This window comes from Periplaneta americana, chromosome 13, assembly GCF_040183065.1.
Source record: "Periplaneta americana isolate PAMFEO1 chromosome 13, P.americana_PAMFEO1_priV1, whole genome shotgun sequence".
Taxonomy (NCBI): Eukaryota; Metazoa; Arthropoda; class Insecta; order Blattodea; family Blattidae; genus Periplaneta; species Periplaneta americana.
In genome coordinates, this window is record NC_091129.1 from 134,395,571 (window position 1) to 134,467,659 (window position 72,089).

Below are 72,089 nucleotides of genomic sequence, written 5' to 3' on the forward strand. Positions count from 1 at the left end.
CCATAAAAAAAAAGTAAGAAAACCAGTTTATATGTCAATATAAACTTTAATTTCTCAGCATCCAAATAAACCATGATTTTGATCATTGGGTGAAAGGGTTTCGGAGCTACAACAGTTTAAAGTTGCTAATTTTATGAAAATACGATAAATTTAAATATTTTTAATTTAAACACTATGAAGTTCTGATGCCTCAAAATTTGCACAAAGCATTGTATCACAATTCTCTACGTAAAAAGAAAGTTTCATTGTATTTAGAAATTGTTAGGTCAATTTTCTCTATATTTCGGTCGATTTGAGATGGAATAGCTCATACATACATACATACATACATACGTGTTCTGCTCCCGGGCAGGTCTTTCGCTGCAAACCCAGCTGTCTCCAATCTTCCCCATTTTCAGCCTTCCTCTTATTTTCCGCATATGATCCATATACGTATCTTTATGTCGTCTATCATCTGATATCTTCTTCTGTCCCGAACTGTTCTCCCGTCCACCATTCCTTTCAGTGCATCCTTCAAGAGCAGTTTCTTCTCAGCCAGTGACCCAACGAATTCCTTTTCCTCTTCCTGATCAGTTCCAGCATCATTCTTTCTTCAGTCACTCTTTCCAACACAGCTTCATTTCTTATTCTCTCTGTCCATTTCACACGCTCCACCCTTCTCCATATCCACATTTCAAATGTTTCGTTATAATCTCCACGTTTCTGCTCCATACAATGCTACATTCCACACAAAGCACTTCACTAGTCTCTTCCTTAGTTCTTTCTCCAGAGGTCCGCAGAAGACGCTCCTTTTTCTATTAAAAGCTTCCTTTGCCATTGCTATTCTCCTTTTGACTTCTTGGCAGCACCTCATGTTACTGATTGTAGTATCCCCAAGTATTTGACGCTGTCCACTTGCTCTACTGCCTCATTTCGAATTCGCAAGTTTATCTCTTTACTTTTTTCCTATGACCATACACGTATTGGTGTTTCACATACAAGAGCATGGCGGACATTACGTATGCAGGGATTCTATCCTTATCATTTACAGCGAATTCAACACCTTCGAGCAGGAGATGAAGATAGACGATTGGAATTTTATCCTTGGCTACTTGTAAATCGCCGAGTAATCCCACTCATAACTCACATCAGTGGTCAGAAGAAAACCCACATGCCATTGTGGAGACACATTTTCAAGAACCCCTCTCTGTAAATGTGTGGTGTGGTATGATAGACAATCAGTTGCTTGGGTCTGTTGTGTTATCGCGTCGTCTTACAGGGCCCCGTTATCTAGGCTTTCTTCAAAACGAGCTTCCAGCATTATTGAAAGAGGCTCCTTTGGCTACAAGGATGGGTATGTTCTTCCAGCATGACGGAGCCTCTGCACATTTTAGTCGTCAGGTGAGACATTATCTACACCTAATCTTCTTCGAAAGATGGATCGGCAGATATGGTCACGTTTCTTGGCCACCAAGGTCCCCGGGCCTTACCCCTTTATACTTTTGCCTGTCGGGATGGTTGAAAGACGAAGTCTACAAAGAAAAAGTAAACACAAGAGCCGATTTAATCGTCGGGATTATGAATAGTGCTGCCCTCATAAAAAACGCCAAGACGACCTCAGAAGAGCTACACGTGGTGTTGTCAAGAAAAGTGGAAAGTGCATTGAAGTCGGTGGTGGAATTTATGAAAATCAACTTTGAACGTAATAATTTGCCTTTGGGTAACACCTTCTTGGGTTACATTCTAATAGTTGTATCTCTGTACCCAATAAAAATTCGACACATTTTATATGGAAATTTTTATTCGATTTCGTCTATACTACCACCTCCTAAAATATTTACTATTCCTCCTGAAATAGCCTGTATAATTATTTGTTATATACTTAATTTTCCTTCATATTTAAAATCTATTTCGTAATTTATATATTTTCTTACTTGTTTATAACTTTGATCGGTTTTGTTGCCACTTTAAATACATGATTTTACTGTTTACTATTTATACATTTTCTGAAAAGTATAAATCAGCCACCGGCGTAGCTCAGTCGGCAGAGGCGCACGTCTACTGTTCTGGAGCTGAGCTCGGAAGTGAGTTCGATTCCCGCTTGGGCTGATTACCCGTTTGGTTTCTTGCGAGGTTTTCCCCAACTGTAAGACGAATGTCAGGTAATCTACGGCGAATCCTCGGCCTCATACCGCCATTGACTTTCTCCTATATGAACGGAGTTGTGTACCCGTGGTATAGACCTACTCTTTTTTTCATTATCTATCAGAGACTTGATCCTGTGCTGATGCCTGATGATGAAGAGAGCACGCTACCACTGGTTCACCACAACGGATTACTTGATAAACTCTGGTGTAAGAATTCTTTGCTCATTCTGTGTGGGACACATATACTACAATCTCTACAACTTAAGTACAATTTTAACACACTGTTCCGCCGATTTAGTGGAATGCATTTGAGTCTAAAGAAAAAAACAAAACAGTACAATGTAGTCTGCTTATATGACGAGAATGGAAGGCCCCGCAGATCGATAAGGCATCATGTCGCAAACAGGTATATGTCTAAGCATTTCTGAGAAAATAAATATTATTAACGCCTTGAAAACGTCGCAAATATTAAATATATTTCTGGACAGTTTAAGATAATATTAATTATTTATTTACTATTTATATTACAATCTAAAGGCTACCCACAGCACATTATCAGAATGATTAAGAGTTTATATAATGCCTCAAGAATTACCGTAAATACTGGAAAACATTTAACTCGAGAAATTGAAACAAATATAGGCTTAAGACAAGGGTGTAGTTTATCACCGACACTGTTTAATATTTATGCTGACGAAATTGTTCGACAATGGAAAATTTTAGTAGATCCTGGAATTTTAATTGATAGAGGAATAAAAATTAATATTCTGGTATTTGCCGATGATATGATTGTAATACAAGATACTGAAACAAAACTACAAAAAGCAGTATATGAACTGAATAAAATATGCCAGAAGCATAACTTTAACATATCAAATACAAAAACAAAAGTAATGGCATTTCAAGGCAAAAATACTGTAAGATCTAAGATTGAAATAGATAATAAAGTAGTAGAACAAGTAACAAATTTTAAGTACCTGGGCTGTGATGTGAGTTATAAAAAGGATAATGATATAAAAATAAAATTACAATCATTCCAGACAGTATGTGGCACAGTTAATAGAACTTTGAAGAATAAAAGCAGAAAGGAAACAAAAATGAAATTCTACAATGTAATGGCAGTCCCTACTCTTTTATATGGAAGTGAAAGTTGGGTTACAACAAAACCTGAAGTTAGTAAAATACAAGCGGCAGAGATGAGATTCTTGCGAAAAGTAAAAGGATGCACGAGATTGGATAGAATTAGAAATGAAGATATTAGGCAGGAACTAGGAGTATACCCACTTATTGATAAAATAGACAATTACAGACAAGACTGGAAATTATATGTAGAGAGAATGGACGACTACAGACTTCCCAAGAAAGCAATAAATTATAAACCAAAAGGACGAAGAGATCAGGGACGACCGATGAAAAGATGGAGCGACCTTTGAAGCCGGAATGGGCAATTGCTCATACCATGAAGTGAAGAAGAAGAAGAAGATTTACTATTTATTTATTTATTTATTTATTTATTTATTTATTTATTTATTTACTCACTTTTATTCATTAATTTATTCTTATTTATTAATTTATTCTTATTTATTAATTTATTCTTATTTATTAATTTATTCTTATTTATTAATTTATTCTTATTTATTAATTTATTCTTATTTATTTATTTATTTATTTATTTATTTATTTATCGTATCTTACAGATATATTCTCCGAAATAAAATTAATTTATATTAACGTTGTATCAGACACATTTTATAATGAATTAACAACTCTTAAATACCCAGTCCCTTATGATAGATTTTATTGCTATCTATAATGTTCTTTGACTTTCGTGCTCTACCTAAACATGATGCTTGCCGTTTGCAGGGGACTTTCTCCGCGTGTTATATCTAAGTAGGCAAACATTGGCTTTCTCCCATATCGACAGAGCAGTGTAATATTGAAGATGAACATTTCTTTCAGATTATTAATAATCCCTTTATTACTCCATCATATCTAAGCTACAGGGTACAATGATATCAGTAACTTGTTTACTTGTTAATTTGCTATCCTTGGCCGGATTGGATACTAAATGCTGACATAATTATTACCATTCCAATCCATTGCCACCCCAAGAACCCCATCTTGCTCCTCCTCCCTTGACAACATTATGAGTTGGCCCGTGACTGTAGCTACTTGGCATTCCAGAGTTATACAAATCCATCGTCAACTCAGTCGGCGGGGAGCTCTTCTCACAGTTACAGTGTTTTTGCCCGGACTCGCCCACGGCATCACTTGCAGAAACTTGGGTCTGGGTGTGTGCAGCGCTGGAAGCCAATTTGGAGGACAAAGCGGGATGAACTCCAATGTTGCTGGCAGCAGATTTGGCCGCTAACTTGGCAGCATTGGCAGCGCTAACAGCCTTGGAAGCAGCAACATCAGCTGCACTGGCTGCTGCCGCAGCTTGGGACGCCATGTTGTATGTATCACTCGCGTGCGGACCGGGATAGGCGATGGGGCTGAAGTACGTTGGGTGCGTCTTGGGATGTGTGTAGTGTTTGGAAGGAACATCTTCCTTTCTGTAGAACCCGTAAGCCATATTGGGATAACTCCCATAGAACGGGCTTGAAGCTGGATCGGAATTTCTAAATGTCACCCCTTTCACAAGAGCTCCCAGACTCAACATTGATATCTGTAAAATAAAGTATTTGACTCTTATTAAACTCTAGTTATTACTCTTCTTCAGCTTCTCACTAGTTGATTTCAATTTCTCCATTCGTTGACAAAGACTTTTGAAGTAAATATGTCTATGCAGAAGAGTCATTGGAGTAAAAGTGTAAGACACGAATAGGCTATATGTAAGATTCAGCACAGGGCCAATTTAAATTTTCAATTGCTCAATGAATGAATCAATCAATCAATCACTGAAAGAGAGAGAAAGTAGATAGAAGAAAGTTAAAATTACAAAGGCTCTTGGGACAAATCTTAACATTTAAGTGAAGTCGTAGGCTAAAGGTCACTTGTCTCACTCGTTCTCATTGTGTCACTTGAGACTTAAGAAACTGCATAAGGAGGACCGTCAACTAGTAAATAAATTCATCAGTAATAGTGCAAGTTTTATACGTAACATGATACGAGTCTCGTGGTTTTTAGCACGATTCTACTCACTCCATCCCATATAAAGAGTGAAAATGAAATAACTCTTCAGATTTTCAGAGTGAATAGCACATGTTTTATGTAATAAAAAAGTGTAATATCATATTGGTGGAAAGTCTTTCCCATTCATTTATTCATTCATTCATTCGTCTATTCATTTCATTTATTTGATTACATTCTTTTCAGTCATTCATTCATTCACTCATTCATTCATTCGTCTATTCATTTCATTTATTTGATTACATTCTTTTCATTCATTCATTCACTCATTCATTCATTCGTCTATTCATTTCATTTATTTATTACATTCTTTCCATTCATTCATTCATTCACTCATTCATTCATTCGTCTATTCATTTCATTTATTTGATTACATTCTTTTCATTCATTCATTCATTCATTCGCTCATTCATTCATTCGTCTATTCATTTCATTTATTTGATTACATTCTTTTCATTCATTCATTCATTCGTCTATTAATTTCATTTATTTGATTACATTATTTTCATTCACTCATTCATTCACTCATACATTCATTCATTCGTCTATTCATTTCATTTGATTACATTCCATTCACTCATTCATTCATTCATTATTCGTCTATTCATTTCATTTATTTGATTACATTCTTTTCATTCATTCATTCATTCACTCATTTCAATAATTCCATTCATTTTTTTTCAATCATTCCATTCCATCTGTGGAGTTGAACCCTCCTAAGTTTCCAAATTTTAGTTAATTATACCGACATCTTCAATGTAACAGCTTGTATGTCAAGATATTTTAGTTCAACCACAAGCAGCTAAAAAGTCACCAAGAAGATGTCTGCCGCAGTAGTAGACGAAACGTCTGGGAACGTCTGCACCAGTAGACCACGGCATCTTAGCCCGAAAGCTCCGTCTCAACTAGACACCGCCCGTGAAAGCCTGCATGCTAAGATTCACCAAGTATTATTTTCATATTTCAAGATTTTATAAGTCCACTGGCTTAGATCACGGGGTAACACGTTTTCTTGCTCATCCGGAGTTGCGCTCGGGCGTGGATTCGATTCCCGCTTGGGCTGATCATCTTGCTGGTTTTTTCCGAGGTTTTCCCATACCGTACGGCGAATGTCATCGCCAATCATCGCTATCACCAATTCCATCCACACTAAACCTATGGTCCGTTCCAGGAATCTGTAGAGCGACTTGGCGCATATGGAGGCGGAGTCTGTGTGTGCCGGAGTGTATTACGGGCAGCATCAGTTCGAGGCCGCTAAGGGGTAAGATGCTCGTGGTAGAAAGTTCAGATAGAAATGATCCCCTCCCTGCAACCGATTGGAAGCTTCGTTTAACCAATGCCTCCCCCCAGAGCGGTCATTGGTCCTAGCCCTCCCCCATACCACTTGCGCAGAGGTCTTATTTCATCTTCCTACTCCATAGATTCCTGGGACGGACCGTAATAGTTGATACACCATCTTTAAATAACCAAGTAAAAAAAAAGGACGTTACACTTAAAGCTCAATGTACCTAATCACCAAATTGCTCGTAACGATTTCTGAATTTCAGGAAACTCACATAGTAAGTAGTTATTAGTCTCCAAATTCACTAACCCTACTGTACTGAATATCAATAAATATCGTAAGCGCAACATCCCGCAAGCCTTGAAAGCACCAATCCAAAATAGCAGGCTCGAGTTTTGAAAGTTACATTGATCGCATCACTCAAATAAACATTAACTCAACTTCAAATATGTCACTGAGAGCTATTCCCCACATAACTTGCACAAACTGTACAGTCAACAACATGTATTTAAAATAAAATAAATTCTGTTCATGTTAATTTTAATATTCTAATAAATTGAGTTCATTTCCTGTGTTTTAATGTGTGTTGCTTTGAGATTAAAATCTCCATACCAAATTCGCAAAATGCAATAAATTCGGGATACGCGCCTGCCATCTGTTGCACTATTCGGGAACATGCTGAAAAGACACTCACACTCTTACCATCTGTTGCAATAGTCGAGAACACGCTGAAAATACACGTATGTTCATTATTTCATTATCGCTAAAGTAACAAGGTAAGCTATTTGTAAAAACTCGAAACTTAGACATTTAATTATGGTCGAACAAAACAGTTGTATGCATCTTGCCTGTAATGGTAGTTAAGACGCTCGTATGAAAATTATGAAACTCGCTTACGCTCATTTCATAAACATACTCGCATCTTAATTACTATCATTATAGGCTAGTTGCATAACACGAATATACTATTAATTATTTAATTCCAATTCCAGTTAATCTTGTTCTTATCAACTGAATAACAATACCTTGTACACAGATTGGAGAAAATATAAACAGTAAAATGTACAGTTAAACACGAACTTATTAAATTGATGTCTCTAATTTAAATATGAGATTCAAGAAGAATACTATGTAGTGAAAGATCAAAGATATTTGGACGTTGATTAGCAATAGTGTTCCAAGCGCCAAAAACCTGTTTCGAGATATTGGCCATTGAAATAAATCTGTTTTTTTATAAAACATTTATGCAAGAAGTATTATAACATTCATACTATTACAAAAAAATAGCACAAATAATACCAGAAAAGGCTAACCGATTTTTAATAAGTGAGCTGAAGTTGAATTAATATCTTAAAGCAAAATAAATAAATGAAATTGATGCAATAAAAGAATTTTTGCTTATAAATAACAGCAAAATTCACATATCGCATTCTTGATTTTTTACCAAGTTCAATTAGTCTGCCATCAACAGATTTGTAAAATTTCTCAATTTTTTTTTTTCAAATTGTCGGTTGCTCTATTATTGCGTAACTCCGTCCATTTAATGCATGGTTATTCAGACTCAATTTTCAACAGAATTTATATAAAATGCAGAAACTATAGTTGAAACATTTTAAACTTTAAACAGCAACATTTCATCTGAAATAATAATTAATGTAGGGTGAATGATTTCGAATGTTACAATTCTGTAAGTGTGCCTTCGAAGTGTACCTCTTTCTTTATTCGAAAATCAAATGTTTAACTGGTTGGAGAGCTTTGTTACAAAACAATCTAAACTGTAGAATAATGTTACATTAAAATCGGTCGAAATATGCTCCGTATTTTCAATATCTTTACACAAATCAGATAAGAACATAATCTGGGTTAAATAGAGTGTTAGCCTTCAACATTTTTTTTGCGAAGATGAGTGATCTTTTCTTTTCACGATATACTATATTTTCCTAACTGTTATATTCTCCCGAACTGAAATGTGTCCAAAAGAAGAATAAATTTATGCAGTATACAGTTAAAAATCATCAACTATCCATTCATTCTGAATGTTGATTTACTATATGTTCTCCTATGGCTGTATCGAGTTCTAAAGTATTTTTTTCTATTGCTTGTTACATATCTTATGTTTCATGATGTATTATTTCACAATACTAACATTAGTTTACTATTCAATTTGAGTTATTAAATATTCTTGTAGTTTTAGACTTACTAAAGTGATAAGTTGACCAGCAGCCATCCTGATGTTCGTCCTCTTCAATATCCGTATTACTACTGTGTAATTTTTCGATCTTGGAAAGTAATTTATTCTCATTTCATGCCAACACTTGTTCAATTGTAGTACATTTTTATGACATTTCATTTCTTAATGGCTAAAATATAACTGGCAGTAATTTCTTATGAAACAATACCTTGCCCTATTGTGTTCTTTCAGTTACTATGAGACAATTAATAGTAAAATAATTTTTAATTATCTAGAACAATAATTTCATTAATTTCGCTATTTGGCTTTTAAAATGAAATGGCAGTAAAACTGGAGTTTAAGCTAACTATGTAGTTTAATGTTAGTAATAAATTTTACAGCCGTTGGGAATTTCCATAATGTAGGAAGGGAAAAAAAAGTGGCACAAGAGTGTCTGATTATCCGTTTCCTCTGTAACACAGAGTGTATAAAGGAACGATGTGATGGTGACCAATAATACTAAGAGTCCTCCTTTATACCATTATACATTAATTCAGATAATTCTGGAAAGAGACCTGGAACTTTCAAACCCAAAACATAACGGGCCGTATTCATAGACATTCTTAGCGCTGACTTCCGGTGGATGATCAACGAACTAACGTTTTTCGTATTCATAAACCAGTGTTAGCGATATGATATGATATATGATATTTTTTTATTTTATTGGGCTATTTTACGACACTGTATCAACATCTAGGTTATTTAGCGTCTGAATGATATGAAGGTGATAAAGCCGGTGAAATGAGTCCGGAGTCCAACATCGAAAGTATTGGGTTGAGGGAAAACTCCGGAAAAAACCTCAACCAGGTAACTTGCCCCGACCGGGATTCGAACCCGGGCCACCTAGTTTCGCAGCCAGACGTGCTGACCGTTACTCCACAGGTGTGGACGATATGATATGATATGATATGATATGAGTCCTGTACAAGTAATCACTCGATAGCCGGGGCTAGTTTAGCACGCTCGTAGCCCGGGCTAGCGAAATGTCTAAGCATAGCACCCAACAAAATTAATTATGTTTACCATTACAGAATGTTGAAGTTCGTCGTTACGTAGGTACTATTTTAACCTCTTTTCTGATATCTTACTTTACTTTACTTTACATACTTGCTTATTTACTTACTTACTTACTTACGGCTTTCAAGGAACCCGGAGGTTCATTGCAGCCCTCATATAAGCCCGCCATCCCATCGGTTCCTATCTGAGCAAGATTAATCCTGTCCCTACCATCATATCCCTCCTCCCTCAAATCCATTTTTATATTATCCTCCGTCCACATCTGTGGAGTAACGGTTAGCACGTCTGGCCGCGAAACCAGCAGGTCCGGGTTCGAATCCCGGTCGGGACAAGTTACCTGTTTGAGGTTTATTCCGGGATTTTCCCTCAACTGAAAATGAGCAAATTCTGGGTAACTATCGATGCAGGACACCGGACTCTTTCACCGGCATTATCACCTTCATCTCATTCAGACGCTAAATAACCTAAGATGTTGATACAGCATCGTAAAAAATAGCCTACTACTACCATATTATCCTCCCATTTACGTGTCGGCCCCCCAAAGGTCTTTTTTTCCCTCCGGGCTCCCAACTAACACTCTGTATGTATTTCTGGATTCACCCATACGTGCTACATGCCCTGCCCACCTCAAACGTCTGAATTTAATGTTCCTAATTATGTTAGGTGAAGAATACAATGCGTGCAGTTCTGCGTTGTGTAACTTTCTCCATTCTCCTGAAACTTCATTCCTCTTAGCCTCTTGTAAAAATTATCTCTGTGACAAAATATTTTCTCTATCAAAATAATTTGTATCTCCATTCAGTGAATGAGCATAAAGTGCAGATATCGTGAAATAGTTCACTTATAAAGTGAGAATTTTCTTCTCGGGTACATAACAATGCAGCTGCGTCTGTAGCTCAAGCACTGGCCTTCCATACAGACGGCCCGGGTTCGATTCCCAGTCAGGTATTAATGGAAATTGTGGTGAACAAAGCAGGCCTTAGAGCAGTGGTCGTCAGCACTCGCTGAAATGGGTAGAGTGTATGGAGGGTAAGGAACTCTGCTCCGTCGTGCACAAGGGATAGAGGGACAGCATACCCGTCAGCAGCGACGTTTGCAAGCTAGGGCAGTGTCTTGTCCGCGGGTAAAAGACGCTAGCCCAAGCGTGCAGTGTTTTGATGACCGCTGTCTTAGAGGGATTTTTCTCGAGGTACCCCCGTTCCCTTCTATCATTTCACCAACAATCTCCACCTTCCCCCTTCATTTCATCTATCATCCGCAATAGTAAAAATAGGTTGGAGTGAAGTCTTGGGGACAGTACGGGATTCCGGGTCCCTGGGGCTTATCAAGCTACTTGCATGCGGACGAAACCTGGTTCTATCAGGGGCTGAGGCAGGATGGCCCACCTGTCAGCGTCGGATTCACGAATACCATGCAGGCCACCTGTTACCGCATATTTGGAGCGCATAAATGACCAAACCGTGCCTAAGTGTACTGACCCTTTCCGGATCCAGACCTCGTAACTCCAAGCCAACATAACAACGCACATTAAAGTACTAGACAAGGACTTGGGTCTTAAGCACAGTCACGAAAGGGATCAGAGAAATAAACTCCTATGGATAATGTCGCTACGTTTGTGTTAATATCTAACTGTTCCTAATATTTATGATTCACTGAAGTGAAAAATTAATTCTTATAAAATAAATATTCATTCTAAGAGTATTCAAAATATTTTAGTCAACTATTGCCCTGGGTACACAGTTTCAAAAGAAGTAAATGGTTTCACTGAGTTCATAAGAATACTTTTTTGTCATGTTATAATGTGCTGTGCAGCCAAGGCACGAGCAGTAGGCTATCCAAAACAGGTCGCTGCTGTGGGTTTGTTGCCATTAGTTTGTTATTAAATTGCATGTCTGTTGTGGGTGGGGGTATGGCCTCTACTACTCCCCTTCGCTTAGTTCTTTTTCCAGAGGCTGGCTCGTGAGTCACAGAATGCCGACGTATGGTATAAAGCGTGATTCGCCCTCAATTAGCTCATAACGTCAACTCTCTTGTATTGATACGATAATCTCCAGAATTTAGAGACAATCCTATAACTTTTGTGTTTAGTGTTATGTGTCCGTCCTACTCCTATTATTATTATTATTATTATTATTATTATTATTATTATTATTATTATTATTATTACTATTATTACGTTATCATTTTATTATTATTATTATTGTTATTATTATTATTGTTATTATTATTGTTGTTATTACTATTATTATTATTATTATTATTATTATTATTATTATTATCATCATCATATTAAAAAAAATATTCCTTTACTGAATTCCTATCTCTTGCAATAATCTTTAGTAGGTTGGCAGGTCTGTTGTTGCATGCGATTTGCGATTGTTAGAAATGACGTAAAACATAAATTATAGTGTAGTGTTTTGCCGATACGGCTGAATGCTTTGTGTCATAGCAGTAAGGTTAGATTTTTCTTTCTTGTTTTCTCGATAATTACTTATACTTATTATTTCATTATCAATTCTTTCTGATTTTTTTTTTTAATTCAAGTATAAAACATGTTATTTTTCCTCTGATTGAGGTTCTGACTGATATGTACACTTAGCGGCAAAAAGAATGGGCCGACTCTTGGTCGATACAAATGCTAAGTTCTATCGCGCGGTTCACTCGTGTAAACGTAACCCACTGCAAGGCATTGCTGTGGTGACTCTTCATTGAAAGTCGTCCGTCTATAATGTAGTAAACCTTACGAGTAGTGTGTGGCCCAGTGGTAAGAAGTCTGACATCCGTACCAGAGGTTGTGAATTCGCCTCCCGGTACGGTAAAATGATTATTTTTTATTTTTATTTTTACTTAATTTATTAGTTTAAATGTGAAATGGCATTTGTTAACAAACTTCGTTATGCCTGCCTTGTAAAAATATTATTGCCCATCACCTGTGGGCTATTAATAGGTGAGACCTGGTCTGTATGAACAAAAATACTTGTTTCACATCCTAAAAAACCGGACGCATATCAAACACAAATAATTAAATTAACAGAAACAAACAATTTTTAATATATTAACAAAACAAGGCCTGTGGTGGGGACTAGTATCTCGTCCACAAACCACCTGCGTCAACAACTGCCCTCATTCTGCGCGGCATGGAGTCCACAAGATTATGGAACAGGTCTAAATTCTTGGCCATCTCCTCCCACGCATCTAGAACTCTGTCCCACAATTCCTCAGGTGTCCGAACGGGTGGTTATTCTGCCCAATTAGAGCATAGGATCCTTTTGACTGCAGCCCACAAATTTTGAATCGGATTCATATCTGGTGAATTTGGAGGCCAGTCGACTGGGTCGACATCACGCCTCCTCGTAAACCATCTTTGAATCCGGTTGGCGGTGTGTATCGGATGATTATCCTGCTGGAAGAAAAGTGTTCCTTCTGAATATCGTTTTCCGTCGTATTAACAGATAGCAGTATTGCTTGAAAGAGAGAGGGCGGTTTATTATTTATTAGAGTTTGGGCATATTCTAAGAGATATCGCCACATAATTATAGCTTTGCGAGATACATATGATGACAAATTTGTAATAAAAAAAGAAGATTGGAGAAGATTCGAACCTTGAGCTACTATTATAAACTTGTTCAATACACCAACGCCGTAACGACTTACGGAACTGGGACTGTTAATATAATTTCGACATAATACGTAGTTCATATTCGCTCCGGTTGATTTTGTATTTATCAATTTTATTATTATTTCACTCTTCAAGGGCCCTGGTGTATCTAGAATCAACCCGCCATCCGATTTTATTACATATTTTAGACTCTTAAACAAAATACAGCAAATTTAAATGGTTTAGTTATATGTTACCTAGTGAACTACAGCTTTGACGAGACGAGCATGCGCAGTGTTATGTCTCTGCAACTTAGAAATTGTCGGCCGGCCCATTCTTTTTGCCGCTAAGTGTACAGTCTTAAAAAAAGTTGTTGCACAGATACTTCGTAAGTTTCAGAAAGGAGAGAGTGCGCATGAGCAATAATAAAACGGAACAAAATTAATTTTATTACCTCAACTAGTCCTTCTCTTGTGAACCAGGTCGCTCGTCCTCTGATCATGCGCACTGCCTCCTTTCTGGGACTTATCAAGTATCTGTGCGACAAAACATTTTTCTAAGACTGTACGTCTATTATCAGGCAGTACATCTCACTTGACGATATGTGTCAGAGAAAGAACAACTGTTTGTATACATCTGAAGTGTGATTAATGCAACATGTAGCTAATCGGCGATGTATGCAATGGAGGGGGAAAGGAACTGACAACCCTACTCCATTATCTCCTCGTCTAGTTGTCTCATCAGTGATTCCGTATTGGTATCACTTATGAGGTTCAGACCTGTCTTCGGATAATTGACTAAACAGCAAACAATAACATGTTACTTACTGAACATTTTTCTTAAAAACAGCAAAATTTCTCTCCCTTTTAACAACTCGATAATTTAACGACATCTACCCTTGTACCGTATATTTAGTGGCATATTCGTAAGCAGTATGGCCCGGTCTAGAAATAATTTTGAGCAAACAAATACCATATAAGTACAGGTTCAATTATCAATTGGTTTTTCTTATTTATTTGTAAAAAGTCCATGCGTGGTACTGCGAATCAGGCCTTTTACATATTTGTCTTGATACTGCAACACTGCGTGAAATTCACAGTCGAATCCCGTTTATGGCACGGATGTTTGTCCATGTTGTCTCAGGAAGAAGACCGTTGTCGTGTTGATGACTCTCCAGTACAAGGACGAAAAAATAATAATTAGTGAAAGGTTAAAAAAATATTGATTGTATAATATGTCTAAACATATAGTTTTATTTATATTTGACGTTGTAAAGAACGTTTATGGCCGGAATTATTATAACATTCAACTTCGCTATTAATATGTAGAACTTATGTTATAAAAAAAATCACAAGAAATAAAAGTCCTACAAACATGGTTCCTAAAATTAATATCTTCTGAAAACTGAGCAAATATTTATCGTCACTGTGAGAGCAACATATCTTCCGCTGTGATAATATACAGGCCTATACTTTATCATAACAAATGCATTAGTACAGCCCAGGTTAAAAATACTCAAATTTGCATACAAATATTAATCAGTACGCATATATATACATAATACACCCTCATCCTCATTCATCCCATACACTTCGGGGTGCACAATAGGCCTCAGTATGGCCGACGTGCAAAAGATCATCCTAGCCCGCCCGTAGTCACCGTGAACTAACATATCCGTGACCTATATACAGAGGGTGCCGAAAAAATGTATAGGGTAAAGTTGCCTAACTGCGTGATACTCTTAATTCCGTGATGAGTTGTTTTTCATTGATTGTAACGAAGTTGGGTATCTTGCTAGGAAGTTCACCGATGTCTCAAAAATAGGCGAAAGATGCACTCTTTCGAGAAAGATGTCTGGCGCTATGGTCGAACGGCAAAGCTTTGACTGATATTCAATTTAAAAAAAGTATCACGGGATTAGGAGTATCACGGAAATAGGCAACTGTATCCTTCACACTTTGACAGGAGATATCTATTTAATATATTTCAAAGTTGGACCCAGTCTGCTATAAAAAAACCTGAAAGAATTTATAAAACAATTATATTACCGGTCTGGGATTTCCCGGTCTCTGATCGGGTCAAAAAATCCTGATATAACTGATATTTACCCCTTGCGGTGAATTTCGGTGAAGTCCGGAGGGCGTAATTAGTCAAATGAACTCTCCTCACCTCCACGCTGGGGCCCCCTGAGATCTTTTTTGAGATGCGAACGAGAGAGTGGTGTGCGAAAAGCAACGGAAAGCTACCGCATTTATATTTCCCGAGAAAACAAAAAACTGATCAGGAAGAGGAAGAGGAATTGATTGGGTCACTGGCTGAGAAGAAACTGTATACTGAAGTATGCACTAGAAGGAATGGTGAACGGGAGAAGAGTTCGGGTTAGAAGAAAATATCAGATGATAGACGACATTAAGATATTATATGGATAATATGAGGAAAAAAGAGGAAGACAGAAAATAGGAAATATTGGAGAAAGCTGTGTTTTCAGTGAAAAACCTGCCTTTGGGCAGAACATTAAATGAATGAATGAATGAATGAATGAATTACCGGTTTTTTTGTATGGTTGTGAAACTTGGACTCTAACTGTGAGAGAGGAAGAGGTTAAGGGCGTTTGAGAATAAGGTGCTTAGGGAAATATCTGGGGCTAAGAGGGATAATATTACAGGAGAATGAAGAAAGTTACACAACGCAGAACTGCACGCATTGTATTCTTCACCCGACATAATTAGGAACATTAATTCCAGACGTTTGAGATGGACAGCGCTTGTAGCACGTATGGGCAAATCCAGAAATGCATACAGAATGTTAGTTGGGAGATCGGAGGGAAAAATAGCTTTGGGGATGTCGAAACGTAGTTGGGAGGATAATATTAAAATGAATTTGAGGAAAGTGGGATATGATGATAGAGACTGGATTAAGCTTGCTCAGGTTAGGGACTGATGGCGGGCGGATATGAACCTCCGGATTTCTTAAAGGCCATAAGTATTATTATCATCATCATTATCATCATCATCATCATCATCATTATTATTATTATTACTATTATTAAGGGACAAAAGATATTACAGAAGATATCGTCAAAAATATAACCAGCCAAGAATTGAACATAAATGAACAGGACAAACAACTTTGGAGGATGAGCAAAGGAAAATCAAAATCAGCTGTTTCATCCGTTTTAAAATATGGTATATTTCAATTGTATTTTAAATGTATTTCATTAATAAGATAACAAAACATAATTTCCAAACAAATTACTCAACATTCCTATGTTCAAAATTATCCCCAATGCATTCATCTAATCACTATTTTAAAATTCAATATCCATAATAAATTAAGATTTTCGGTCTGCATTGATAGTTGAGAAACGTCTTATATTTCATATTCTTATTACTCAGAAAACATAGTATGATAACGTAATTAAAAAATCAATAATACAATAAATAGAAGTATGCTAGGTTATCTAGTTGAAACGAAAGTTCTGCCCTTCAAATTCTTGAAATCCTTCATTACCAGACAGTCCACCTCTGTTAATCCAGCCACCTTCGAATAGCGAAGGTGGGTATTCGAACACTCGTCTCCCATGGTTGGGATCACTTGGGTAAGACATGCGGGTAGCGATGCCCAAGCATTTAGTAGCAGCACTACGGGCGTCCTCAGCAGCTTTATCAGCGTCGCTCGCAGCTTTCTCGCAAACGCGCGCGACTTGTGCGCAGCGGGCTTCACCCACGCTTGACGCTGCCGCAGCTGCAACATGGGTAGCCGAAGCAGCTATGTTTGCTGAACTCGCCGCATCTGAGGCGTGAGCTGCAACTTTCAGCAGGTCCGTGTGGTCAGCGTTCTCAGGAGCAGAGTTCTCTACACCAGGATGGTTTTCAGTGAGAGTAGCAATTTTACCAGTTGCTACAGGATTTGTGTCGGCATTTGACACAGGAACAACGACGACGTTGGGAGCGGCGACTTCGTTGTCCGACGAAAGACCTTCTCGAAAGTAAAATCCATTCACAGCAGCAGTAATAGCAAACACTATCTGCAAGCGGAGATACGATTTTTTACGAACGTATATTTCACAGAACTCAGTCAAATTTGTAATTCTTCTTCTCTTTACTGAAAGATATTGGAAAGTTAAGAAACACTAGGACTGGCTTTTTGCAAAAAATAATCTAAATATCTTCTCCATTTTTTGTACAAATATATTCCTTGGGGTCTTAGTAAGTTGATATTGGGTGGTTTTTTGCCTTTAAGTCTTCTTTGAGCTTCAGGAGCGATTTTTGTAATGGCCTGTTCCATAAGTCACTATTTTATTTCTTTTTATTTGCCCTTTCCTAGAAACTACTTTTTTATGAATAATTTCGAGGCAAAAATTGTTCCGGAGCCGGGTATCGAACCCGGGACCTTTGGTTTAACGTACCAACGCTCTATCACTGAGCTACCCGGGAACTCTAACCGACACCGATCCAATTTTTCCCTCTATATCCACAGACCTCAAAGTGGGCTGACAACCGTCAAGCAACCAACTTCGAGTGCACACTAACTCCGTGTGACTTAAATTGTGGTTTTCTGTTAACAACAGTGACGTGTATTATGCAAATCAAGATTTCAGATATAACTCCCTGTAAAGTTGATTTGAATAATTTCGAGGGAAAAATTGTTCCGGAGCCGGGTATCGAACCCGGGACCTTTGGTTTAACGTACCAACGCTCTACCACTGAGCTACCCGGGAACTCTAACCGACACCGATCCAATTTTTCCCTCTATATCCACAGACCTCAAAGTGGGCTGACAACCGTCAAGCAATCAACTTCGAGTGCACACTAACTCCGTGTGACTTAAATTGTGGTTTTCTGTTAACGAACAGTGACGTGTATTATGCAAATCAAGATTTCAGGTATATAGAGGAAAAAATTGGATCGGTGTCGGTTAGAGTTCCCGGGTAGCTCAGTGGTAGAGCGTTGGTACGTTAAACCAAAGGTCCCGAGTTCGATACCCGGCTCCGGAACAATTTTTCCCTCGAAATTATTCAAATCAACTTTACAGGGAGTTATACCTGAAATCTTGATTTACTTTTTTATGTACAAAATGCATCATGCACATGCAGTTTTCATCAAATTCAATTAAAACGTTCATACATCTTCTCGCATATATTATCTGAAATCTAACGTTGAGACATTTTAAGTATCTCAAAAGTTGGAAGCTAAAAAGCATTATGTATAACTTCAAGGGTCAGGTATTGAACCCGGAACTTTTGGCTGATCGCGCCAATGCTCTACCAACTGAGCTACCCGTTGACAAGACGTCAAAGACCTAACATTGATTTCACACAACTTCGTGTGTCTTGAATTATGAACAGTGACGTGTATTATGAAAATCTGGTTTTCAGGTACAGCTTTCAATGTTATCTTTCCGTCTATGTTATCTTACCATCTATATTATATTTCACTCTGTGTTATCTTTCCCTCTATGTTACCTTTCTGTCTATTTTATCCTTCCCTCTAGGTTATCTTACCGTCTATGTTATATTACCGTGTATGTCAGTGATGTCAAAGCAAGCGCATTTTTCTGACCTTGACGTCGTGCGCGGGCATCAAGCGCTAAGTATGGAAAGAAGGGTTTTATATATGAATAAGCAGCCTGTTGGATTAAGAAAACAGTGGTGCACAAACTTCAGACGGAACGTGAAATTTTATGTCGTTATTTTTATATGGCTTCTTTCTGTTTGATATTATCTATATTGTTTGTAAAACAAAAGTACTAACACTGATTTCTTAATATTGCACTTGCGTTTTAAATCTTAATAACATAATAGAGAGTTAAGAAGGAATATTCACATAAATTCCATAGTAGTACAACTATACTGTACTAAGTGGATGAAACACATCATTTATAAAGAAAGTGATATCTCAAAAAAAGTGATTGAGTATGACATGATAAGCTGGAATTGATATTGATGGTACCTTTAGCCTTATAAAAGTAATGAATAAACTAATCAAAACAATATTACAGTACAAAGCAAAGTTATCTAGGTGCTGTGTATATTTTAAGTGTAACTAATATTCCATAACAAAATTCTTACCGCATTATGCCTTTAAGTTGGTATTGGTGAGCAACTTCCTATCATCAGAATATTAAATCATTTTCTCGAAATGTGCTGAAGCTATAGAGCTGACATTTTTACAACACATGGGCACGTAACTTTTACTTACGATGTAACAGTAGTTGCTTTGTTAATTAATTTCCTTACGAACAATTTCATTGCGAATATTTGCAAAATTTTCAATACACTATCTTCACTAATACGTATTTACGGTATATTAGATTTACGAAAACATTCTGTAAGGCTACTAAATAAATAGGCCTATATCTGAAAATTTCACTTTTCTATAAAAAAGAAGTTGAGAAAATATTTCTTTTGAATAAAAAAAATCAAACTCGTGAAAAATGAGCATTAAAATTAAAACTTACATTCTTATAATGCACTTAAACTTCTCAGACAAATCCAAAAATTAACACAGATATAGTTTTAATAAGTTCTCTTCCCTTCATCCATTGAATCAGTGCTGGCCATCCCTGAATATAGCTCGACCAAGCGGTATATACTATCGTTTCGTCTGTCTCTTTCCTTTCCGCTGTAAAGCGCCCAGGCTCTCCTGAGCTCTAAAGCGCCGCTTGCTCCTATGGGCATCAATTGACATGACTGGTGTATGTTATCTTTCCGACTATGTTATCTTATATTTTATTTTTCAGTCTATGTATCTATCCGTCTATATTATCTATCCATTCATATTATCTTTCCGTCTCTTACCTTTCCGTCTATGTCATCTTTCGGTCTATATCATCTATCCGTCTATGTTACTTACCCGTCTAAGTTAACTTTCCGTTTATGCTATATTCCAATCTATGTAATTTATCCGTTTATGTATATATCCGTCCATCCATCCAGCCAACTATACTATTCATTCATTCAGTCAATGTTTAAATTGTGAGTGTTGAAAGCACAACCATTTTATAATACATCCCCGAATTACAGTTCCGACATTAAAAGAAGAACATTAAGCCATATAGAGTAAGATTTGAACCAGAAGACTGCCACACTTCCTCTTCCATTGCATGCAGTACTTCCTCTCACTCTTACTCCAGAATCTAAAGCAATAAACGAAATTACTTACATTGGATACATTTAAAGATGTATCATTTTATATTTTTATTTTAATAACAGCGTAAGATATCTACTCAACTTACTATGAATCGCTGATGTAGTGTTGAGATAATCATCGCGACAATTATTTCGTTTGGAAATGCTCCTCTGTGATCTATTCTCTATTCTAACAAAATACTGAATGTGCCAAAGAACAAAAATATGAAAATAATTCCTGGAACTAAATGTTTACACATGGTTGTTAGTGTAAATGAAAAATTACATACTAATAATAATTGTTTAACGTAAATTGTCCGTTAAATTTCACGGTTGAATGCGTTTTAATGGTCGATTAAATTTTTAACGCGGCCCATTGTTGAACATTAATCTATGAATTTTTCCATATTATGCTCTGTTCAATTCATAGACATTCAGCAAAAAAAAAAAAAAAAAGGAACCCTATTATCTACGAGTCCCACAGAACAATTTCCAACCAAGTTGCGCTCCCTCTTTGAAGTAATTTGAGTGTTCAATACGTAATAATTTTCCAATCAGGACAGTAAGCACGTGATCTTTAACATCCCGTAAATAAGAAATTCTGGTGAAAAGATCTGTCTGTAGATATCTTAGGACTACTTTAGCATTCCGTATTTGAAAATTAAGATCATCTTTAACAAAGGCTCTTTTTCTAGTGTAAGTTGCTGATATAAAACAAATCAAGTTCACTAGTGATTACAAGCTCACCCATAAGCCAGTTGACAAAAATGCATCAATACTGTAAAGAGATTTCATTTAAAACGTAAATCAATACAGATAACATTTACGTATAATACAAATACTGTATAACATGTTACTCACCCACATTACATGCCCAAACTATCCTCTTTGCTTTTCAAAGCAAAGATAGTATATGTTGAAAACAAGAAGAATAATAGTGTAAAAAATGCTCGCCTATTATTAACGATCAAATAATTTTTACAATGCAAATTTATTTAACTGCTGATCCTAAAAGCACTCATGCCTTATCTATACTCTGTGTGTGTGCGTGCGTGCGTGCTTGCGTGTGTGTGTACAGACAAGATGATTCACGAGGATTTACCGCCCCTTACGGTGCTTATTTCCGAAGACATTCTGAGCAAAAAAGTCATATAAACATTTGTCCTAATCTCAATATTTTCAGAGTTACACTAATTTGAAGTTGTTTGTAAAATACCATTATCCTTGAGTTTTAAGGGTAAAAGAATATTATAGATAAAGAATGAACTATTCAGGAGAATCATGTCTTTAATTAGCTAGTATTCTGAATTTCAAAGGCATGTTGGGTCCGATAAGTATAATAATAAACTGTCAAATATGTATGGATTTATTACCGTCAGAATTACTTATCAATAATCAGACATTAAACCATTATATTATTACATGAAATGGTACATAATGACCGACGAACGTTTTCGCCATGAATATGGCATCCTCAGGTCTCATCGAAGCGATGACACATAATGAATACTTATAATTTCTGGTTTAAATACAATCGTTAACAATGTTTGAAAAAGTTAATATCATAGGCTGTATACGCATATGCAATTAAGAACATACGTGTAACATAATTCTTTTAATCATACAAAGTATGGTAATTTTAATATTCTGAAGCTAAAAACGTGTAGTGAATTCCACAGTTGCTTACTACAGAATTTTTTTTTCGATTTTTAACTACAAAATTACATTTTCTTACGCATTTATCACAACAATTGTTTCAAATAACGCCAATCTTGTAAATTCTTTAAGACTGTACATTAGGATGCATAATTAAACTGTAAAGAATCCAGTTCCTAAAGTTGTTTGATTTGTAACAATTTTTGTGATAAGTACGTAAGAATGATGTCATTTTAGTTAAAAATAAAATAATAAAATCTGTACAAAGCAACTAACAACACATTTTTAGCTTCAGAACATTAGCCAATTAAAGAAATGATACTTCTAAATAGTTCATTGTCTATGTGTAATATTTTTTTACCCTTAAAACTAAAGAAAGAAGGTATTTTACTAATAACTTCAAATTAATGTAAGTTTGAAAATATTGAGATTAAGACAAATGTTTATATGACTTTTTGCTCAGAATGTCTTCGGAAATAAGCTCCGTAAGGAACGGTAAATCCTCGTGAATCACCCTGTATATACACATAGGTTGATTTTTTTAGTTCTTGCAACTATTTTTCTCTCAATACATAGCATATTTACATGGTTCTAAGTTTCACAAGCCTACAATGTCGTCACCAGAGTTGCGTACAACGTGTTCCCAGCGATGCGGAAGCCGTTGGATCCCGTTAGCACAGCCTAATCTGTTGATGGTACGAATAGAGCGGTCGGTTGCCTGTAAAAGTCTTCAACTGTTCGGAAGCGAATTCCGCAAAGTGAGTCCTTCATCTTAGGGATTAGATCGAAGTCGCAGGGACTTAAATCCTGCTGTATGCGCCCTAGCATTGTCATGCAGAACGATGGGTGGGTTATCCATAAAGTGTCGCTTTTCTCTTCTCAGAGCTGTTCGTAGATTGTTGCGCAAAAACGTACAGTAGTAGGCCTTCCGCAATAAGTGAAGACTCCACTGAAAATCATGAAAATTTTTCCAAATTTTTTTAGCTATTTCACTTATTCAGAATTTATATTTTCATACCCCAAATGGATTCAGCTCAATTCTGATTACAAATACTCGTATGTTTACACTTTTTAAATTAAGGCTGGAAGGGAGCGTGGAATTTAAAGAGCTGTCAAAATTGTTTTTCATCGAAGAATTCTTTTTTAAAATCTCTGATTAGAAATCTAGTAACTTTTTGTTGGCTCCCTGAAGTTACTAGATGAATGTAGCGGAGGAGAATATTAATTTACATAAATATTCATTTTATTTTCAAATCTATTTCTCTGTGTTCATTTTTGTTGATTCAACACCAACTTTCTTATGCCAAATATTAATCAATCTGGATGAAATTTTTACTGCAAGTATTTATGAGGTAGCTGCATGTTTCTATGCATTTAATTTGTGAGAAATGCTGCTAGTTTATTTTATTAATATTTTTCTTAATGCTGCTAGTTTATTTTATTAATATTTTGTGAGAAATGCTGCTAGTTTATTTTATTAATATTTTTCTTAATTCTGCTAATTTATTTTATTAATATTTTTCTTAATGCTGCTAGTTTATTTTATTAATATTTTTCTTAATGCTGCTAGTTTATTTTATTAATATTTTTCTTAATGCTGCTAGTTTATTTTATTAATATTTTCTTAAGAAAAATATTAATAAAATAAACTAGCAGCATTTCTCACAAAATAAATGCATAGAAACATGCAGCTACCTCATAAATACTTTCAGTACAAATTTCATCCAGATTGATTAATATTTGTCATAAGAAAGTTGGTGTTGAATCAACAAAAATGAACACACAGAAATAGATTTGAAAATAAAATGAATATTTATGTACATTAATATTCTCCTCCGCTACATTCATCTAGTAACTTCAGGGAGCCAACAAAAAGTTACTAATTTGCAATCAGAAATTTGAAAAAAGAATTCTTCGATGAAAAACAATTTTGACAGCTCTTTAAATTCCACGCCCGCTTCCAGCCTTAATTTAAAAAGTGTAAACATACAAGTATTTGTAATCAGAATTGAGCTGAATCCATTTGTGGTATGAAATTATAAATTCTGAATAAGTGAAATAGCTAAAAAAAATTTGGAAAAATTTTCATGATTTTCAGTGGAGTCTTCCCTTAACGTTGTCTTGGAGGAACGGTATGCTTTAAGATCACTCCATCCCAGTCATAGGCAAGAATCAGCATAGCCTCTACAGTGGTGAGGGTCTGTCGAACTGTTGTTTTACGTGGTGACCCGTGATGACGCCACTCGTCCGATTGGCGTTTCAGCGGATGTTCATAAGATCTGGCCCAGGACTGTAATGATATGCCGTAAGAAGACCTTTCCTTCGCGTTCATAGCGCTGCAAGAGAGTACGACATGTTCGTCACTTACTGGTGGATGCCCAGATCGTGGCATGTCCAACACACTTTCGCGTCCTTGTCTGAAGGCTCTAACCCACCGTGCTACCGTTCGGTAAGGTAGCGCAGCCGCAACGCAAGCCTCTTGCAGTCCTTGATGACACTGTCGTGCCGTGCGACCTCTAGTACATTGAATTTTTAACCAGCTTCTCTGTTCCTCCTTCGAAAACAGTGCGTCTGTGTTCTACAGGGACATCACTTTATTTTTACCAACATTTTTAACATTAACCTGGCTATACTCGGAAACACTGTTGCCCCCTTCCATTACAGGAGTTTGATGTTACTAGTGCAATATGTAAACAAATCATTTTACTAGCTATAGGAGGAGAGAAAAGTAGTGTATCCATTTTTGTTGTAGGGAAATACGATATTACGGTTTTCAGTTTGATCATCACTTTTACGGAATTTATCAAAATACAGTAGAGTAGTAACTTTTTTTTTTTTCAAAAACTCAACTTTTTAGGCGGCTATGTTCGTTATGTAACGTCTACTTTATTTAGCATATTAATTATTGGTGTTAACATACAATATAGAGAGTGCATTTAAATTGAGGGGCACATAAGTAAAGGGCTGTAAGTGCACTTGTTACTTTTGAGAAAATGGGATTTACATATTTAAGCTTTCGTAAAACCGGTGAAATTTTTATGATGCGATTAAAATATCCCTTTGCCACTAAAATTTTAGATACTTTAGCTTACACTGGATGCACTTAACTCATGTTATTACAAATGTCACTAGCATTCCTTTGCTTCTAGCCACCTCAATTCAAAAAAAGCTAATCCGAATTTTTAAACAAGTTGCTGAAAATGGTTGCCGTTCATTACAATGCAGGCTTCAATTCTTTACGCATATTATTAAAAACATTTTGAAGCATATTCTCTGAAATTTAATTTATCGTTTCTGCAATATAATTTTTAGTACGATATTATTAATATAGGTTCTTTCTTCTATAGAAAACGCAACCATATTTCTGAAACACACTATACACTGCAGTGTTTACTTCACTGCTTGAAGACTTTGAATGCAACAGCGGCCGTAAGTTTGTGTGTCTGATGGGAGCAAGGACATTAGTGAAGGGGTGAGAGTGAAGTACATTCAGAAATGCAGGTACAATAAAAATGCAAGTAAAAATAAAATGATGTCCCTGTATAAATATATAATAGGATGCGAAACTTAACGAGTTTCCCGTAACACATACTAGAGGCACTGTTGTAGAAATTGATCTTGCTGCCATCTATTTCTGGTAGGGGCGTTATTACATCTAGCAGCGCACCAAGTAGCGAAAAGAGTAATTACTCCATGCATTTAGCAGCGCACCTGGTGACGGAAATGTTAAACTGTGCAGAAAGTATTCCCTCCCACCCTCATCGATATTCAAAACTAACCCAATTTAAAATAAAACATTTACGGTTTTATTCCTCACAGCATATTCTACCGAAAATTCTTACCGGAGTCAACAGGAAGATAAAAGAGACGATGTATTTTACACTACCCGATTAAAATATAACCAGGCAGAGACAAAAAAGATAAAGCAAAAGGTTAGATAATTGGGATTGTATTCTTTGGGTATGGAAAAGTCTGCAAGAACTACTTACATAGTTCAATTTATTATATTACTATTACTTTACAATACATTCAACAACACTATTTTTACAACGTCCATAAACATCACTGCTTAACATACACTGCTTATACACACACGTATCACTTTATGTTCACTTATTAGCAAGTTTCAGTCCGCCATCTTCATCTTCGACTCTACCGTACAGCAATATCTCGAACGGATAAATAGAGAACTCTCGGTAATGTACCCAACACGTAGTTCTAATATTCACCACCTACGACGTTGGGCGCTGATCACCTTATTTCAAACCCCCAAATCCAGATGGTGCTGACCGCAGTTTCGCATCCTATTATATATTTATCCATGCTACGACCGCTTCCTCACAACTGTTCATCTTATTGTTTTGATTGTGTATGGACATGGAGGGGTGGAGGAAGAGTTCATTATCCCTGAGAAAGGGGAGGCATGTAAGCAACCTGTGGTATAAACGATATTGCCTGGCTCCTTTACACGGCATCGCTGCAGCACAGTTGCCACTACTATAAAATCAATCCATGTAGCTATATATAATTTTAACTGGTAAATGAAATTACGGAAAAGCGGCTCAACGGATTTTAATTAATAATCCCTCATTTTGAAGCTTCGCATCCAAGGATATGCAGAAAAATAGTAGTTCTCAGAAAAATGTCAACTTTCCTACTTAATTTTCCTATATTACAAAATCAATCTGTCGTCAGTTTTGAGAACTAATGGTTTTCAGAATAAAACAAGAGTTAACATTCTATGAAATTTTATTGGTGAAGTAAATTAAATTTCTGAACATGAAAGCTCAAAACATACATGCAACATTCCAAATATTAATATACAGTTTCTGTTTTCTATGGTGTTATGACAGCTACTCATATATTCATCTTAAATTACCTTTGCGACTACCAGAGGTAGCATGAAGATAGCCGAGTATTCATTAACACAAAAGGCAGCAGACCGTGGCGTTTGTTGCAGGTTAACTCAATTTATTATCTTCGTACTGCTGCTTTGTTATGCTTCATTTAAGGGATTGCGTTCTATTCAAAAGATAATCTTCAAAATTTGTGTTTTAAAAATAGCATACAGGACGAATCGCAGGTAATGTCATAATTTTTTAGGGAATTACTCCTTGATATTTCAAACAAAGTTTAATACAATTTCGTTCAATTATTTTTGCTTCCTTTTCGAGACAAAAATTGTTTTACTCGTATATTAAAATTTTCATAGCACGTTTTGGGAAATGCATTCATTTAATTCCCAATATGCTCAGTCAATTCAAGAGATGTTGCAGCACGTACGCATGCATATAGAGTGTTAGTTGGGAGGCAGGAGGGGAAAAGACCTTTGGGGAGGCCGAGACGTAGATGGGAGGATAATATTAAAATGAATCTGAGGGAGGTGGGATATGATGATAGAGACTGGATTAATCTTGCTCAGGATAGGGACCAATGGCGGGCTTATGTGAGGGCGACAATGAACCTGCGGGTTCCTTAAAAGCCATTTGTAAGTAAGTAAGTAAGTATTATAATGCTAAATAATTGAAAGAATTTTAGTTTTGTTCTTTAAATATGCATAAATATGATCCGAACAAATGTAACATTTTAAAATTCCTTTGCGGAATGAAAAGTTACATTTGTTTGAATCGAATTTCTGCATATTTAGGGGACAAAACTAAAATTCTTTCAATCATTTATTATCATAATACACTGATCCCTTAAATTGACTGAGGATATTGGGAATTAAATTAATGGATTTCTCAAAACACGCTATGATATTTTCCATATAAAACAATATTTATCTTGAAAGGGAAGAAGAAATAATGAAAATTCTATTAAACTTTTTTTGTTTGTGAATATCTTCTTCTTCTTCTTCTCCTCCTCCTACTCCTCCTCCTCCTCCTCCTCCCCCTCCTCCAAGCTTTAAGCCTTTTAAGGTTTGTTGCGGCTCCAAATTGATTGATCAATCTTTTCTTAGGTCTACCAATGTTTCTCCTCCCTTTAGGTATATATTGCATAATCTGTTTAGGATATCTATCCTTGCCTATTCTCTCTACGTGTTCCAGCCATTTTTGTCTATAATTTACTATCTGTTCATTTACATTATAAATTTGTAATTGGTTTCTTATATTTTCATTTCTAAGTCTGTCTCTTCTTGTTACACCCAGTACCGACCTCAGAAACCTCATCTCTTTTGCCTGTAAGCTACTTTTTTCTCTAGGTGACATTGTCCATGTCTCACTGCCATATAGCGCTCCCGGGATTGCCATAGTTTTATAGAACTTTATCATTGTGTCTTTTCTGACTTTGTTGCTCAGTATGCTCTTAATTGTACCGCACATTCTCGAAAAATTTTCAATTTTATTTTATCTATCTACTTCCTTAATGTATGATAACGAGCAACCCAGGAACTTAAATTTATTTACTTGTTCTATTGACATATTATTTAGTACAAATTTCCATCTTATAGGTTGTAGTCCGTGAAATGTCATCGCCTTATTTTTACTTATGGAGATGTCAAAATTATAATTCTGTATTATTTTATGGAGTTCAAACAAGGCTCTCTGCATCGTATCTTCATTATCCGAATATCTTAAAGAATAATCCCCTAAAATTGATGACATTACTTACTGTTGACTCTGTAGGGCCTACATACGTTTTTAATTATCAATGTGCACTTTACTAGCTCTTCGATTGACCAAGAGTTTTTATCCGACCATGAAGGCAACTTCAAATATCATGTAATAATGTCATTGGAGGAAGGATAACAAACTTCTATTACAATTATCTGTATTTTAAAATGTTTATTCCATAATTTATACAATTTTACATTCACTGGTTTCATATTTATTTCATAGAATTATAGAAATGTTATTGTTCTCATGTGACATTTGTCATAAAATTAAAATAACACAATTTTACAAGTCAAAGAAATAAAATTATAGTCAGTACAGTAAAATTACCCCAAACATCATATTTCACAGAAACCGCAACTCCATATATCAACCTATGCTGCCCCAACTCAACTCTGGTTCATACTCTCCAGCAACCGAAAATCTATGTGGGATACCCCAAGCAATATACCCGTTTCTTGAGAGGTAACGATTCGACAAGTCACTGGCAGCGCTGAGTGACGAGAAAGCCGCTCTTCGAGCTTTGTTGGCAGCAGCGGTTGCTGTTTTGGCAGCCTCCTCTGCAGCACTACCAGCAGCAGAACCCATCGATCCCGCGACGATAGACACTAGCTTCGCTGCCAGCTGAGCGGAGTTGGAGGCTTTAGAGGCCTCAACGGCAGCTGAATGGGCGGCGCTGGCAGCGACAGCTGCCAAGGATGTTACACCCATTTCGCTTAAATTCTCGGACTGCGAAGCAGCTGGAATAACATCTCCGGTATTTCTGTAGAAAGAAGTTGACGCAGACTTCCTGAACCTCTTGCTGCCTATTGAAGCAGCGATTTCGCCGCCTGGGAGATGTTTAGCAGCAGCTGTAAGGGACTTTGCCGCAGGATTATTTCGATAATAGCCACTGCACGGTCCAGTTACCAACACGACTACTGATAACAGTGTAATCTGAAAGTACACAATGTTGAACTATATACAATACTCTGTCTTGTACAATAACATAGGCAGATATCTGATCTTAAGAGCAAGGTGCCATAAAAGTCCAATCCTTCTGGAAATACATAAAATAAAATAAAATAATAGTACATTATGCAACGAGCCTATAATGGTAATAATTAAGACTCGAGTATGTTTATGAAACTAGCGCAAGGGCGTATACTTCAATATGGCGAATTGAGATACATGCAATCTAAGATTTTAAAACGCACCTAAATAAAATGTTATACACGCACGCAGCCCTGTTCTGCAGGTATGTACAGTACAATCAAAACAAAATTTCGCTACTATAATTAGCGAATTATTCACTACATTTTAAACCGTTTTCCCGAAGAAGGGCGCATTGGTCTATCGCCTTTCTTCCGGCAAAGCCCTCAATTATTCATAAGTATTCATGTTATTATCATCTGACTGAGACCAGCCTCATGGTCTAGTGGCCAGAGATTCTGGCTATAGTTCATGAGGTCCCGGGTTCGATTCCCGGTTAGAGCACAGGAAATTTTCGTCCATGGTCAGGAATTTAGGTTAAGTTTAGATTTAAGACCTCTCCTGGCACCACATTACAATAATCATCCTATCACATCATCAGGGTAATGTAACTCCGCCTTCCTGGCGCCCCAACCTCAGAAGTGGGTTACAACTAAGACCAGAAATGTCGAAAAGACAACCTGGTGGCATATGATTTAAAAAAAAAGTTATCTGACTGAGAAGCGGAACTGACCTTGTGCAATACCTCGTAAATTGTGAGATGTGTGCAGACGCGAAAGTATTGATTTTTTCCGACCTTGATATATTCTAGAGTGTAAAATAAACATTAATCTTGATATAACCTTGAAATTGAATTAGACATTGAAAAACGAAATGACAAATTGAATTTACAATTAACGCTAATTATTATAGTAACAGAACTAGTTGTCTTTCGATTGCATATCCGAGAATAATCGATACTTGCGCTTTCATATTGCTACAATGGTATTTTCTGAACACCTGAACTTTAATGAATAGGTGTACTTTAATGAGGTGCATTAAAGGGCTGCTACTTGGTGTATAATTACTACATTTCGGCATGATCGAGCATAAAATAATTTAAGGTACTTATCTATCCTTAACATATTATATTTTCTTAAAAAAAATTATGTCGTCTGAAAGCTTGAACTTTCCTATTTTGTCTCTACGATGTTCGGTTAATTTATTACCTGAGTTTTTATTCGCAGGAAGCACTCTTTCTTCAGACCGGAAGTGTTGTTCTGCAAGTGTCAATCCATGACATTCTGTCAATTTTTTATATTTTTCGTGTAATAACTAGTCTCAAAAATTCGTAATCCCTAATTCAGAATGAAGGGAAATGAAGTTGTGCTGTATGGGCTGTGGAAGATGACGTCACAGAGTTCAATGCAAGTACAAGTAAGCTTACAAGCAAACATTCTGATGGGGACAGATAAATAAAGTTATTTTTTTCACCATATTAATAAAGTCAAAAGAAGTCCTCACACAAATTTTGGCCACTCGACCGCAATTATTAGTTCGTCAGGGGCCGTGAACAGAAAGAAAACACAATTTCATTGCAAAAATTTATTGGAACAGACACAGCAATTGTTAAGCTATTTTAAAATTTATTCCCCACCGGAAACGAGACATTTGTTATGTCATGGGATGGACATGAAAGGTGCAGACGGCTCTCAAACGCTGGTTCCGATCCCTGGCGGCTGACTTCTACGACACAAGGATACAAAAATTGGTCCCATGGTGTGACAAATGTCTCATTTCCAGTGGGGGATATGTTGAAAAACAGCGCAACAATTGCTCAATCTGTTTCAATAAATCTTTCCATGAAATTGTGTTTTTTTATTACTTTATATAAATAACTCGTTTAAAATGTATCTTATGCGAAATCACACACAAATCTGACGCAGACATTAGAAAAATTAACTTCCAAAGAATGAATGTATAATTACGTCTCTGGCAAGAGCAGTTAGCTGATAAGTGATAATGAAACTCTTAAGTTTCGTAGGGCAAAGAACGAGCCGTATTGGAAGCAGATCGCTGCTCTAGGTTTGTTAATCTACAGTGATTACATATTTCGATGGGCTAGTTCAAAAGGAAAACAACTCAAAATTTAAAGTTTTGAGATAACTGCTTTTTAAAGTTTCATATTGCTGTGAAAACTCCAATTGAAATCACTCTAATTGGAATGTATAGTGCACATTAAACACAACTAACATAATTTTGAGTATAATTATCTTCAATAAAATTTTTCAAAGCAACACGAAACTCCGAAATGCAATTTTCTTAAAACTTTAAACTTTTACTAGTTTTCCTTTTGAACTGGCCAGTCCATTTAATGTTACGTCTTCGTCCCATTGCTATTATCACTGTTATTTTTATATCTCATAGATCATAGATGGGCATCGTGCCTCACTTGACAAATAATGCCTCACTGACCTTCACAGAGCTTATCGCTCTGAGTGACATTATCTTCACAGTCCCCGTTCCTCCCTCACCCAGCTCCTATGCGTGGGCAGGTTTTATATCAGTTTCATAATCAATATCAGTGGTGGCATAATGGCATTATCAAAGCAGTGTGTACGCGTTAGAAAACGATTATTTCATGAGAAATGGGAGGAAGAGTTTTTTTTTTTTTTTTTTGCTGTTTAGAAGGGGAGAACATACGATGTATGTTATGCTCAAAAATCCTATTAGGCATTAATAAATTTAATATACAACGACATTACTCCTTATGTCATAAAGAACATGCTGAATTAGAAGGTAAAACAAATTATTACGTATTATTTCCAAAATAAATTTATAAAAAATATCAAATGTGCGTAGAAAACGAAATATGATTTTCTGAAATTATTTTATGTCGAGAACGTGCAAATCTATTAAGTAATCTTGATAAACGCCAGAATATTCAAGAAAATAAACGTAGACAACGTGATGGAATATAATTGGCTAGTTACGCAATTTCTCGCCTGTGATTTAAATCAATTCAATGATGGAGAATTAGTAAAGAGGTTTATGATTAAAGCTGCCGAATTAATTTGCCAAATTGAATAAAAGTTTTCTAGAGTCTCACGTTAACCAAGCGCTTTCCTAATAATTCGCCACTGACCGCCTTAACGATTACGATAAGGTGACGCAGGTCACAGCAGTTTATATTTTTCATCCTACACTGCAGTCTCCACTCCCAGTAAACAAACTATTTCAAATCGAGTGCCTCACGTAACCGAAAATTGTGCCCATGTATGTCATAGATGTCCAATTGTAACTCGTACGAGGTAACCCCTGGTGTAAGCAACCCGCAGCGCATATTCTTTAAGGTTTTTTTTTTTTTTTTTTTTCTATTTTATATGGAAAATTATTGACTTCAGCAGAGCATGCTTGACGTGCAATATCTCCTAGTTCCATAGACGTTTGGACACCTATGTTATACCTGTATTATTATATTAAAAGTGCCAGTGATGTATGCAATAGAAGGAGAAGAAACTAGCCACTCCACCCCATTAGCTTCTAACTTAGTTGCCTCGTGAATTTTTAAATTATTTTCTGCCTGACTACTAAAAAATTTTGCTAGCTCCTAAATTACTGTTCAGTATGTACAGCCCTGCATTAAGTATTATAATTATTTCTCTCTAATTTTTATAAGAAACAAGCTAGCTTCATATAATCGGTTTATAAGTTACATTTTGATAATCCTGACGAAAATTTACCAAACCAACAAAGCATTGGACAGCAGAATATACAAAACTCTTATTTCCTAAAGACATTTGATTTAATTAATTACAGACAATTAATATCAGAAATGAACTGCAACTAAATATCAATGAAAGTATATATTGTAACAATAAAAAGAAATGGCAGGAACACCTCTTACAAATGGACTATCAAAGGCTGGGCCAACAAATTATGAACTACACTCCTAGAAGTCAAATTGATGTGGGACGCCAAAGAAGAAGATGGGAAGATGAATTGTAAATGTTTCCTATATGGACGAAACAGGCCATATCGGTCTAAGATGATGATGATGATGATGATGATGATGATGATGATGATGATGATGATGATGATGATGACAGGTTCGAACCTCACAAGTGATACCAAGAAGGCATCACTTATGACACAACTAGAACAGGAGACAATGGGGTACAGGGGCCAGTTCCTTTACCCCTCATTGCATAGGCCTACACTGCCGATTACCTATATATTACACTAATCAGATTTCAGATGTATACAGCCAATTGTTCTTCCTCTCACATATATCAAGTGATAATAGTTGTACATATCAGACAGAACCTCAATCGGAGACATTTAATTTGTACATTTCATGCAGCAATTAAGCCAACTTTCTTATCTAAATGAACTTACTAAGGCACAAGTTGTCAATTCTGAGATGTCCATGTTGAAAGACTTCATTTGTCTTTAAAATTATGAAGAATTTTATTATTACTTCCAATGACTACTAGTGCTCGAAACACTTTCTGTGAGAGTCAATACGAGATAGTTCTCCGCAAAGAAAGGAATGCCAAGCCGAAATACAATTAGTAGTAATGAAACTTTTAAAACCCACCAAAATGTTGCGTCCAATATGAGTTGCAATTACCTGGAAAATATTCGCATGTGTTCACAATTACAATGCACTATACATGGTTCACAATAACGCTATAATTTTCTTCATCTAAGACTCACATCATTGACCATTAAAAGAAAGCAATGTCTCCAGTCACGTGGATCAGAAATGATTGTGGATATACAGGATGGAAGCGTAAAGATAGTCGAGAACAGCTGAACAGTGTTGCCACGTCTAGTCTTGTTAGTCAGGCAAGAAATCTGCAATTTTTTTTATTTAATCTATACGAAAACCGTCCACTCTATCGAAATACGACAAAGGAAAATATTATATATATATTCTTATTATATTCTCTATTTGTATTGACAGAAATCAAGATCCTATGATTACAGTAATAATTATCTACAGCGACGATGTTAAATTTTTCCGAAAAAAAAAATTATTTGGAAAAATATAAACTTCCCACCGATATGGTATTAGACTTTTTTGTTATACTCAGTATGATCAATTCGCTCTGCAAAGCTGCAGGGTTATTTCACCTTCACCCTGTGTATCTCCTACCAAATATGGTGTAGGAGAGTTAATGAAAAGTGAAACATTGTAATGATTGAATTGCATTAATAAATCAGTTATGTCCCCCTTACTGACTCTGTAGAACAGGCATGCCAAAACCCTGCACATTGTGCAGTCGCGCACATTGTGCAGTAGTCTCTGTGCGATGTACACTTTCTATTCCCCTACCTGGAGGGAGTGAATCGCCTTGGAGGGGAACGCGACAGGGCTATACAGATCTGCAACAGCATATCAGCTTTCCAGTAATACAATTTCAGTACGGGTACTGATTTGGCTGTGTCTGGGAATGAGTTATGATAAATAAAGTGAGGAGTTCACAGATAATGGAGAAGAGAAATGACGAATCATATAACATAATTGTTATAATATTTTCCTCAGCCAACAATAATTATTTTAAAATGAAAGGCTTTCATTAGCCCATATCGAGGTAATAGTGCTGTGACAGTTTAGCTCAGATTAGTAAAGTTCTCAAAATATGATATTGCCAGCGCTTATTTCTTAATCAGTACTCTCACGGCAAAACGAACTTGACAATGGCGTTGTTTTGAAGTCTGTACAAACACAGCAATCAAAGATTAGACGACTTACGACTTGCATTTCATAAGCTGATAAGTGATGAGAATATAGTGAGGAATACATATGAGGCTCTTGAGATTGTAAGGAGCGAAGAAAGCAACTATTTGCAAGGCGGAAAAATTTTCTGGAAAAATATATAATGACAAATTTTCCGTCTCACGTCACTATATTATGCTAATATTCTTACATTAATACATCTTTAAACCTGACATAAATAGAATAATGTCGCTTCACAGCTTGTGAACTACACTTTTAATTTCTTTTAGTAACGCTCCCAACTTGTCGATACTTGTTCTCAACGTTTTCCAAATAAACTATATGTGAATTTAAATTCTAAGTTTAATTTATATTATTTATTAATATTAATGTTAATGTATATTGACATACAGCAAGGAAACTATTTCAGTGTAAAAACTTCACAATGTCCTACTGCATGTAATTAAATGAGAGTATATTTTCTTCAACATTTGTGTACCAATGTCCCAATAAATAATAATGCTTGACCAACAATGAAAGAATACCGTCTATTACTTGAAAATAATTAGTACCTACTACGTAAAATGAAATACTTATTCATTTTTTTGTTGTTTCGAAATTACTGCAATATTCTTTTTCTTCAAATACTATATAAAATTCATAGTAATAAATTATGCTTCACAAACCAGTGCGTTGTGAAGTATAACTGAGTAAGCCTAAAGTTTTTTGTATTACAATTGTCAAATATTGACACTGATACTAACCGTGTTTTTTTTTTCCTTCTCCTAAGTGTGTTTATAATGTCCAAATGCCTATTTAATCCAACCCTAGAAGCGCAGAATAGATTACTGTACACTCCTCCAGCTAAGAACTGGTAAGAGCAACCCTTGAATGATGCAGTCTGCACAGACCGGCGATCCGCGCACATGACTGCACATTTAGAGTCTGATTTCTGGCATGCCTGCTGTAGATAATTACCTATACCTATTATAATACGCGCTTCCCAAACATGCGGACCGTGGCTTGATTCCCTTTATGTGCGTTTCTTCATTGTCATATTTTCTCCTGTACTGTCTTAGCAGTGGACCTAACTTGTACTCAACGCAGCTTTTGTGGTTTAGTCTTCCACCCAGATTCGATTCCCGTCCAGGTCGAGAGAGAATTTTTGGTGCACAAAGCAGAAGTTGCATAGGATCTTTCTCGGGGTACTCTCGTTTCCTTCAATCATTTCATTAACAATCTCCAACTTCTTCCTCCATTTCAATTGGTTGAATTGTTTATGCCTTAAATTTAATTAACTTACTTGTTTTGTATTATACACATATTTATAGCTCAACTGATGAATGATCGTTTGCGTTTGTAAATTTAATAATCTGATTGGCTATGTATTGTATACTTTTAGTAGAGCCATCGATGTAGCTCAGTCGGCAGACTCGCTGGGCTGCTGATCCGGACCTGCGTTCGGGCTTGGATTAGATTCCCCTTTGGTCTTCGGTTTCTTCCGAGGTTTTCCACAGCCGTGGGACTGAAGCCGGATGGTCTATGGCGAGTCTATGTCGAGTCCTTGGCATCAACCCCTTTGATTTGATTACCCCCCTTTGATTTGATTACCCGGTTTGGGTTTTCCGAGATTTTCCCCAACCAAAAGGCAAATGCCGGGTAATATTTTGGCGAATCCTCGGACCTCACCTCATCTCACTACATCTCGCCAAAATGTAAAAAATTGCACAAAATTGTAAAAATTGTAGAAAATTACTAAATTGTAAAACTATAAAAATTTGTAAAAACTGTAATTGTAATATCATAAAATTTTTACTTGTTCCACATCTTAAAGCTTCAGTGCTCATGTAAGATTTATGGAATAGAATGAATGAATGAATGAATGAATGAATGAATGAATGAATGAATGAATGAATGAATGAATTAATGAATGAATGAATGAATGAATGAATGAATGAATGAATGAATGAATGAATGAATCTATCACCTTTAGAAGTTAAAAATAGGTTGAGTAAAGTCTTGGGTGTAGTAAGGGTTTGGGACTTCGGAATTTGGCAATGGGCTTATCACGTATACCAGTCCGAGGATCGGACCTGGCTCGGTCAATGCTGACGCAGGATGGCCCACATGATAGACCAGTGATGTCAAAGCAAGTGCATTTTTCTGACCTTGACGATGTGTGCGGGCATCAAGCGCTAGGTACAGAAGGAGCAAGGATTATGTATATGAATAAGCAGCCTGTTGGATTGGAAAAACAGTGGTGCACAAACTTCAAACAGAACGTAAAATTTTATGTCGTTATTTTATATGGCTATTTGCTGTTTGATATTATCTATATTGCTTGTAAAACAAAGTACTAACACCAGTTTCTTAATATTGCAGTTAATAATATAATAAAGAGTTAAGAAGAAATATTCACATAAATTCCATAGTAGTAAAACTATACTATATTAAGTGAAAGTGATATCCCAAAGAAAGAGATTAAGTATGACATGGTAAGTTGGAATTGATATTGATGGTATCTTTAGCCTTATAAAAGTAATCAATAAACTAATCAAAACAATATTCCAATACAAAGCAAAGTTACCTAGGTATATGTTTCAACTATAACTAATATTACATAGCAAAACCCTTATCGCATTATGCTTTTAAGGTGATATTGGTGCGCAACTTCCTATCATCAGGATATTAAACTATTTTCTCGAAATAAGCTGAAGCTATAGAGCTGACGTTTTCACAACACATGGGCACATATCTGTGTTTATGATGTAACAGTAGTTGCTTTGTTCATTCACTTTCTTACAAACATTTTCCATGCAAATATTTTCAAAAATTTCACTAGATATCTTCAGTAGTATATATTTAGCCTACAATATATCAGATTTACGAAAACATTGTTTCAGTACCTGTAAGGTTACTAAATAAACATATCTGAAAATTTCACCTTTCTCTAAAAAGTTGAGAAAATACTGCTTTTGAATAAAAAGGAAACTCGTGAAAAATGAGCATTAAAATTGAAACTTAAATTCTTATAATGCACTTATACTTCTCAGAAAAATCTAAAAATTGACATGGATACAGTTTTAATAAGTTCTCTTCCCTTTATCCATTGAATCAATGCTGGCCATCCCTGTATATAGCTCGACCAAGGGGTATATACTACCTCTCTCGTCTGTCTCTTTCCTTTCCGCTGTAAAGCGCTCAGGCTCTCCTGAACTCTAAAGCGCGCGCTTGCCCATATGGGCATCAGTTGACATGACTATGATAGACCATCTGTAGGAATTGTAAAGCTATTGCGTATAAAGCGGCCAAAACATGCCTAACTGCCAGAATCCGTCCCGAATCCAGACCTCTGAAAATAAAGCCAAATCAATGTCGTGCTGATCACACAACCAGGGAGGCTCCCAAAGTGAGCTTGTTTTCAGTTTCGATCCTAAGATATACCTTCCCCTACACCACAATAGACTGTCCGTCGATATTAAAAAGAGGAGGAATGAGGTCAAGAAAAAAGAAAGAATAATCGATTCAAATGCAATACATCATCTTTGATAGTGCGTCTGAGGTGACCAACTTAACATACTAACACCGACATATTCAATGTTTCCAAGTTGAAATATTAGCAATTCATATAGCAATTCAGTGATATAATAATAATAATAATAATAATAATAATAATAATAATAATAATAATAATGATAATAATAATAACAATAAATAATAATAATAATAATAATAATAATAATAATACTTACTTACTGGCTTTTAAGGAACCCGGAGGTTCATTGCCGCCCTCACATAAGCCCGCCATAGGTCCCTATCCTGCCAGTCTCTATCATCATATCCCCCCTCCCTCAAATCAATTTTAATATTATCCTCCCATCTACGTCTCGGCCTTCCTAAAGGTATTTTTCCCTCCAGTCTCCCAACTAACACACTATATGCATTTCTGGATTCCCCCATACGTGCTACATGCCCTGCCCATCTCAAATGTCTGGATTTAATGTTCCTAATTATGTCAGGTGAAGAATACAATGCGTGCAGTTCTGTGTTATGTAACTTTCTCCATCCTCCTGTAACTTCATCCCTCTTAGCCCCAAATATTTTTCTAAGCACCTTATTCTCAAACACCCTTAACCTATGTTCCTCTCTCAAAGTGAGAGTCCAAGTTCCACAACCATAAAGAACATAATAATAATAATAATAATAATAATAATAATAATAATAATAATAATAATAATAATAATAATAATTACAAGACTTTTGAAGAAGCAGGAGGTTCACTGCCACCCTCAAATAAGCCCGCCATTTGTCCCTATCCTGAGCAAGATTAATCCAATTCCTACCATCATATCCCACCTCCCACAAATCCATTTTAATATTAACCTTCCATCTACGCTTGGCCTCCCCAAAGATCTTTTAGCCTTAGGTCTTACAACTAACGCTCTATATGTATATGCATTTCTGGATTCACCCATACGTGCTACATTCCCCACTATTCTCAAACTTCTGTATTTAATGTTCATAATTGTGTTAGGTGAAGAATAAAATGTGTGCAGTTCTCGGTTGTATAACTTTTTTCCATTATTCTGTAACTCCATCCCTCTTAGTCTCAAATAATTTCCTAGGCACATTATTCTCCAACACCCTTAACCTCTATTCTCTCTCAAAGTGAGCGTCCAAGTTTCACAGCCATACAGAACAACCGATAACATAACTCTTTTACAAATTCTAACAGAACAATTGACAAAAGCTTCACAACCGAATAACAGCAGGGATTTCCCATATTTATTCTGCGTTTAATTTCGTCTCGAGTGACTTTTGTTACTGTTGCTCCAAGACATTTGAATTTTTCCACCTTTTCAAATGAATAATTTCCAACTTTTATATTTCTGTTTCGCAGTATGTTCTGATCACGAGACAAAATTATATCCTAAACTTTGTTTTTTCGGAAATTACTTCTAAGCCTATCTCTTTATTTGCTTCAAATAAAATTAGATCTAAAGGTGTGAGGAAGAAATGGTGCGTTGTTAAGAACAGTTGTAGACTGGATTTTTTCCGTTTTAGATAAACATCATGTAGTAACATGATTTTAGAAAGGACAAGCTAACAAAAATATGTAAGCATTCTACATTTTAAAACATTTTATTGTGTGCATATAATTTACATCTTCTGATATAGTAATTATTATTATTATTTAACAAAATTATGCAACTTTTCTGGTCTGCCACTTATTCATCATAAAGTTTAAGGCAACATTCAAAATTTGTGAAATTTAAACTACATAAACAGTCCTACAATACTATCATTTGTACAAACTCTGGTGCCACTAGAACTAATAGTTTTGAAATTACATTTCCTTTAAATATATTTTATATTGACGTCACTAAAAAGGCTCCTTGCGACAAAGTCTTCAAAACTTTTAGTTCATATTTGCTTAAAAACTTGAAAATAGTTAGGCGAATAAAAATTAACTAGCTTTTTGAGCTCACAAGCAAGCATCGTTATGGGGGCAGATAAAACAATGTTTTTGTTTTTCACCGTGTTAATAAGGGAAAAACAAGTACTTATACAAATGTTGGCCACTCGAGCACAATTACAAGGGTTTTCAAGAAAGAAAGTTTCGTAAGAACTTGGACCATTTACAGAAACAAAATACAATTTCACGGAAAGAGTTATTGAAAGAGATATAGCATTTTTAAAGCTGTTTTCCAACCTACCCAAGTATTTCCCACCGGAATTTGAGACATTTGTCATACCATGGGATCAACGTTTGTATACCTGTGTCATAGAATGCTGCCGCCTGGGATCGAAACCAGTGTGTGTGTGAAAAACGTCTGCACCTCTCTGTTGATTCCAGGTTATGACAAAATATTTCAATTCCAGTGTGTATTCCAATAAATCTTCCCATCAAATTGGGTTTTCTGTCAATGGTCCCAGGGAAACTTACTTTCTGGACGACCCTCGTAATTGCGCTCGAGTGGCCAAAATTTGTATAAGCACTTGTTCTGACATTATTAACATGGTGGAAGAGAAAAGTATTCATTTTTTTATCTGCCCTCATGAGGATATTTGCTTGTCAGTCTAAATAGAGGGTCACAATCCATTTTTTTAATTCCATGCATCTGCCATTAAGCACGTTTTAATCTAAGTGCAACATGAATATGCCCCGAAGGAACTTAATATTAATATTTCATACAAATATTAATTAAATTTTTATATATCAACATTCAATTGACCTCTCTGAAAAGTTTCAGACCAATCTGACAATAACTGTTCTGCAAAGAGCTCTTTTTAGTTAATTAACTGCTTATAATTTTAAGTCGAGAAAACAGCATAAAAGATTTATCTCAAATCAATCATGCACCGTATGATCAGCCACATTTGTTTATATGGTTAGATCATTTGAAACAGTCTCAAATATAATTACGATCATAAAAACAAAAAAAGTTTATTTTCTTGATTTTACAGCAGTATTTCATGGTAGTTTTCCCTTAAAATAACCAAATTTGCAAAATTAAAAATTATACCAAGTAAAATAAGTAATTTCTGAATCTTAATTCCCATCAAAAACTATAACCACCCACGTTTTCCCAACCAATCCCTGGTCCAGAAATTGAACCTGGAGGCCAACCTAAGAAAGCCGGATCAATTTGTCCGTTTCTTGAGCGGTAACGATTCGCGATATTACTGGCAGCGCTGAGGGACGAAGACGCGGCGGTGCGAGCATTCTCGGCAGCAGCACTTGCTGCTTGAGCAGCCGCCTCTGCCATGCTAGAGGCTTCAGAACTCTTCGATCCCATTACCATAGACACTAACTTCGCTGCAAACTGAGCGGAGTTGGCAGCCTTGGTGGCCTCGTTGGCAGCTGACTGGGCAGCGTTGGCAGTGGCAGATGCATGAGACGTTATTTCCATTTCGTTTGAGTTCTTCAGATTCGAAGCAACTGCAGAAACAGCGCCGGCATCGTTTCTGAAGATCTTGGTGGCGATGTCGCTGCTTTTGGGATAATGTGGAGGGAAAGCAGAAATTGCCGAAGGGTTATACCCATACCAGCAATTACAGTGCCCGATTACGAACAATATCACTGTAATCTGAAAAGAAACGTAATGCAGCTATTATAGAACTTACTTTCTACTTACTTACTTACTGGCTTTTAAGGAACCCGGAGGTTCATTGCCGCCCTCACATAAGCCCGCCATTGGTCCCTATCCTGAGCAAGATTAATCCATTCTCTATTATCATATCCCAACTCCCTCAAATCCATTTTAATATTATCTTCCCATCTACGTCTCGGCCTCCCTAAAGGTCTTTTTCCCTCCGGTCTCCCAACTAACACTCTATATGCATTTCTGGATTCGCCCATACGTGCTACATGCCCTGCCCACCTCAAACGTCTGGATTTAATATTCCTAATTACGTCAGGTGAAGAATACTATGCGTGCAGTTCTGTGTTTTGTAACTTTCTCCATTCTCCTGTAACTTCATCCCTCTTAGCCCCAAATATTTTCCTAAGAAACTTATTCTCAAAGACCCTTAATCTCTGTTCCTCTCTCAAAGTGAGAGTCCAAGTTTCACAACCATAAAGAACAACCGGTAATATAACTGTTTTATAAATTCTAACTTTCAGATTTTTCGACAGCAGACTGGATGATAAAATTTTCTCAACCGAATAATAACAGGCATTTCCCATATTTATTCTGCGTTTAATTTCCTTCCGAGTGTCATTTACATTTGTTACTGTTGCTCTAAGATATTTGAATTTTTCCACCTCTTCAAAAGATAAATTTCCAATTTTTATATTTCCATTTCGTACAATATTCTCGTCACGAGTCATAATCATATACTTTGTCTGTTCGGGATTTATTTCCAAACCTACTCGCTTCAAGTAAAATTCCCGTGTTTTCCCTAATCGTTTGTGAATTTTCTCCTAACATAGTCACGTCATCCGCATAGACAAGCAGCTGATATAACCCGTTCAATTCCAAACCCTCTCTATTATCCTGGGCTTTCCTAATGGCATACTCTAGAGCAAAGTTAAAAAGTAAAGGTGATAATGCATCTCCTTGCTTTAGCCCACAGTGAATTGGAAACGCATCTAACAGAAACTGACTTACTTTCTACAGTAAGAAAAAAATATATATGTATATTAGAAAGAAACATGGAGCAACGTTACATAGAGACTCCGTTTTTATTATAATTTTGTTGAAGGAAGTCGCTACAAAGTATGTTGACAGTAGGGTGAGCGTTGTAAGAAGAAGCAATGTGCGATTTTTTTTACTTTTCCAGATGGGGATTCATTCATTCACAGATTTCTGACTAAGGGAAGGTCTTTAACTGCAACCCAGAAATTCCCAACCTTTCCTATTTTCTGCTTTCTTCTTAGTCTCTGCATGATCAATATATCTTAATGTCTTCTATCATTTGATATCTTCTTCTGCCACGAACTCTCCCCCCGTTCACCATTCCTTCCAGTGCATTCTTCAGTAGGCAATTTGTTCTCAGCCAGTGACCCAACCAATTCTTTTTTTCTCTTCTGGATCAGTTTCAGCATCATTCTTTCTTCATGTACTCTTTCCAACACAGCTTCATTTCTTTTTTCTGTCTGGGCAATTCACACTCTCCATTCTTCTCCCTATCCACATTTCAAATTCTAGTTGTGTCTTTTCACTTCGTCGTAATGTCCATGTGTGTGTCATACAATGCCACACTCCACAAAAAGCACTTCACTGGTCTCTCTTTAGTTATTTTTCCAGAGATCTGCATAAGATGCTCCTTTTTCTATTAAAAGCTTCCTTTACCATTGCCACGCTATCCTCTTGACTTCCTGGCAGCAGCTCATATTATTGCTTATAGTGCACCCTAAGTATTTGAAACTGTCCACTTGCTCTACTACTGTATCTCATTTCAAATTAGCACATTTAGTTTTTTTATTTTTCTCTCGAGAACTATGGTCTTCGTCTTATTTGCATTTATCTTCATCCCTTACTGCTCACAGATGTCATCTCACTCCAGTAGCATATCCCTTAGTATCATCTCCTCTTCTGGTAACAACGCCATGACATCAGCAAATCTTATACACTTTATTCTTCTTCCGCCTACTATCATCTCTCTCGCTCTAAAGACAGTTCTTCGTTAAATCCTCCAAGTAGATGTTGAACAAGGTAGGTGATAAAGTGCATCCTTGTCGTAGTCCTCTCCCTATTTCACTTCTTTCTGACATTTCTTCTTCTTTCCTGACTTCCAGATGGGGATGGCTTTCTTTATGTCTGTAGTTTTCTTAATTATTCTCTATTGGCTTTCCCCTTCTCTGTACCTATCGAAAAGTTACGATACATGGTGTTAATTAATATGTGGGGAACGTTTAGGGTATGTTTAGAGAACCTAAAATCCAGCAAAAACGTTAATGTAAATATGAATTGCCAAGAAAAGGAAACCGGACTAGCCTATAAGGGCCATATTCATAGACATTCTTAGCGTGGTCTTCCGGTGGATAATCAGCGAACTAACGTTTTTCGTATTCATAAACCAGTGTTAGCGATATGATATGATATGATATGATATGATATGATATGATATGATATGATATGATATGATATGATATGATATGATATGATATGATATGATATGATATATGACATATGATATGATATATGATATGATATGATATATGATATGATATGATATATGATATGTAATATATGATGTGATATATTTATTTTAGTAGGTTATTTTACGACGCTTTATCAACAGCTTAGGTTATTTAGCGTCTGAATGAGATGAAGGTGATAATGCCGGTGAAATGAGTCCGGAGTCCAACACCGAAAGTTACCCAGCATTTGCTCATCTTGGGTTGAGGAAAAACCCCGGAAAAATCCTCAACCAAGTAACTTGCCCCGACCGGGAATCGAACCCGGGCCACCTGGTTTCGCGGCCAGACGCGCTGACCGTTACTCCACAGGTGTGGACTGATGTGATATATATGATATGATATGATATGATATGATATGATATGATATGATATGATATGATATATGATATGATATATGATATGATATGCTATGATATGATATATGATATGATATATGATATGATATGTGATATGATATGATATGATATATGATATTGTGACAGCGACGTGAGATTCGAACTCACGACCAGCGTCCCGCAAGAGAGCAGGTCGAGCGTGAGTCAACACGGGCTTCTCGGAGCACTGGGGGACGGCGCGCGGCGGGGAGAGGAGAGAGGAGGTTGCGACACGCTGTTCCGCGGCAGAGAGGGGAAAGTAAAGCAGCTGGTGACTGAGGAGAAAGATCCAGAGAAGTCTGGATATCCGTTATATTCTAGGCATCTGTCGACAGACCGCGAACTCTCGAGGAACTATGGCTTAGTTATAAATACAACGCGAAAGTGAACGCGATTCATTCAGCCCGTCAGTAAGCCAGTGTTGTTAAAGTCAGTGGAGAGCAAGCCAGGCAGTCTTGTGTAGCAGTGAAGCCAACTTCGAGACCAGAGCGCGACTTGAGTTGTGTCCGTAACTGTGGAGCCTGAAGCCCGGAGTTCGAGTGCAGTGGACCGCAGTTGGGGGACCTGAGTTCGAAGTGCAGCGGATCGTCTCTGAAGGTCTGGGGTTCGAGATTCGGTGAACGCGTGTGACTGAGCTAGAAGAACTAGCCAAGACAAACGAGCTGTGAACTGAGAACTGAAAGCTCTGTGTAGTAAATAGTGCTTTGTGAATATTAGTTAAGGTTAACAGTTCATTGTTGTTCGTAATAGTCCAAGTAAATTGTCACTGTCGTTTGTGGAGTGCAATAACCAACGCTGTGTTGCTGTGCGGAGAGCAAATCCCATTGTTGACGGGAGTGAAATTAAATTGTAGAGAGTGATAATTATTGTTGAGATAATAAAATTACATTGTTGTTTAGTATAAGAATTTACAAAATGATATGATATATGATCTATGATAATATGATATATTATATGATATGATATGATATGATATGATATGATATGATATGATATGATATGATATATGATATGATATGATATGATATGATATGATATATGATATGATATGATATGATATGATATATGATATGATATGATATATGATATGATATGATATATGATATGATATGATATATGATATGATATGATATGATATGATATGATATGATATATGATATGATATGATGATATATGATATATGATATATGATATATGAATCCTGTACAATTAACCAGTCGATAGCCGGGGCTAGTTTAGCGTGGGCTAGCGAAATGTCTATGCATAGCACCCTAAAAGTGTAAGAACTTGTCTAATTTAAATTTGACTTCCATTCCTTCCAAAGTAGTCCCGTCCTGCATTGATACAACGAACTCTCTGCTTTCACTATGCCTCAAATGCTTCATGTAAGTACTGTACTTGTCTCGAACTACATCAAGCACGCATTGCTTTTGGCATGGAGATAATTTACTCTTTGGAGACAAAAAGAAGTCACAAGAAGCTAATTCCGGTGAGTACAGAAGATACAGAATGATTTCATGGTGTTTTTTCTTAATTCCATGTTTTGAAGTCCATGTTTGCGCTAGGATTGTCATCTTTAAGCAATCAATACAAAGCATGCAGTAAAAAGTCTGCTGAAGGTCTCCGTGCAGACATGGATGTTAGGAGGAGATCAGAACATTCTTTTGCACAGGGTGGCGGACATTTTGGACATTTACTATGGAGAGTGTACGTACATAAATAACATACAACATTTCTCAGAAAATACCATTTTTGTTCTGTGGATAAGCTTCCGGGTTTCTACCGCGTTGTCTTGGTGTTGGTGGCTGACGTTTCGACCGCTGTGTTGTGGTCATCTTCAGAGCAGTTGGATAAGGAAATAGTCTGCGAGCTCGTATATATATAGTAGTACTCCCCATCGAGACTACTATATATATATATATATATATATATATATATATATATATATATATGTATACATATATATACATACATATATATACACGAGCTATATATATATATATAGTACTCCCCATCGAGACTACTATATATATATATATATATATATACATACATATATATACACGAGCTCGCAGACTATTTCCTTATTCAACTGCTCTGAAGATGACCACAACACAGCGGTCGAAACGTCAGCCACCAATACCAAGACAAAGCGGTAGAAGCCAGGAAGCTTATCCACAGACCATGTACACCAGCCGCGGAAGCCTACGCGAACACCATTTTTGTTGCTTTGTGAGTAAACAATAAAAGTTAGGAAAAAAAATCAGTAAAAGTTGTTTCTTTTTAAAAGTAGTTTCCAATGACACTTTTAATTACCCATGTCCTCATTTGAAATTTCGAAGTTGACCACAGGTACACCTACTTCCGGTTTGTTACGTGAAATGGTACTGCTATCAATCGATTCTTTACATAGGTTTTGGTTATCAAAATTGTTTATGAAAAACTAGTATCATATAGTTTTCGAGAAAAAAAGGCTGATATACGGGTGGTCTGAAACATCTGGTAGGCCTATACATACATACATACATACATACATACATACATACATACATACATACATACATACACACACATAACATTATATTACATTACATTACATACATAAAATTAGCTTACACCTTCAGCTATTACTTCTGACTATTAACCAGTGTATTAATTAAAACTCAGGTCGAAATTAGTGAGACAAATTCGCTGTCCCTTTCGACAAAATAAACGCAATGACTAAATGAAAATTGTATTTGAGTCCGAAGATGCGTCATATAAGTGGTGTGTTTTTCTGTTAAAAATCAAGTAGACATTAAACATCATATTAAATAGAAAATCTTATTTCTTAAAGAAATGATGTATAATTTAGACGGTAATTAATTAAAATATCTTATTTAAATACACTTACTAAGACACAAGCTCTAATGTCTGAGATACCCATGTTGAAAGACTTCAGATGTCCCTAAAATTATGTGTAATTTCTTCCAACACTTACTACTGCACGAAATACTCCCTGTAACTGTCAAATTCGAAATAGATCTTTGCAAATAAAAGAACGCCGAACTTCATTATATTGCACTAAATAGTATTAAAACTCTATAACTCCAACACAGCTTGCAAAATACAATAGCCATGAAAATGTTTCGTCCAATAGCAATTTAAATTAGCTGGAAAATGTTCGCATGTGTTCATAAGTACAATACTTCTTACATGCTGTACGATAAGGCTGTGATTCGGTTCATATAATAATCATACCACTGACGATTAACAGAGAACAATCCTGTAATCAAATGCGACAGAAATTAATAACATGAATCTAACGCTTCATTCAAATGATTATGTTTAAGGTAAATTCATGATACATAAAATATTTTAATGATTTTATCTGTAGTACTCTCACTAGAAGTTTCGATTTAGTCCATCTACAGAAAATCAAAACTGAGTGGGATTTAGTTGACTATTTAACAATTAGAAGAAAGTAAAGTGACATCAATAGTAATATGCGTTACAAGAGCGGTATGTTGAAGTTTTCATGTTCGAGGAAAAGTTTCAAAAAGCGAAACGTAGTTGAGCTTTTTTAATTTCCGAGAATTGAAAGAAAATATACCGCTCGTGTATCGTACATTATTTTGTGCGAAGTTCGTTTATTACATACCTGAAAGAGAAATTTCTAATTAGTTGCAATGAAATCTCCATCTTGGTTTCTGTTCAATGACGGCAAATTTGCAAAACAAAAGTATCAATCTTCAACATTGTTGCTTTAAAATGTTTTCTGTATTTACTATACTCCAGCAGGCCGTGATATACGTCTGTCTTTTTTTTTCCCCAGTCTATGATGAGTCTGGAATCTTGTTGATTTTTTCATAGCTTCCTTAATGTTACTTGCATCACGAATGCAGTAACTTTAGTGGAGTTGTAAAGTTTACTTAATTTTTGCAAATATTTAAAAACAATAATTAACAGTGCAATTTAGGTGAAATTGCAGTGGTAAGTTTCCAATTTATATTTATTACTATATTGAACGTCTCTAAAAATAATAGTCTATATTAAAAGCCTAAAGCAGTAAAATCAATATGTCACTTAAGCGGTAAGAAGAGGAAATTGTTGTGTGTGTTAAGTTGGGAATACTGAATGTGGAATTTTAGACTTTCCACGGATTGGTTTTGTGCGGAAACCAAGCAAATATGCACGATCTCGCACAAAAACTTTTTCCTTGCATTTTTAACTGTGTTCTGATTGTACCTATGCAGTGTAAAATATTACCATGGCAACTGAAACTCACGATTAAGCAAACCCTCCTTGATCTTTGTAAAAAAACAAGGTACAATAAAAATGTAAGAAAAAAGTTTTTGATGTCACTGTATAGGCTATAAAGATTAGAAGAAATAAAGTACTCTAATGCAATAAAATATTAATTAGTTACTAAAATAGTAAACTGTTCTCATAATATATTATTGTATCATCTAATCATTACAAATATTCCGCTAGATGGCAATAGTGTGTAATGATGAGCTGTTCTCCTGTTATCAGTTGTGCCAACTATACAATCTTCATTTAACTCTATGGACGATTACTAGTCATGAAGACTTTGTGGATTCCACTTCAATTATTATCAATATTATCTGTAAAGGAATTTTAAAATGTTACATATGTTCGGATCAAATTTCTGCACATTAAAAACACAAAAACTAAAATTCTTTCAATAATTTATTATTATAATACCTTGCTCTCTAAAACTGACTAAGCATATTGGGAATTAATTCAATAGCTTTTCGAAAATACGCTATTAAATATTTCATATAAACATTTTTTTTCAAAAAGGAATAAAAAACGAACAAAATTTCATTGGACGTTTTTGTTTCAAATATCTCAAAGAATAACCCCCTGAAATTAATGACATTACTTACTTCATCCTGGACATGAATTTACTAATGTTTATCATACAACGTTTTTTATACGACAGTACAAATTTACATTCAATGAATATTTCAAGTTGGAGGGGTTATAAGATCACGATTTTACGGCTAAACTCAGAAATATTAAGAAATAAGTATCTATGAAATGATCACGATTTTATGGCCGTCTATATCGGCCATATACAATCACCAAAACGCTTAGAAAAAGTTGACTAATGTATCTTGTTACAATAAGTAATACATATGTAACTTCAGAATAATATGGACTAAACTGTAAATACGAATGTTAAATTTGTTACTTATTTGTGTTACGTGTAATATTTATGTCACGAAAGATCGAGGTAATAATTAATTTTTCATTGAATGAATTTTGTACATGGAATATTGCATTTTCGTTGGCTGTCCGTAGAATTAATAACAGTCCGTAAAGTGATTACTTAATTTTTTGCGCACTAGTGTTATAATGTATTTTATGCTCGACCATGCCGAAATGTAGTAATTATACATCTGGTAGCAGTCCTTTAATGCATATCATTAAAGTACACCTACTCATTAAAGTACAGGTGTTCAGCCAATGACTACTCAGGTTACAGGTGTTCAGCCCATGACCGTTATAAAACCGCAAGTATCGATTATTCTCGGATATACAATCGAAAGAGAATTAGCGAAAAGTCACGGAGGATGGAAAACCAATACTGTCGCAGAAGGTTATGTTCTGTTACTATAATAATTAGCGTTAATTGTAAATAATATTCAAAGAAATTCAATTTGTCATCTCGTTTTTCAGTGTCGAATTCAATAATCAAGGTTATATCAAGTTTAACGGGATTACATCAAGGTCAATGACATTATTGTTCCTCGGAAAAAATCAATACTTTCGCGTCTGCGCACATCTCACAATTCACGACCTAGAACAAGGTCACTTCCGATCTTGTCAGATACAAATAAAATGTATACATCTGAATAATTTCAAGTTAGAAATGTGGTCGAGCATAAAAAGTCGTATGAAACTTGCCTATAATGGTAATTGAGACGCTCGTATGAATATTATGAAACTCGCTTGCGCTCGTTTCATAAATATCCATACTTGCGTCTTAATTACTATCATTATAGGCTCGTTGCATAATGTACTATTTAACAACACAAGACTATTACGCTAATTCATACGACAAGACAACCAAAAATTTGTTCATTCTTCTCGATTATAAATTGCATATACAGTAAATTAATCTTCAATAAGATTGCACATCCCGCAATCCACCAGTCTGTCAAAATGATCCATAAATTGCAAATGTAGACCAAAATACATCAGAACAATGAAATTGAAAGAAGTGTAATGAACTCCAGGGGCAGTCATTATAAAATAAAGACGAAAGACAGACAGGATTCTCAACATTTCTAAATGAAAAACTATTTTTATCTTATTTAAATAAAGTAAATCTGTCGAGTTAGCGGAAAATATCTAGGAATATAAATAATATCTGCTGGGATGTTATTTTAATAAACAACACACACAAAGTTCTGCTTAGGGTCCAAAGGTTCGTACTTTATGTTGATCGAGAAAAAGGAATTAGAGGCGTGGGCTAATCTACCTAATCAGAAAGGTATTGGCGTAGAGCTATACGGCGAGTTTACTCCGGCGAATTCCTGGGTACGACATCGTGAAGGCCTAACCTCTAGCGAGTGGCGCGAAGCTATTAAAATGACTGCACACGTGTCTTCCGTACGTTCCCTTCCGGGCAGGACTCGGGACAACATCCTCTGTCGGTGGTGCCACAGAGAGCCAGAAACACTTGCACATGTCCTGGGCTCTTGTCCGCACGGGTGAAGTACTCCGTAACTCACGACACCATAGAATTCGTTCGATGATCGCCGAACCAGTTTAGATCAATAAATTTTCAAGTGTTCGAAGAAGTACACGGACTGGCAGACAATGACAGTACAAGAAGAATAGACATGATTGTGATCTCACCAAATAACAACAATGGCTACATCGTCGATCCCACAGTTAGATTTGAAAAACAAAAGAGCCAACCTGAAGATGTAAATAGAGAAAAAAATTACATCTATGTACGTACCGTTCCATATTTCATGGACAAATACGGCCTACAACAAATTGAAGTAATAGACCTTATGGTTGGAGCGCGCGGAACTAGTCCCGGTTTCTTATAGATCTGGCAACGTTTCGGCCTACAGAGGAAGGTAATTGATGACATCTTTCTTGCAGCTCTGAGAGGATCCATATTTCTACTCCGAAACCATCTCTTCGATCAACAGTGATCTTCAAATAATTAATTAGCACCTAATTATTTATTCCATCATTTCTTGTCATTGTTATGTGACTCCATTAAACTTACAGATATGTATGTTATTTATACTTTCAAATGACTATTGCATAATTTGCTCTGTCTTTGTGGCAGCCTGTTAATACAGGGAGCTGTTATCGTTTAGATAATTAAATAATAATAAATATCATAAAATTAATGGATAGGATAATTAAATTTCTAACGGCAGTAATAAGAGAAACACAATGTTACTTTTCTTCGTATTGCTATTTAAGCAGAACGGATTAATTATATCTGGAGTTTCTGCCTCATGTACTTGAAATGCTGCTTTATCGGGTGCATTTCATTGCTAATTAAGACATTTCAAACACTGCACTACCAGGATACTACAAATGATATTTTTAAATGCTTTACATTTATATTAGTTTCCAAATCAGACACGAACCTGATATGGAAATTGTTCATGCCGAGGTTTGTAATTATGTATGTTTGGACGTATAGGTGTCCCCGTACACGACATGAAGTCCAGGGAAGCAAAGCTCCCAAGCTTTCATGACCCCGACATTAAATGAAGCTAATGTATTCAGTACCACGCTCCGTACCTCTTTTAATCCCGGTAACACGATTCGGTGCTCATAAGGAGATGACAAACTTCACGGATCACTGCTTTTGACCATACTTCCAGTGGAAGTTAATAAGGCAAACAAAGTAGAGCAATGCATAATTAATCAACGAAGATTTCCGAGTTATTGGCAGAAAAATTGTTAGTTTCATTTTGGAGATGCCGATAAGCCATTCTAGTCTCAGCCATGCACCACATAGGAACACTCCAACATCAGTTAAAATTACACGCATGGCCATACTAGACAGCGGACTCAACAGAAAATAGCTTGTATTATATACGTCTAAGCACTCAATAACAGCATCCACTATTCACAGTAGTCAACTTGAACAACATCAAAAACTCCAACATACAATACAATGGAAAATCAGTGAAAGTGCGTCAAAAAGACAGTTTTTACCAAGAACAGTAAAAACAACCCAATTTTAACGATATAACAGGCCAACACAGCCAACCATATATGTGATAAAAGTGATATAGTGTATACAGTGTTTTACAGTGTTTTTATAGTGTATATATTTTACTTGTTTATATTTATGTGTCATAATAATGGTTTTAACATAATTTTCTATTGTCCTATACGGGTTTTCAAAAGATAGAATTTAACAGAATCATAACAACCAACCACACACTGCTTATAGTAATTTTAGCTAAATTAAGAAATCATGAAAGGTCATACACAAGTGAACAACCCACAACATAATTAAGAAGCTAGGTCTTCACAACACACAATGACATAGACCCCATATCTGAAGATGACACACACCGAGTGTCGAAAACGTTAATATAAATCCAAATATTAAGATAAGCACAGGTGGAAAACAAAAATTGATATTATAGAAAAATTGTTGCCTGCCTTACCATGTTTTCAGATCAGCCATGGACATTCGTGGCACTATGGCCGCCGCAGGATTGTCGCTAAGGATCCCCACTCCTTGCTCAGTTACTTCAGTATTGTACGCAACTAAATGCAAATGGAAGTAAATTTCAAACCATTGCAGCACCGGAGTCGGTTCCAATGGAACGCGTAAAGACAACGAAACTCTCTTTTCCAAAGGAGAATGGATACATGCAAACTGTATGACCTTTGTGAAATATAAGTATCAGATATCAAACTATTCAACACAAAGGAGCATTATAAAAGACATCCAGAATTGCATTCAATAAAAGTTGTGTATTCACAGAATTAGCTGTTAATATTTACATATCTACAATTTAACGTCAAAGAACTGTAACGTAATAACCATAGGTAGAAAGTTCATGCCAAAACAGTAGATTTCAGTTGAGTACAGCGAGCAGTGTAGATCTCATCCGCGCCTCACTCTGCTCCCTCTCGCTAAAGACAATACGCAGTTCACATAAACAACGCATAGTATCATTCTGTGGGGCTATGTACAGTCGTGAATAGTTTGAAAAATATTGTTAATTTATAATAATAGTTTAGCTTCTGAATAAAGTGAGCTATTCTCTTATTATATTATTTACGTAATGTTAATATTATGCGTGATTCCAAAAAAGTAAACTCATCTACTACTAAATAATTAAGCAAACAGAGTTGTGTAACACGTTTATTTTTTCCCGAATTATTCTTCGTTAAATTTTGACGTCTCTTGCTCCTATGCATTCGGTTGTGTTACAGTCCAAGTTCATTCAAAGTCAGAATTACGATACAAACTTCCTACCTATCATTACAGTAGAAATTAAACATTTTCTTGAAAACAATTATGGATTTAATATTATGTGCCACATACAAGATACACTATTAGATTCACAAAGTAGTTGTTCATCTGCTGATTTTGGGGCAGCAAAGGCTTTTATCCTCTATTACTATGAACACCCTTCAGCCTGTCTCTCTCAACAACAAAATAATTCCTTTCAGTGCTACTGTAAAAAACCTCGGCATCTATTTCGACTCTAATATGAACTGGAATACGCAAATCAGATATATCTGTAGAAAAGTTTTCTCTATCATGCATTCTTTGAAACGCCTGAAAAATTTCCTTCCTACTAAACTAAAACAAATTCTAGTACAGACCCTTGTAATGCCTCACTTTGACTATTGTGATGTCTTATATAGTGACCTAAGTGCTGAACTTTCTCAAAAACTTCTACGTATACATAATGTCTGCGTCCGATTTATTTTCAATATCCGCCGACATGATCATATATCGGAATATTTTCTACGACTCTCCTGGCTCCGCTTGCAAGATCGACGATTAGTACATTCTCTTTGCCTGCTATATCGAATTATACATGATTCCACACCCAACTACCTTGCCTCTCGGTTTACTCTCCTAGCTTCACATCATAATAGTAATACACGTTCACAGCACAATCTATTGCTATCAATACCACGTCATCAGACATCTCTGTACTCAAGTTCTTTCTCAATAGCCATGGCCCGCTCATGGAATTCGCTGCCGCTGGAAATCAGGGGTAGTCTTAATCCCCAGTTGTATAAAATTAGGTTGTTTAGAAATATTTTAAATGCACAGAACTAGTTTTTAGTTATAATTTTTATTTACTATTATTATTATTATTATTATTATTATTATTATTATTGTTATTATTATTATTATTATTTTACACAGTCATAACTTTATTTTTCCATTAACACTAATATCTAGGTAATTGTCATTGTCTCAATGTAACACGTGCTGTGCTGATCATACTAATTGTACTATTCCTTTAGTTGTGAGATTATATTCATATGTATTAATTCTTTTTTTTTCTTTTAACTTAATACTTGTATACTAGAATGTATTTTTCTCTTTTTGTGATTATGTATTCTGTGTATTCAGTCTCTCTTTTTATTATTATTATTATTACATATATTTTTTTATTATTGTTATTTCAAAGTTAATACTGATTGTGTATATGTATCCAATCTCTCTTTTCTACTTAATTATGTTTATTATTATTTTTAAGTTCATATTTGTATACCGGTATGTATTTTTTCTGTATATGATTTGATCCTGGTTGAGTGGAAAAAAAGGCCTGATGGCCTTAACTCTGCCAGGGAAAATGAAACTATTATTATAGTAAGAAAAACTTTATCATATTTCAGACTTGCTCCAGTAACGTCTTGTGGCTTAGAACAAATATTTTCAGAGTAGAAATATTGTTTGTTTTATTTTTCTGAACACAAAAAAGTATTTCTTTTGATAAAATTAAAATGTTCATTGTTATTTGTTATAATGAGGCTATAATCATAATTGTATACTTTGTAGGCTATGCTATTTTTATATGTAGCCTATAGGTAAATTATTTTACAGTAGGAGCTACGAAGTTTATAATTACAAATTATTGTTTTTTTTTGTATTATTCGTTTATTATTTTCTTGTTCTAAAGCCGTAGATGATTGGAGCACATGTTTCGTTACAACCAGGCTATATATCTTTGTCGTTCTGGTTCACTGACATTCAGAGCTGCGACTTTCCAGTCGGTAGAGATATAGCCCAAGTTCACACAGGTTAACAGTTTCGGATCAACTTCCCAGCTCTAGTAATAACCTTAGATCAACTAAATTGTCTAATTCTATCTGTTTTATCACAAGTGAAGCACGAAACTCTAAGCATATATTTGAGCGAAGTTTTTGACTATGTTCGATGTTCGATTCCACATATATTTGTGAGAAATTATTCTTTTTTCCTTTTCCCGCACATTAATTCCGAAATATTGCCAGAACGCTCTCGAATCACCAACAGTAATTTAACTCCAATCCTACGACAGATTTTTTTCAGTTTTGCAGCCTAGAATTATTCCTTTTTTTTTTAATTGACCAGAATACAAAACAAAGGGTAACTTAAAAATAAAGCACAATTTGATTTGCGGTGACAAACTATCAGCCAGAACCTCAGTGCATTTATTTTTTAAGTTGGTTATTTAACGCCGCTGTATCAACTAGGCCTACTACGTTATTTAGCGTCGATGAGAATGGTGATAGCGAGATCGTATTTGGCGAGATGAGGTCGAGGTTTCGCCATAGATTACCTGGCATTCACTTACGGTTGGGGAAAACATCAGAAAAAACCCAACCAGGTAGTCAGCCCAAGCGGGGATCGAACCCGCGCCCGAGCGCAACTTCAGACCGACAGGCAAGCGGCTTAACCGACTGAGCCACGCCGGTGGCTAAGTGATTTATTACACCAAATTATTGTGCATGCAATGGCGTTTCACAGATTTGGGAAACGAACCTCACGCTACAGAATCGCTAAATGTAAAGATGAGGATGTAGACAACAAGCTGAACGTAAGAAATTTCCTGTTCGGAAGGAACTCCCATCTCGCGGCGAGCGTTTCTCAACTTTGTTCAAGACGTACAGGGAATAAGGATGCCAGCATCAAGCATACATTAATAATAAATTATGCACTTAGCGATCAACTTTGTGTGAAATATCAACAACCTCTATCCATACATATGAAGTTCACTCCAGTAAGAGGTACGCATGACAGATTATTCGCATGTTATCCATTATCATGTAAATTATAAAACATTACGAATAGCTTTCATCTATCGAAAGGTTTTCATGGCATAGTGGAATTTATACTGTTTAAGTTTTGAAATTTTTTATAATATTTACATTAGAAGAACAAGCGATGCGACTCCTTCAATGCAGAATCCACACTATACCGGACATAATGTTAAGAATGGACAAACAGCGCTATCCTTGTTAGATATTATACAATAAGTTGCGTAATCAACAATGCGGACTTCTCAGCCTTTTCATTTAATCATGTTTCTCTTCTGCACACTCATTAATCTTCACATCAGTCTCCATATTAATTCCCTATTGACGCAAACTTCAACCATTCCCTTCCATTCTCCTTCCTCTCAAATGTATATTCCCCCTATTATTTCTTCTTCAATAGGCGTCTCTTTTACTCTATTTCAACAACATTCTCTCTTTACATTTCACCTCTCTTTCCTTTATTAGCCTCTCAGTTTACTTTCATTACAGTTTCTTCTTCCTCTTTCCCCTCGTCGTTTCTTTGCCTATTCAACTGCTTCCTTTCTTTCTACCTCTTATCATTCCTCTTCTTTTCTCCACTCCTATACGTCACTTTGACTTTCTCTTCATTTGCAATAATCTTCCTTCTAATCTATCTTCTCGGTATATCTTGTTATTCATCATCTTTTACAGTATCCACCTCGCGACAATGGAATTCCTTGTTACAAAGTATTGGGGGCTGCAATACAATAAATATTAAAAAAAAACAGCTTAAAAGATAACCTTCTTAGCAATTCACTTCAATCATACTGGCTTAAACTATCACTGACTACATTGTTACTTCTTCCTTTAGATATCATCAGTGCTGCTCATCGGAGTGACTACTACCGCGGAGGAATCGGAGATTACGAATAAAGCTCTCCACCGGTGATATCCGGTACTACTACCCTGTGTACCTTATTACTAAGTTTGTCTCATTAAACACCATTACGACTTTCTTCCAATTTTTAGCCTACGCCGTTACTACATTTCTTCCTACACCCGGTTACTATATTATTCCTTTATCCACATCATTATTTTAACTCCTTTATAGTCCGTTACAACGTTTCCTCCTTTTTGGGTCTCATTACTATATTTCCTCCCACTTAATATCCAGTTACCGCTTTTCCTCTCACTTCAGGTCCCGTTTCTGCTTTTCTCTATTATAATCCAGTTAATTCTTTCTCCACATACATTAAATTCCGTTTATACTTTCCCCACTTCATACCCAATTACTGATTTACCTCACTTTATACTCCGTTACTGCTTTCCCGCCACTGTAGGATATTCTGTTACTGCTTCCCCCTCCCCACTGTATACCCAGTTGCTGCTTTTTCACCGTATAGTCCACACCTGCGGAGTAACGGTCAGCGCGTCTGGCCGCGAAACCAGGTGGCCCGGGTTCGAATCCCGTCGGGGCAAGTACCTGGTTGAGGTTTTTTCCGGGGTTTTCCCTCAACCCAATACGAGCAAATGCTGGGTAACTTTCGGTGCTGGACCCCGTACTCATTTCGCCGGCATTATCACCTTCATTTCATTCAGACGCTAAATAACCTAGATGTTGATACAGCGTCGTAAAATAACCCAATAAAAAAATTCACCGTATAATCCATTACTGCTTTACTCCACTCTACATACCATTACTGCCTTAACCACTTTATATTGTTACTGCTTTCCTCATTTTATATCCAGTTACTGCTTTCCTAACCTTATACCCCGTTACTACTTTCCTTCACTTCATTGTTGCTTTACTCCCTCTACACACCATGACTGACATCTTTCCTCACTTTATATCCAGTTACTGCTTTCCTAACTTTACACCCCGTTACTACTTTACTTCACTGTATACCCCATTACTGTTTCACTCCACTCTATACACCATTACTGACTTAACCACTTTATATTATGTTACTGCTCTCCTCATTTTATATCCAGTTACTGCTTTCCTAACTTTACACCCCGTTACTACTTTACTTCACTGTATACCCCATTACTGTTTCACTCCACTCTATACACCATTACTGACTTAACCACTTTATATTATGTTACTGCTCTCCTCATTTTATATCCAGTTACTGTTTTCCTAACTTTACACCCCGTTACTACTTTACTTCACTGTATACCCCATTACTGTTTCACTCCACTCTATACACCATTACTGATAACCACTTTATATTATGTTACTGCTTTCCTCATTTTATATCCAGTTACTGCTTTCCTAACTTTACACCCCGTTACTACTTTACTTCACTATATACCCCATTACTGTTTCACTCCACTCTATACACCATTACTGACTTAACCACTTTATATTATGTTACTGCTCTCCTCATTTTATATCCAGTTACTGCTTTCCTAACTTTACACCCCGTTACTACTTTACTTCACTGTATACCCCATTACTGTTTCACTCCACTCTATACACCATTACTGACTTAACCACTTTATATTATGTTACTGCTCTCCTCATTTTATATCCAGTTACTGCTTTCCTAACTTTACACCCCGTTACTACTTTACTTCACTGTATACCCCATTACTGTTTCACTCCACTCTATACACCATTACTGACTTAACCACTTTATATTATGTTACTGCTCTCCTCATTTTATATCCAGTTACTGCTTTCCTAACTTTACACCCCGTTACTACTTTACTTCACTGTATACCCCATTACTGTTTCACTCCACTCTATACACCATTACTGACTTAACCACTTTATATTATGTTACTGCTTTCCTCATTTTATATCCAGTTACTGCTTTCCTAACTTTACACCCCGTTACTACTTTACTTAACTGTATACCCCATTACTCTTTCACTCCATTCTATACACCATTACTGATAACCACTTTATATTATGTTACTGCTTTCCTCATTTTATATCCAGTTACTGCTTTCCTAACTTTACACCTCGTTACTACTTTACTTCACTGTAGTCTACATCCCATTACTGTTTCACTCCACTCTATACGCCATTACTGACTTCACCACTTTATATCCAGTTACTGCTTTCCTAACTTTACACCTCGTTACTACTTTACTTCACTGTAGGATATATCCCATTACCGTTTCACTCCACTCTATACACCATTACTGACTTCACCACTTTATATTATGTTACTGCTTTCCTCGCTTTATATCCAGTTACTGCTTTCCTAACATTATATACCCCTCTACTACTCGTACTTCTATGTAGGCATATTCGTCTATTAACGCTTTTTTTATTTAGTAGTTCTTATATGGCTGGTGATATCGTACGTTAATACGATTTCCCGCTATTAATATGTTGTGTGTCTTCTCAGAGGGAGGTCTGACCTCAAGCTCACGCTGCGTCATGAAAACGCAGTTATATATAGAACTACAACAGCGTTTTCAAAGCGAGATAACATGCAAAAATCGAAGGCGAAGGACAAAAATAAAACAAGCGCTTGTTCTCTTTGACATTTCACCAACACACAACGTTTTGCATAATGAAACTATTACGCATAACAATTCTGATTTCTCAAAAACACATCTTCTAACGCCAACTTCGGTTGAGGTTATTCATTTTTAAAATTCTCCAGGTACCTGCTTGATAACAAATCCAAGTACCATAAATTCACACTCTATAGTACCACTGATCTTAGTCACACTATTTAGAAGCAGACGTATGGTATGGGTGGAACATATCTATAGAATGCAGAAAGAGGGACATACAAAAACAATTAGAAGATAAACGAAGAGGAAGAAGAATTAGAGATGGACCAAGATAAGATTGCGTGTGATTGAAGAGAAATCGGTGTGAGAAGATTGTGGAAAGAAGTTGAGGATGAGAAGATCTAAAATCACATCTGTAATGCAGCCAAAGTTGTACGAGCACAGCAATGTGAGTCCAGTGAGTGAGTGAGTGAGTGAGTGAGTGAGCGAGCAAGTGAGAGTGGTTCCAGTGAGTCCTGTGAGTTAGTGAGTAAGAGTTATTCCAGTGAGTCCAGTGAGTGAGTGATTCCAGTAAGTGAGTTCAGTGAGTCCAGTGAGTGAATGAGTGCGTTCAGTGAGTGAGTTGAGTGAATGAGTCCAGTGAGTGAGTGAGTGATTCCAGTGAGTGAGTGAGTGAGTGAGCAAATGAGAGTGGTTCCAGTGAGTCCTGTGAATTAGTGAGTAAGAGTTATTCCAGTGAGTTCAGTGAGTGAGTGATTCCAGTAAGTGAGTTCAGTGAGTCCAGTGAGTGAATGAGTGAGTTTAGTGAGTGAGTTGAGTGAATGAGTCCAGTTAGTGAGTGAGTCCAGTTAGTGGGTGAGTGAGTCCAGTGAGTGGGTGAGTAAGTCCAGTGAGTGAGTGATTCCAGTAAGTGAGTTCAGTGAGTCCAGTGAGTGAATGACTGAGTTCAGTGAGTGAGTTGAGCGAGTCCAGTTAGTGGGTGAGTGAGTCCAGTGAGTGGGTAAGTCCAGTGAGTGAATCCAGTGAGTGAGTGAGTCCAGTAAGTGAGTGAGTCCAGTGAATGAATGAGTGAATGAGTCCAGTTAGTGGGTGAGTGAGTCCAGTTAGTGGGTGAGTGAGTCCAGTTAGTGGGTGAGTGAGTCCAGTTAGTGGGTGAGTGAGTCCAGTTAGTGGGTGAGTAAGCCCAGTGAGTGAATCCATTGAGTGAGTCCAGTAAGTGAGTCCAGTCAGTGAGTGAGTCTAGTGAGTGAGTGAGTCTAGTGAGTGAGTGAGTGAGTAACTGAGTGAGTGTAGTGAATGAGTCCAGTTAGTAAGTCCAACTAGTGAGTGAATGGTTCTAGTGAGTGAATCCAGTGAATCAGTCTAGTGAGTGAGTGAGTCCATTAGTGGGTGGGTGAGTCCAGTGAGTGAGTGAGTCCAGTTAGTGAGTGAGTCCAGTGAATGAGTCCAGTTAGTGAGTGAATCCAGTGAATGAGTCCAGTTAGTGAGTCCAGTGAATGAGTCTAGTTAGTGAGTCCAGTAAATGAGTCCAGTTAGTGAGTGAGTCCGACTAGTGGGTGAATGAGTCTAGTGAGTGATCCAGTGAGTGAGTGAGTCCAGTCAGTGAGTGAGCGAGTCCAGTGAATGAGTCCAGTTAGTGAATAAGTCCGACTAGTGGGTGAATGAGTCTAGTGAGTGAATCCAGTGAGTAAGTAAGTCTAGTGAGTGAGTCCAGTGAGTGAGTGAGTGAGTTTAGCTAGTGATTGAGGCGAAAATATAACTAGAACTTAAGCAGAGTAAAGATCATTTCATGTAATATAAGACTTTCGATTGATGCCCCTAACGAAAGTAAAAAATCGGTCACTTTTTTTTTTTTTTCACGCGTTTCGCAACTCGGTTCTTCATCATATTACCCCCAATAGTCCCAGTTATAAATTAAAGTTTAAACTATAATCAAAATACCTGACATACATACAGTCCACGTAAGTAAAACACAAAACTTAATTTTCTGAATTCAATAATCCTGCATTTTTTATCTCAAAATCCATTTAGATTACCGTAATATTTTCTCTTTATATTTCGTGTAATAAGAAAGCAGAAAATAACGAGGAGCAAAAAGAAATCTTCAAAGCAGTTCTACAACGATGCATTTATGTATATTTCTAGCTTCATAACGCGACGAAAGGCTTAATGGAATCACGTTCTGTGCAGAGATAAGAACATAACCACAGATGCAAGTAATAGCCTGCAGCGACGTCTGACGACGCACACAATGTATTAAATTGTACTTACAGAGTTCCGTTGGACGTGCTGCCCTACCTCGGAATGGGTACTCACCTGAAATTAGAAAGAAGAAAAAGACTGTTCATCAGAAGTCAACTAGGTATGAAAGACAAATTGTGACAAACTTCAATTTACGATTATGCATGTGCATATTTACATACGCAACTAATAATAATAATAATAATAATAATAATAATAATAATAATAATAATAATAATAACAATCGTTTTAATTTCTCTGGCAGAGTAAAGGGTATCAAGCCTTCCCTTCCACTACACTAGGTTAAGGCAGATAAAGGAAAATATATGTACGAGGTGGAAGTCAAATAACCCTGCAGATTGAAAGGGTAGGGTACACTTAAATGAACAGAAAACCTATATTACGTTACATCACACGAGCTCAACTCGGGCGTTTTGCACTTTGGGCACCGGGGCAGTTGGTGGGCGGAGAATACAGGAGATCGAGGGGAATACAAGGAAAGCGAAGGGAATACAAGGAAAGTGAAAGGAATATAAGGAGAGCTAAGAGAATAAAAAGACAGCGAAGGGAATACAAGGAAAGCGAAGGGACTACAAGGAAAGTGAAGGGAATATAAGGAGAGCTAAGAGAATAAAAAGACAGCGAAGGGAATACAAGGAAAGCGAAGGGACTACAAGGAAAGTGAAGAGAATATAAGGAGAGCTAAGAGAATAAAAAGACAGCGAAGGGAATACAAGGAAAGCGAAGGGACTACAAGGAAAGTGAAGGGAATATAAGGAGAGCTAAGAGAATAAAAAGACAGCGAAGGGAATACAAGGAAAGCGAAGGGACTACAAGGAAAGTGAAGGGAATATAAGGAGAGCTAAGAGAATAAAAAGACAGCGAAGGCAATACAAGGAAAGCGAAGGGACTACAAGAAAAGTGAAGGGAATACAAGGAAAGTGAAGGGAATATAAGGAGAGCTAAGAGAATACAAGGAGAGCGAAGGGAATACAAGGAAAGCGAAGGGACTACAAGGAAAGTGAAGGGAATACAATGAAAGTGAAGGGAATGTAAGGAGAGCTAAGAGAATAAGAGGACAGCGAAGGGAATACAAGGAAAGCGAAGGGACTACAAGGAAAGTGAAGGGAATACAAGGAAAGTGAAGGGAATATAAGGAGAGCTAAGAGAATAAAAGGAGAGCGAAGGGAATACAAGGAAAGCGAAGGGACTACAAGTTAAGTGAAGGGAATACAAGGAAAGCGATGGGAATATAAGGAGAGCGAAGGGAATACAAGGAAAGCGAAGGGAATACAAGGAAAGCGAAAGGAATACAAGGAAAGCGAAGGGAATACAAGGAAAGCGAAGGGAATACAAGGGAAGCGATGGAAATAGAAGGGAAGCGAAGGGAATACAAGGGAAGTGGGGGGAATATAAGGAGAGCTAAGAGAATAAAAGGACAGCGAAGGAAATACAAGGAAAGCGAAGGGACTACAAGTTAAGTGAAGGGAATACAAGGAAAGTGAAGGGAATATAAGGAGAGCTAAGAGAATACAAGGACAGCGAAGGGAATACAAGGAACGTGAAGGGAATATAAGGAGAGCTAAGAGAATACAAGGAGAGCGAAGGATATATAAGGAGAGCTAAGAGAATATAAGGAGAGCGAAGGGAATACAAGGAGAGCGAAGGGAATACAAGGAAAGCGAAGGGAATACAAGGAAAGCGAAGGGAATACAAGGAAAGCGAAGGGAATACAAGGAAAGCGAAGGGAATACAAGAAAAGCGAAGGGAAAACAAGGAAAGCGAAGGGAAAACAAGGAAAGCGAAGGGACTACAAGTTAAGTGAAGGGAATACAAGGAAAGTGAAGGGAATATAAGGTGAGCTAAGAGAATACGAGAGCAAAGGGAATACAAGGAAAGCGAAGGGAATACAAGAGAAGCGATGGAAATACAAGGGAAGCGAAGGGAATACAAGGGAAGCGGAGGGAATATAAGGAGAGCTAAGCGAATAAAAAGACAGCGAAGGGAATACAAGGAAAGCGAAGGGACTACAAGTTAAGTGAAGGGAATACAAGGAAAGCGATGGGAATATAAGGAGAGCGAAGGGAATACAAGGAAAGCGAAGGGAATACAAGGAAAGCGAAAGGAATACAAGGAAAGCGAAGGGAATACAAGGAAAGCGAAGGGACTACAAGGAAAGCCACGGGACTACAAGGAAAGTGAAAGGAATACAAGAAAAGTGAAGGGAATACAAGGAAACTGAAGGGAATACAAGGAAACTGAAGGGAATACAAGGAAAGTGGAGGGAATACAAGGAATGTGAAGGGAATATAAGGAATGTGAAAGGAATACAATAAAAGTGAAAGTAAATGGAATACAGGGAAAGCTAAGGGAATACAAGGAAAGTAAAGGGAATACAAGGAAAAAGAAAGGAATATAAGGAAAGTGAAGGGAATAGAAGGAAAGTGAAGGGAATATAACGAGAGCTAAGAGAATACAAGGACAGCGAAGGGAATGCAAGTAAAGTGCAGGGAATACAAGGAAAGTGAAGGGAATATAACGAGAGCTAAGAGAATACAAGGACGGCGAAGAGAATACAAGAACGCGAAGGGAATACAAGGAAAGTGAAGGGAATACGAGGAAAGTGAAGGGAATATAACGAGAGCTAAGAGAATACAAGGACAGCGAAGAGAATACTATGAAAGCGAAGGGAATACAAGGAAAGTGAAAGTGAAGGGAATACAAGAGCAAGGGGAATACAAGGAGAACGAGGTGAGTACAAGGAGAACATGTAATTCTAAGTAAAGATATACAGAACAGAAAAGCTATGCACCTGTCAATTTTTATCTCTGAAGAAACCTAGACTGATCTTGAACAATAATGTGTTAATGGCTTTTAAGACAGCACAGTGTTTCAGTAGAATTATTCCAACGTTGTGTCGCTGAAAAAGAAACACGTGTAATGATAATAATTTTCAGTTTCCATAAAATATAACTGTAACGCTAGTTCAGGTTTCTCTTTCTGCTGCGATTTCTATATGAAATAACCACCAAGATATCTGAGTGTAACTTGAAACACTACTGCATGGATATAACAGACAATGGCTGTAATAAATCACATTCATTTCAAAAGAGAACAAGCCTGCCGGCATAATGTTTCCGCTGGAGTAATTTATTTTCCGCAGATCAATTCGCAGTAATTCACGTATCTATCGTTAATTTTTCAATTGTTTCAGGAAGGAACTTACAGCAACGCAAGTAATTTTGCATTCATTTTAAACTCATCTGTTACATAAACTACACATCAGCGAAATTATGACTCATTTCACACGCTTTTGTACTAACTATTACTACTCTATTCGTATTCCAGTACAACAGTTTTCAATATTTCTAATCAATTGTCCAAATTCGATTTTTCAAAATCATTACTCCTGTACGTAGACTAGAAAGTAACAAACATTTGATCAAAGAATTAAATTATACATTATAATACAAGGGAAGATGATGTTATGAAACAAGTTTATAATTATGATATGTGTCAATTTTTAGAGAACGAGTGAAGCGAGTTTCCTAATTTTACGAATTCAATAACTGTATAACATTACAAACGTGTTTCATACTCTTTTTTGTACAACATTATAAAACAATTAATAAAGAAATAACATCAGATTTGTAATGATGAGTAGTCTGATATCATGGTTTATGAAGAAAGAGGTTGCTATGACAACAATGGTGTATTAAAATATGTTCTAGCATGGCAAATCGTTTCACAATGTTTGGTACATTATGCAACGAGCCTATAATAATAGTAATTAAGAAGCGAATATGGATGTTTATGAAACGAGCGCAAGCGAGTTTCATAATTTTCATACGAGCTTTTTAATTACCGTTATAGGCGAGTTTCATACGACTTTTTATGCTCGACCATATTTCTAACTTGAAATTATTCAGATGTATACATTTTATTTGTATCTGACAAGATCGGAAGTGACCTTGTTCTAGGTCGTGAATTGTGAGATGTGCGCAGACGCGAAAGTATTGATTTTTTCCGAGGAACAATTATGTCACTGACCTTGATGTAATCCCGTTAAACTTGATATAACCTTGATTATTGAATTCGACATTGAAAAACGAGATTACAAATTGAATTTATTTGAATATTATTTACAATTAACGATAATTATTATAGTAACAGAACATAACCTTCTGCGACAGAATTGGATTTCCAGCCTCCGTGACTTTGCTAATTCTCTTTCGATTGCATATCCGAGAATAATCGATACTTGCGGTTTTATAACGGTACAAAGCTGACTTGCCATTGGCTGAACACCTGTAAGCTGAATTGTCATTGGCTGAACACTTGTACTTTAATGAGTAGGTGTACTTTAATGACATGCATTAAAGGACTGCTACCAGGTGTATAATTACTACATTTCGGCATGGTCGAGCATAAAAGAATTTATGCAATTCTAGCATTAAAACATGCTTGTTATGGCGCTATAAATCGTGCACAATTGGCATAATTCTGGCCGGAGTGTATTGCGGGCAGCATCAGCTCGAGGCCACTAAGGGGCAAGATTCACGTTGTAGCAGAAATGTGGCCAGATTTCTTAATGTCTACAGATCCCCTCCCTGCAAACTCGCTTCGTTCAAGCAATACCTCCCTCCAGAGCGGTCATTAGTCCTACCCTTCCCACATACCACATGCGCTGAAGTCTTGTTTCGTATTTCTACTCTACAGATTCTTGGGACGAACCATAGCAACTAGCATTACATGACGTCATCACCGCCTTCACAATACAATTTTATTAACCACACTTATATGCCATCGGCCTCGGCCGAGATCGAACTCGAAAAGTCAAGCACAGAAAACCAGCATTCTACCGATTGCGCAACCCAGGTCGACTTCAAAATATTAATTTCCAATTTCACAGTCCACAGCGAACAGCGGATCAGTGTAGACGTGTGCGGAGGGAGTTCGGCAGTGGAGAAATATTGTAGTAGAGGCATTGACAGCGACATCGCGTAGCAAAATAATAATGGCGAATAATGAAGAAAATAGTCAAGCAGTAATGAACCTGGAAGCAAACATTGAAGAGATCTACAAGAAGTTGGAAACGCTACAGAAGGAAAACGATCTAATGAAAAGTAGGGTGAAATATCTAGAAGAAGATCAGAGAAGAAAGAACTTAATATTTTTTGGAATCGAGGAAAGGAAGAAGGAACAGGCATTGGAAACATACAAGACTGTAATGAAAGTGTGCTGGGATTGGTTCAGGATTGATGTGAGTGATGGTCAAATAAGAGAAGCATACAGAATCTGGAAAAATGGAAATAGACCTATAATGTTCGGACTAATTAATAAGAGATTGAAAGAAGTCATTGTTTAGTTAAATGAGATTAGTAAGAATAAGATAGATAACTAGGAAAGGGAAGGGTAAATATAAGAAGAAGGGAGGGAAACAGAGGTGAGGGACGTGATAGAAAAGTGATCAGGGTCATTTATATGTAATAGCCGGAGGTTTAGAAAAAGTGTAAGCAGAAAATCATGTATGCAAGGGAGTGATGACACTATATACAGAAACGTGAAGAGCCATCACGACCGATGTAAGCTGGTGGAATAAATATGTCATAAATATATCAAATATCAAATTTCCAATTTTTATATCTCCATTTCGTATTACAGTATGTTCTGGTCACGAAACATAATCATATACTTTGTCTTTTCGGGATTTACTTCCAAACCTGTCGCTTTACTCACTTCAAGTAAAATTCCCGTCATCCGCATAAAAAGCATCCGATGTAACCCGTTCAATTCCAAATACTCTCTGTTTTCCTAGACTTTCCTAATGGCATATTCTAGAGCAAAGGTACAAAGTAAAGGCGATAGTGCATCTCCTTGCTTTAGCCGTCAGTGAATTGGAAAATCATCAGGCAGAAACTGGCCCATACGGACTCTGCTGTATGTTTCACTGATACATATCTTAATTAATCGTACTAGTTTCTTGCGAGTATAAAATTAAAGTAAGAATGTTATATAAAACTTCTCCCTTAAAGGAGTCATTTTATAATACAGGGACATAATTTTATTTTTACTAACATTTTTAATATTAACCTGGCTCTACCTTTCTATTAATGATTGAAACAGGAAACACCGTTTGCTACCCTTTCCACGACGGAGTTCGATGATACTGGCGTAAAATACAAATCACTTTACTAGGTATAGGAGGGAAGAAAAGTGGTTCATCCATTTATGTAAACTAGGAAATATCGCAATTTTGAGTTTGATAATTTTAATTAGGTTTTTGTTTAATCAAAATACAGTACTGTATTAACACTTAGTGCTTTACACACGAATTGAGCTATCCATTCGGAAGTATTAATTATGCAGTGTATATTGTACTGTTACAGCACATTAGCGTACTATATAGAGAATGAAGTTAAATTGAAAAATAATTATAATATGGATATTTAAACACATTTTAGAAAATGGTGGCCGTTCATTTCGATACAGGCTTCAGTTCTTTTGTGCATATTATCGCACTATAGACTATTGTACGTAATTCCTATTATCAGTTTCGTCCTTCGTACGAGTAACTCATGTTGAAATAATTCTGTACCTACTCTATAAAAGAGTACCTTACGTACTGTAAATTCAATCTTCACTTCTGCCCGATCCGAAAAGATAAAATCACTCAGAAATGCTATCTAATGTCCGTTCAAGTGGTTTTGTCGCAGGGTTGTAGAAAGAGGGGGGGGGGGGAATCACGTGACAGTTAATTACTTAAGGAAGCCCTTTTATTTAAGTTATTTTAAACACTTGAATAATATTACGTAGACGTCCAATTCCTAACAGAAATTAATGTTTTCAGAAAAGAGCTAAGATAGCCCAGCTACTAGACTTTACAAAGGGGCGAACAGAAGCAGGTGGGGGAAACCGGGATGCGACATAGGGAAACGGACGAAAATATGAGTCAATATTGAAAGCTCTTTCGTCACTGGAAAACGCGAACATATTTCTGAAACGTACTATACTCAGTAACTCAGTACTGCTTACGGGCCCTCGGCTCTGTGTCGTCAACGGTTGGAAGTTTACTAGTAGAAGGGGTGGGAGTGAAGTACATTCCAAAACTCAGGTACAATAAAAATTGAAGTAAAAATAAAATGATGTCCCTCTAATAATATAGGAGTAATGAATTCGATCTATTTCTTATATTCGTTTTAGTTTTTATATAAAGCCCTAAAATTGTCTTATTGTCACATAGCATGCTTAAAGGACTGGTAAGTATTGAACGTAAGAATACAAGCGTTTCTCCGCAGCGACGGTTTTGAACTTTAAACAAGGTTTCAAATTGCTGAAATGAGTAGGGTACATAAATATATTAGCTTCACCCGCCTGGGAACTCGACCTTCTTCCCTCAGAAAATTGCGGCTCTTCTCTTCGGCCCGTCACCTCCTTATACATAATGTAACAAGCGATCCAGTAACACGCCTATGTCTCTATTGATTCTGTGTGGCGGCGACTTTATCTTACGACACATCTCCAGGGTGTCCATAAACTGACAAACGGTTAATAATTCCCGACTTTTGTTTATTTATATTTCTTCAAACTAAATACTATCATTATGTAACCAATCTTGACAATTTGTAATTTTATATTATGTAACTGATCTTGACTGTTGTAATATTCTACTATATTTTATATAATTTTAAGGTATTTTCTTTTGTGTTGTTTTGTAATCTTGTAATCTAATTTTGTATTTCATGTATATTATTGAAACTTGAGTGGAAGAGAAGGCCTCATGGCCTTAACTCTGCCAGGCAAACTACTACTTACTACCTACTACTACCTACCACCTACCACCTACCACTACCACCTACTACTTACCACTACCTACTACCACTACTACTACTACTACTACTACTACTACTACTACAGGGACATCACTTTATTTTTACTAACATTTTTAACATTAACCTGGCTATACTCGGAAACACTGTTACTCACCTTCCATTACAGGAGTTTGCAGTTGCTAGTACAATATGTAAACAAATCATTTTACTAGCTATAGGAGGAGAGAAAAGTAGTGTATCCATTTATGTTACGGGGAAATATAGTATTACGATTTTCAATTTGGTCATTATTTTACAGTATTTTATTAAAAAACAGTAGAATAATAACATTTTTTTTTTCACAAACTCAACTCTTCAGGCGGTTATATACATTATGTAATGTCTACTTTATTCAGCATATTACTAACCTAATTTATACCTGAGAATTTTGTGAGCACTTCCGTAAGAAAGCTCAATTTCTACAGCTAACTTCTTGACAGACTTATTAAGACCTCGCTACATCCTTTCTCTAGCATCTTCTACAGCATCTTCTGTCATCTTTGTTGGCCATCTTACACTTTTCTTCCTTTCTGTACACTCTGTTGCTCTAAATGTATCTACCAGATTAATGACATTTCTACGAAAATATTCCGTAATGATATAATCAGGAAATTGTGAAAAAAAAAAAACTGTTGTTCACATTACGTTATATTGTAATTCCAGTTTCCATCATCGTCCTTCATACCTACAAATAGTAAAACAAAACTCTTGTTTAAATAATGCTGTTAAGTACCGTACCATATTATAGGGTACCGTACTTTCGGTAACTCTAATCTT

The 72,089-nt window shown here is 36.3% G+C and overlaps 4 protein-coding genes across 4 annotated transcripts; all 4 read right to left on the bottom strand.

Annotated features, from left to right (window-relative positions):
• Positions 1-4,075: 4,075 nt before the first annotated feature.
• LOC138711611 (uncharacterized) lies at positions 4,076-8,839 on the bottom strand. The gene is made up of 2 exons (XM_069842748.1): positions 8,741-8,839; positions 4,076-4,794 (listed from the first exon to the last, which is right to left on the bottom strand). The coding sequence occupies exons 1-2, from the start codon at positions 8,765-8,767 to the stop codon at positions 4,210-4,212; spliced, it is 612 nt and encodes a 203-aa protein (XP_069698849.1). The 5' UTR covers positions 8,768-8,839; the 3' UTR covers positions 4,076-4,209.
• A 7,731-nt stretch (positions 8,840-16,570) lies between these two features.
• On the bottom strand, positions 16,571-20,721 carry LOC138711612 (uncharacterized). Its single transcript, XM_069842749.1, has 2 exons — positions 20,622-20,721; positions 16,571-17,412 (listed from the first exon to the last, which is right to left on the bottom strand). The coding sequence occupies exons 1-2, from the start codon at positions 20,652-20,654 to the stop codon at positions 16,846-16,848; spliced, it is 600 nt and encodes a 199-aa protein (XP_069698850.1). The 5' UTR covers positions 20,655-20,721; the 3' UTR covers positions 16,571-16,845.
• Positions 20,722-29,033: 8,312 nt separating this feature from the next.
• Positions 29,034-34,272, bottom strand: LOC138711613 (uncharacterized). Its single transcript, XM_069842750.1, has 2 exons — positions 34,134-34,272; positions 29,034-29,720 (listed from the first exon to the last, which is right to left on the bottom strand). Exons 1-2 carry the CDS (start codon positions 34,179-34,181, stop codon positions 29,154-29,156), a joined length of 615 nt encoding a protein of 204 aa, XP_069698851.1. The 5' UTR covers positions 34,182-34,272; the 3' UTR covers positions 29,034-29,153.
• Positions 34,273-40,590: 6,318 nt separating this feature from the next.
• Positions 40,591-48,514, bottom strand: LOC138711615 (uncharacterized). The gene is made up of 2 exons (XM_069842751.1): positions 48,377-48,514; positions 40,591-42,551 (listed from the first exon to the last, which is right to left on the bottom strand). The coding sequence occupies exons 1-2, from the start codon at positions 48,407-48,409 to the stop codon at positions 42,024-42,026; spliced, it is 561 nt and encodes a 186-aa protein (XP_069698852.1). The 5' UTR covers positions 48,410-48,514; the 3' UTR covers positions 40,591-42,023.
• Between the last annotated feature and the right edge of the window lie 23,575 nt (positions 48,515-72,089).

Bases quoted from the DNA above. Each gene is read 5' to 3' on its own strand.
- LOC138711611 (XM_069842748.1), bottom strand. From the start codon at position 8,767: ATGGCTGCTGGTCAACTTATCACTTTA. The intron at 4,795-8,740 runs GTAAGTCTAAAA...TTTATTTTACAG, and splicing joins CTGGTCAACTTATCACTTTA to ATATCAATGTTGAGTCTGGG.
- LOC138711612 (XM_069842749.1), bottom strand. From the start codon at position 20,654: ATGATTATCTCAACACTACATCAGCGATTCATA. The intron at 17,413-20,621 runs GTAAGTTGAGTA...CTCCGCTTGCAG, and splicing joins CACTACATCAGCGATTCATA to ATAGTGTTTGCTATTACTGC.
- LOC138711613 (XM_069842750.1), bottom strand. From the start codon at position 34,181: ATGAAGTCTTTCAACATGGACATCTCAGAATTGACAACTTGTGCCTTA. The intron at 29,721-34,133 runs GTAAGTTCATTT...GTGTACTTTCAG, and splicing joins AATTGACAACTTGTGCCTTA to ATTACACTGTTATCAGTAGT.
- LOC138711615 (XM_069842751.1), bottom strand. From the start codon at position 48,409: ATGGGTATCTCAGACATTAGAGCTTGTGTCTTA. The intron at 42,552-48,376 runs GTAAGTGTATTT...GTTTCTTTTCAG, and splicing joins ACATTAGAGCTTGTGTCTTA to ATTACAGTGATATTGTTCGT.